At 36.8% G+C, this 72089-nt stretch overlaps 1 protein-coding gene across 1 annotated transcript; it reads right to left on the bottom strand.

Annotated features, from left to right (window-relative positions):
* Positions 1 to 30509: 30509 nt before the first annotated feature.
* LOC107867907 (probable inactive ATP-dependent zinc metalloprotease FTSHI 3, chloroplastic) lies at positions 30510 to 63471 on the bottom strand. The gene is made up of 4 exons (XM_016714390.2): positions 62127 to 63471; positions 57206 to 57529; positions 31963 to 32263; positions 30510 to 30924 (listed from the first exon to the last, which is right to left on the bottom strand). Exons 1-4 carry the CDS (start codon positions 63225 to 63227, stop codon positions 30725 to 30727), a joined length of 1926 nt encoding a protein of 641 aa, XP_016569876.2. The 5' UTR covers positions 63228 to 63471; the 3' UTR covers positions 30510 to 30724.
* Positions 63472 to 72089: the final 8618 nt, after the last annotated feature.

The following is a 72089-nucleotide window of genomic DNA, read 5'->3' as shown; positions in this document are numbered from 1 at the left end:
TAAATTCTAATTCAAGACTCAAGATCTTACCATCAATCTTTTCAGAATTTAACCATTAATGTATGTCAAGTGTTCATCCAAAGGTTTTCTTTCACCCTTGGAGCTCAAGAAACCTTTTGAAACTACAAGTTAATGGATTTGATGAATTTTCATGATTAGATTTGATTGTGTACATGATTATCATGTTAGTGGAGTTTCTAGTTCATGATTAGTTGCAAGAATCATGTGAAATCATTTACTTTATGTATAGTATCTTGTGAATTCATGATAAAACCTTCGAATTGTGAATTTGGTATTTGAAATTGTGATTCTCATATGTTGTTTAGTATTATATGCATATACTATGCCCTCCAAGTATTTGATGAATTGTTCATGTGAGTTGAATAGTGAAATCATATCATGTTAGCATGTATACAAGTTCATGTCATGCAAGTGTTCGTTAAAATTCCCCAATGAATGAATGGTGACCAAGTAATTAGTTATCATGTTTCAAGATTGTGCTTTGTCTTATAATTTATGCTATCGAGTCTTTGGGGTATCTAATACCTGATAATCTAGCTGTTTACCTAGAACTACAGTAGTTATGAATAGACTTGATCATATCATGATCAGTAGTACAATAATCAGTTTAAAACTCAGTCAGTAATCAGTTCAGAACTCAGTCAGTAATCAGTTCAGAACTTAGTCAGTAATCAGTTTAGAACTCAGTCTGTAATTAGTTTAGAACCCAGTGAACTCAGTTTAGTTTAGTTAAATAGTATGATTAGTAATAGTTCAGTCCAGTCCAGAACAGTTTAGAAATCAGACCAGTTTCTATTCAGTTGGGAGTAGGATTCAGCACCGAGTGAACCCAAGGATGGGGAATCACCTACCAGTACAGGGTGTGATCCCTAGAAGCAGTCCTTGTGTTCCCGAACTACGGAGCCAGCGTAGGTTGAGACATCAACCTGCCAGTTAAGGGTTGATGAGGTGTCCTACCTGCCATTTGAGGGTACCACCATTCTCATTCAGAGTACCTACCAGATGAGGGTGACTCAGCTTATCTTTCCCCATGGCATGGTACTGACACCCTTCCAGCTGGGGTTACGGGTTGGAACCCAATCTATTCATAAAAGGGTATATCGGTTAGATGATTACCTCCTACAGTCTCAGTTTCAGTCTTCAGAATAGGACTTAGTTTTGTTCTACAGAAATTAGGACTATCAGACACAGTCACTCAGTTAAGTACAGAACTCATAATGGTTCCACAAAATTAGGACTGTCAAATACAGTCACTCAGTTAATAGTGATACCATATCAGTAAACTCAGATATCAGTAAACCAATGCTTCAAAACTCAGTATTCAGTGTTACCATGACCTCAGTTACAGTTTAAGCATTCATGCATATACTCTCTTTCAATTATGTTCATGTTATTCAGTCAGTTATTTTTCATGCATATGAACCTATGCATATCAGCCTACCTCACTTAGCATACTAGTACATTCAAAGTATTGACGCATATTTTTCTTTTACGCTATGATTTCTTATATCATTGGTTCAGATGCACGGGCTCCTGACCGTACTTAACAGCCCAGACCTTTTAGCAGCAGATTTAGTGGTGAGTCCTCCTAGTTAAAGGACATGATCATTACTTCAGTATCTCAGTTTATCATTTTTCAGTAGTCGGTGTTAGTTGGGGGTTTGTCCCATCAACTCCTTATTCAGAAAGTTAGAGGATTTTTAGACTAAAGAATTTAAGACATTTGTATCAGTATTCAGTTCTCAGTATTGATATTCAGTATTGATATTAGATTTGAACCTTATGGTAGATTTCCACCTAATTTCTGCATAATTACAATATTATTATTCAATTAATGTAGCAGGTAGCAGTCATGGGTTAGCTTGTGGTTCTTCGAAATTATGAGCAATGTGTAGCGCCCAGGGTACAGACTCAGGGTGTTACACCCTAATTTCTCCTTTATCTTTTGAGTGGAGAGGATTATGAGTGATTATAAACTAATATTTTATCAGTTAATAGTCTTTATTGCTTGATTTAAGTCATGGGAGGTGAGGAAAAAGACCAAAATACCCCTCTAAAACCGAATGGGAATTGCTGAATTTCATAGGTGATGACTTCGGCTGATAAGTCGTCACTTAGGTGATAGACTGTCACCATAATTCATCACTTATAAGCTAGAATTGATGTTTTTCTGCCTAAGGCTGACGACTTGGGCTGATAAGTCATCACATAGGTGATGGCCCGTCAGCTCAAGTCGTCACTTTGTTAACAGACTAACATGCTGGAGTAAAATAAGCATAACTTGTTGCTCTGATATCGGATTAAGGTGAAACCAAGTATGTTGGAAAGAAGACTCAATTAACTTTCATTTGATATCTAGTAGGACCTCTAAATTGTTATATGCAAGAAGTTATGGTCAATGAAAATTTACCCCAAGTTGAGACATTCACTAAAACTTTATCAATATAAACGTTCTCAACCCGTCTCTGAGTTAGGAGATATTTGTGACCTCAATTCATATCCAAAGGTATTCCCACACTAGATAATTTATCATCATACATATATTAACAAGGAACACTTGGGTTTGGGTCTATACGTATAGGAACGACGGTTTGAATTCTTTCCTGAAAAATACGGGGTGTTACATTATCTCCCCCTTGGAATTCATCCTCGATGATGGGTAAGAAATTATTGAAACACTAAAAGTATGGAGTAATGAAGACATGACATATATACTAATGAAGTATATAGCTGAGCTAAAACTTTACAAAGTCTATCATGAAGCTGATTTATGAGCTGACTTGACTTTACCAACTATAAGGAACTGAGTCATGCTAGGAGTTCAAAACTCACGTGAACTTTCCATGATACAATTATTAATATAGAAATTCAAAGTGCTAACTAGTATTTTAAAATTCCAAGAGTTACTAGTGATGGAATAGAGTATGCAATTTCTCATTTAGGCACTACCCCTCAATAAGACACGTATAAGAATCAATGGAAAATGGCTTCATAGCATCGCCAGTACATAATGTAAGCACGAATCATGAGGTAATGAGACCAAGGTCGTACAAGCGTATTATAATATCTGAGATGGAATACTTGGAAAATTGAGGTTATGCACTGAACATTTATGAATTGAGTCACGACTAAATAGCTGAATCTGAAACTGATACACGAATTGAGATGAATTCGTAATTTTCATGAACGCAAATATTTTTCCTCGTGGAATGTCCTTACTCATGAAACTTTGGGTAGTAAGACTAAATGGAAAGTTGGAAATCTATAGGAGCTTATCTGCTTGATTCCTAAACTAGATTGCAGGCTATACGAACTAAATCATACTGAAAGCTTATGCTCAACTGGAGTATTTCTTCAATGCTATTTTTAATAAGCTCTAATAACATTAGAGAGCAAAGAATTCTTGGGCATGATCTAAATGAGCTATCTGAATAAGGAATCGTAACGTGGCTATAACTCTGTAACAAGGGACATAGACATATATAAATCATAACATAGAGTAGAATTACTAGGATTTAGGCAATGCAATTCTTACTTTCAAACTCAGAAACACTTGTCAGATACTCCCTCAACTATTCTCCTTAAATACCATACTTATTTGATTCAAATTATTCTTTATTCTTATATGGGCATTGATAAATCCATCTGCTAAAGTCTAAACTAAACTAAATCCTCTCACCATGATCAAGCTTAACTCAAAATCACAAGGTACAACACATACCATAATACTAGTCTAAACCATATGATTCAACCTTCTAAGTCTTCTTAGAGTTCACAGCCTAAGCATAACATGCCTTACCACTTCAATGACTAACTCAGAACTCTTACTATGGATTCACTAGCGCATATTGTATTCCTCCACTTACATCCCAACATGACATTCAAGCCTATATTCATAACCACATATGAACTTCAAGGCAAACACTCATAAAGTACACTTCTCATATTCTCTAACCTCTGTCAAATACAACCTTCTTGCACTATGCATTATGAAGACATACTCATAATTCTCAACTAACTATGACATATACCAAAGATTTACCTCAATATTCCGCATCCTCTATCCTTAGATAGAAAAGCATAAATTATCTTTCTTAATGAGGGCCATCAACTCCCTCTCATCTAAACCATTGCTTATCTATTATTATCACCACTATCTTAACATAATCATAGGTCACATAAGGGTTAACATATAAGGATCTGAAGCACGAAAGGATACTATATGTAACCTTGACATTTAGCTGAGACTGGAGGAATAAAATGTCAAAGACATGGATTCATTAAAGAGATCTAAACTGAGGACATAATGATATAAATCTGAATTTCACTGATCATTTAGAGTGTTGCATGAGTATCGAAATTGAACATACTGTAAAGCATCAGTACATGAGTCATGAGCTGCATGACCTGAATTTGGAGTTCATAGTTTAGGGAATATGACTCCGGCTTTTGAGTGAACTAGAGTTCCATATATTGGGAATTGGAATATGCATGATTTTTTTATTCAATATGATACATAAATATGAACTGTGGTCATGGGGATGACACATAATTCATGAGTAGATATCGTGATAACTGAAGTATAAAACTTTGTACTGAGATGAGAATGGATCTGGCATCATTTTCCCTTACCGCTTTTTTACACTACACTAGCATCACTACTAGAATATGGAAGCTTAACTTGGTTACTCATTCTACCATCTCTGCCTTAGCTTTAAACCATTACTTTAAGTCTGTGGGACCCTCTACTAAACTCTAATCTAAACTGCAATCGCATTACTCTAGAGTCTGGGGTATAATAATACACATAAATAAATAAATAAATAAAACAACCTAAACTTTCCCTAAAATACTATTTGTAATGCCCACTGCTGATGCCTTCTTCTGAGATTCAACTCTTTGATTACTATAGCCCCAAAAATCATCACGTAATAACTTGAACACTTACTACCCTAGAATTTTCACGAGTATCACCATACCCTGAGTTCCCACCATCTAGAGCTTCAACTCTTATTTCTATTAGCTCAACCCAACCCTTTAATGAACCATACTAACTTCATTCTTGGTCACTCTCTTAGTACATACCACCCTTAACTTTCTAACTTCAATAATCTTCATTAAAGACTTACACTCTTATTTCCAAACATGTCTACCTCACTAAACACATAATCATAGCCTACCAAGATCATACTTCTATACTTATATTTTTTCCAAATCGAAAGAATTGAATTCATACTTAAATGACTCAAAACCATCTATCCAAAACTTCCCAACTTAACTATTAAGAACGCTATGTACACTATAGTTATTCTTCTTCTACTTAACCACTCAAAGGTACTATTCACAACACTCAATAATTAATAAACTTCAAAAATAATGCAACCCCATATTACCTCGGGCATACCTTTAAATCATACTTAATTAGGAATACATGAACTTAAGATCGTGCATACACTGTTCAAGCCTACTAGATCACTCCCATATAACTAGCATCAGTAACTACACAATCATTACTTCCACCTTGATGATCATCCACTGTTCAAACTTAACGTCTAGTGGTAAACATGATTTACAACCCAACCTCACATACTATTCTCACTTGAAAGCTCTAAAACAAAGCATCAAGAAATATTAGTACACTAAAACCTTATAACAATGATAATCAATCATAATCATATGGTATATCTTATTAAAATTTGCTAGCACATCGTCCCTCTACACCTTACGACTATTTACCCATCTATACACCTAATTACTTCCATAGCCCTATAAGTCTAAATTCAAATACTCAACCACCTAATACTTTCATCAATAATCTGTACTTTTCTAACACAACAAATACCATCCATAACTCTTTTCATACTTCAACTAAACAATAATTCATCGTAATTAATAACTCCTTCTCTTCCTTCCACTAAACTAACACACAAGGACGTATCACTTTACTAATAACTAAATCGTATGCAAAAATTTTGCTATATACATTCAATAAATCGACCTTACCACATTTCTTGTCACTACACTTCTAAACCTATACTTCTAACTATAAGAAGGTTCTACTACTGTAACAACCCGAAATCACCTCTCAGGACGTCACACGGTGCTTAAGGCTAAAAGTATCCCCAAGATAACCCTTTGAGCCTGCTTATACTAATAATACTCATTTCAAGATGAAATAATTCAAACACTAGCAAAGTCATATCATATGAAGGAAAATACGGAGAAAATACTCAGTCTAAACGACCACAATACTAGAATTCTCACACAATCACAATCTAACAACTAGTCTGACAAAGACTCTACTAATCCATGAACTAGAGAGCCATTGGGATAGGTTCCCAACTGACTTAAAATGAATTGAACGTAATAATATAATCTTTTAAATGTTGAAATATCTGATGGTATGTTGAAAACCCTACTTCAACTTCATGTAAAATCTTATAGATTGCAGAAAATCATAGTTTAAATAAGCCTTTGAGCATAAGGATGAAAGGATTAGCCTTGTATAAAATCCTACATACCTTAGATTATGAAATTGGATGAACAAAACAAAAACTGAATACATCAACTATACTAACTGTCTATGAAGCCTCTACTATACTGACTATAGGTAGCTGGACGTGACTCCAACTACTACTAACTAATACATATGAGCAAGAAAATAAAGTACATGAATATCACCTAACTGAAGTCCCCGAAGTAGGAGGACTCATTATCTGTGGGCTGGGATTTGCAACTGTTTGATCGTGATATATGGACTACAACTGAACTAGTACTTATATTATTAAACAATGTTGTACAGATGTATATGTGGATCAGTACTTTTGGAATATACTGAGCATGTGGGGGTAAATGCATAAGTACAACAATAAATGCAACAATTTAAATAAACTTTTAAAATGGCATGCTAAATGTGAGTGACTCACCTTGGCTTGAATAATAAAACTGAATAATCATAAATATAAAGCGTAAAAGAAATTATTGTGAGCCACCACACTTAGTTCTAATAAACTATACTCTTCTCCTATTCTTTAAATCATGCAAGCTAAGTTAAAAGGACTCACTTTTATCGATCTTAAAACTTAAAGATGAAATCTGATAATTGTATCTTAAGTGGAACAATGTCTAAGTAAATTTGTGAGCCTTTACACTTAGTTTCTAATAGTTATTCTATTATTCTTTTTCTATTAGAGAGGTTCTTCTAATCGACATAAACCATGTGAGCTATCATAGAGTCTTACATCTTGTTCCCCTAAGGGGAAAACCTCACATTGGGGAGAGGTGTCATACTTTTGCCAAGGAGTATAACCTAAGCTATGTGATCAAAATTTGTATCTGCATTCCTATAAATGGGAATAATCTAAATCCGTACCTATGTTGGCTCGTAGTTCTAGGAAAATAGGATGCGCTAAACCAACTCTTCTTGCTCAGTGCTAAATACTACTCACTTACTTATATGCTTATTCTGTAGGAAATCCACTTTAAAATAGTATAAGTATTTGTAATGAAAACCAATTATGCTTCTCTTTACTTTAAATCATAAACAGTCTGAATAATGTAGATTTTATAATCTTATCTTGGGATCAAAAGATTCATCTTTGCTTTTAAAGCACTTTTCAAAACTTATCAATAGAACTTGAGATCATAATCTCCTTATAAACTCGTCACTTGTACTTGGGGCTCAAAATAGCAAGATTTAATGCATCAATTAACATATTTAAACTTCATGCTCAATAATCATCTTAAAAGTTGTCAACAATCTCAATTAAGATAGTGGAATGTAAATCATTATATGAATCTCATGATTTCAAACATGGATATATGTAAAACTCTTGAAATTGAAGCCTTAAACAACATGATAATTCCATAAACTAAAAATAATAAGAATTGGGTATGAACCCTAAATTCAATTTATGCAAAATTCAACTTAAATTAAGATTTGGGCACAAGGTGGAAGAAAACCCTTGTTCATAACCCTACATACCTTAATAGACTTTATTTGATATAGAGAACTTGACTTTGAAACCCTAGGATATGATCTTGAAAGCTTTCTTGATATTCTTGGATTATGGAACTAAATTCTTAGTTTCTTTCTTGAAGAGGATGAATTGAATTCTTGGATTCTTGGGGAGAAATCCTAATCTTGACACTTTTTTTGGAGAAATCTTGGATTGAAAGGCTTGAATTCTTGAAGGAAACCCTAATTTCTCCTTTATCTTGAGAGTGTAGAGGATTATGAGTGATTATAAATTGATATTTTATCAGTTAATAGTGTTTAATGCTTGATTTAAGTCATGGGAGGTGAGGGAAAAGACCAAAATACCCCCACAAAATCGAATGGAAATTGCTGAATTTCATAGGTGACGACTTGGGCTGATAAGTCCTCACTTAGGTTACAGCCCTTCACCTCAGGTCATCACTTAGAAGCTGGAATTGATACTTTTCTGCCTAAGTCGACTTGGGATGATAAGTCATCACATAGGTAACGGCCCGTCAGCTCAGGTCGTCAATTTGTTAACAAGCTGACATGCTGAAATAAAATGAGCATAACTTTTTGCTTTGCTATCGGATTAAGGTAAAACAAAGTGTATGGGAAAAAAGACTCAATGAAATTTCATTTTATATATTGTAGGACCTCTAAATCATTATATAGAAGAAGTTATGGTCGATGAAAGTTTATCCTAGTTGAGATATTCACTAAAACTTAATCGATAGAAACGTTCTCAAACCGTCTCTGAGTTAGGAGATATTTGTGAACTCAATTCATATCCAAAGGTATTCCCACATTATATAATTGATCATCTAATATATATTAACAAGGAAAAATTGGGTTCGGGTCTATACGCATAGGAGCGGCGGTTTGAATTCTAGCCCAAAAAATGCGAGGTGTTACAGGGTCATTCTTTTTTAAATAGACTAAAAATAAAAGTAGGTCATTCTTTTTTAAACGGGGGAGTAAATAACAACCTACAAATTGGACCTCAAATCTAATATCCTTCCACTAACTAACTTGAGGCTGGTACTCCTAATTGCAATGAGCCTACGATGTTTGTGCTTCCAATACCTTTCTCCTCACCTTTCAATATTATTATTATTAAATATGGTAAATCCTATCCACTTAATTCATTCTTCTATTGACCACATAAGTAACAAATTGTTATTTTGACTCACGAAAGCACTAATTAAATTAAGTATTTAAAATACTTGAAAGTTCTAATAATTCTAATGATTTATTCAAAATCCCATAGAAATAAATTAAATATGTAACTTGACTAAAAAATTTATTTTGGGCCTATGGAAAACATTAACATCCCAAATTGAGATTGTCTTGACCAAAGATTGACCATGATCAAGCTTAAATTGATTAAACTTAATAATCCAACCAATGACTTAAATTACTTTCGAACACCTCAAGAATTGGTACTACCATCACCATAAGTCATAAATTACAAACTATGGAGAGAGATAAAATGAAAAAGACAAGTAAAATTTACAAAACAACTAGGGGGTTGTTACAATATACTTCAAGGGATACATTTTGAAAATGAGATACGTTGAATACAAAGATAAATAATGCCTCAGTTTTTGTGTAACTAAGGTTAAAGCATAATATATTAGTTCAATCAGAGTGTAGCGAGCCTTGTACGAAGTGAAATTTTTTCTCAGACAATAGATCTCCTTTTCTTTCTTACCAGTTTCATCATATTTCCTAAAGACGCATCCAAAAGCATTTTTTGAGACTGAAAAATACCACAACAATGGGCTTTCACCAAACAAGTAGAGTAGATAAATAATATTTGATCCTGTCAAAAGCCTTCTGGCATACTTATTTCCACTCTTTTAGCGTATCTTTCTTCAACATCTTAAGAATTGGCTTGCATATGATTGTTAATTAAGCAAGGAACCTGCTAGTGTGATTTAAATGACCCACGAAACTCATGAATGTGGGAGCAACTCCTGAATTATTTTGATCTTGGAGGAGTCGAGTTCAATGTCCCTTATACTAACTATGAACCTTAATAATTTTTTGACTGGCTCGCAGAAAGCACATTTAGCAGGATTTAGTTTCAAATTGTAATTCCTTAATCAATTGAAGAATTTTCTCAAGTGTGTCAAATGATCTGAACTCTCGTAGGATTTGATGGTTACATCATCTACTAACACCTCAATTTCTTTGTATATCACTTTATGATCATGTCGTAGCCCTTATCTACATTGCATCAGCATTCTTAAGAACGGTGTTACCTTATAATGATAAACACCCTAGAGTATGATGAAAGCCGTCTTTTTTGCATCTTTCTCATCTATTAGGATTTGATGATACCCGATAAAACAATTTACGAAAAACTGCATGTCATACTTTGCCTAATTATCGATGAAGATGTGGATATTAGGTAGCAGGAGGTTATCCTTAGGATTGTCTCTGTTCAAATCTCTATAGTTAACACAAATTATGTTTTTGCCATCTTTCATTGGCACCAGAACAATATTAGCTAGCCAAGTTTAAAACAAAAAGAAAAAAAAAGAAAGAAGAAGAAAATTTGCAAGTTATAAAACAATCATAAGAATTCAGTACAAGCACCCAAAGCATAAATTAAAGAGGAACATTTTTTAAAATTGCAATAACTAAAGCAAAGGGGGGTGTTGAAATTTAATTTAGTTATTGCAGTAACTTGTAGCTAGTAAATTATTTAGAATTTGAATTTTGAATTTTAAGTTAGGTTGTTTGAGTTATTGAGACATTTTAGGTAGATTGAATTTCAAATAATGCTGTTTTTTTATTGTAAGTTGGCTATTTAAAGCCCTTTGATGCTCAATAAAATTATTGAAAGCTATTGAAAGCCATTTCAATACATTGAGAGCCTTTTTAATCCTTTTTAGTTTCCCTATCTTCTTTTAAAAAAAAAGTTTCTTAGAGTAGCTCATAGTATGAAATTATTTTTGGTATTGCAGTAGACAATGCATCTTGTTGGGGGTTTATTTACCTCTTCTAAATCTTATCGATACAAACATTAAAGTGATAAGAACAAATAAAAGTGCAATTCCTAGCCAAAAAAAATAGAACTAGTAAGTTTTTCCTATTTGATCTGTGCTTTGATGATGTGGGACATGATGCGATGCTAACTCTGGAAGAAACATAGAATGCTTTATTGTTGATGAAAAACTCAATCGAGAGGTTCTTAAAAGGACCCTCGAGGGTATTATTGCCATATAATTTATTGTTAGAAATATTGAAATAATTCAAGTTGTGAAGTTTCTCCAAAGACTTAGGAATGATTCCAGATTGTTATAAGAAAGGTCTAGGAATTTCAAACCTACCATGTTTCTCATTGAGTCAGGTATAGATCCTTACAACTTGTTATATCTCAAAGAAAGTTGCACCAAAATTTGCAATCCTCCGATTTCTTTAGGATTTGGGAATCGATTCATTGATATATCTATTTGCACCATAGACTTTAGATTTCCAATCTCTAGATGTAAATAACCAACCATGTAATTTGATGATAAATCAAGCTCTACTAGGTCTTTAAGATTCCCTAAGCTTTTTGGTATATTGAAACTCAATTTATTTGAACCCAGATGTATCTATTTAAGCAAAGTAACATTCCTTAAACAATTAGGAAGAGATCCTGAAATTTGATTTTTTGTCAATTCTATGACACCTAAGCGCTGCAATTTACATAAATTATCTATGATAGATCCTGTAAGTTTATTATTGCCCAAGAACAAGCCTTGCAGGTTTCTTAAGTTGCCAATTGATGTGCGAATCAATCCCACCAAGTTATTTCATAATGCTCGAAGCCTATTAAGTTTCTTAAGTTCCTAACTTCATTTGGAATTTGCCCTTTGATTTTACAAATACTAGCATAAAACTTTGCAAGAGATATGGAAAGGTTCCATACAAAGACTGGAAATATTCTGTTTAGTGGGTTGAAATATAGAACAAGAAATGTTTAATTTCAGCAATTGGTTAAGTAAGTCAGGAAGTTTAATGATGATTCACTGGTTAAATTATTTTCCTTAAAGTTTAGGAGTTGTAAAAGTCAAATATCCAAGAGAATTGAGAATCAAGACAGTGAGTTTATTATGTGAAAGCTCTAGTTTAGTAAGTTTTGAACAATTGGAGATAAAATGAGGAATAGTACCAACAAGATTGGTTAAGATAGAATGAGGAATAGACCCAACAAAATTGGTTAAATCATTCAAATAAAGACCTTCAATATTGGGTAAGATAGAATCTATGTTTAGTGGTAGAGTTTCTAATAGATTGTTGAATGAAAGAGAAATTACTCTTAGCATTGTTATGTTGAATATTTCCATATCAAGTGAACCACTAAGACTATATATTATCCCCAAGATCTACCTCCAACTCAACGAGTTTTCTTATCTCTTTGGGTATTTCACCTGTTAACACATGCAGAAATATGGAATACTAGTGAGTTTAACTAGTTAGTTCAATTTAATGTAAGTTGTATCTTTTGCTACCATTAGGAATATACACTAGTAAACCTATTTTGTAGAATATGTACCAGTAAAGCTCCACACCTAATTTCACCAAATTAACAAGATTTTTGAATACTTGTGGAATTATTCTTGCAGTTAATATGTGATGAAATAAAACTCTTAAGTAATTAGATACAATAGTACTATCATTATAAGATAAAACTTACTGGTGAAATGGTTAAATCTAAGATGCAATTCCTGCAAGTTACTCAATCTTCCAATTTCAATATGTATTGATCCATTAAATTCATTTACTGACAAATAAAATGTTTGAAGTTGTGAATAATTTGACAAGCTTGTATGCATATAACTATGAAGCTTGTTTTTCGATGGTAAAGCCCTTTGAGTTTTGGAAGACCATAGCATAAGCCATTGAGAAGATATCCTGATAAGCTATTCCCTATAAATGCAATGACTTCAATTCTAGAAATATTGGACATTATAAATGGTATTGCCCTCCGTAAGTTTATTATCTTCTATGGCCAACTAGTTCATGTTGTGTATATTGTTGATTCTGGAATATTTCCTTGAAGTAAATTAAATTGCCATTAGATTTCATCAGCCCACAAATTTAGGAGAGATTGGCCAAAGGACATGTGGTACAGCAATGCTTTGATTGTCCCTACTTTGTTCAAAAAACAAGAATAAATTAAAAAATCTTAATTTAAAATGACATTCTTCACAATTAACAAAAAGATTATTAAAAGTTTGCAAGACAAATTCTTCAGTTTTTTTTGTTAATTTTTCCATCCAACTCTATTAGGAGTGGATGCATTTGATTAAAATCAAAAAATTACAAACAAAGGAGGAAGGCCTACCTGCATCTACTAAGAATAGGACACACCCCATTTTATGGTAAAGTAGGATTTAAAATTAGATCATAAAAATTTAAGAGGTATAAGACCTCTTCTATACATAGCCCCCAGGGGACATCAAAAGTATAAAAGCTATATATGTCTCTTCCCATAGAGAAAGAGTTCTTTTTGGCAATCATTCTAAGGGATGGAACACCCATCCTGCTCATAATAACCTCTCCTCTGGATTTTCTCGACAAATTATGATGGCGAGTGATCCATATAATATTATCATACCGCAGGGCCTAATTTGCTAGGCAGTCAACTACTTTATTCCCTTCTCTATTGCAATGTTGTATGCACCAATTATTCAGTTGAAGCAACATATCCTTTACGCCGGTAATCTTATTTCACAGGTTCTATGGTATATCCATATTATCATTGATCCAATCCATCAAGAGCTTGGAATCAACCTCTACTGCTAAGTTCTTAATACCGTTGGTGACACACCATTGTAAATCAATTTTCAGAACATGTATTTCAACCATGTTATTGGCGAGAATACCTAAAGAAATTCCATAAGTTATCTTTATATGGCCATACTCATCTCTAACTATGTCATCTTCTCCACTCGGGCCTGGATTTCCTTTGGAGCAACCATCTGTATTAAGTTTGTAAAATCAGACTTTAGTCTAGTCCGTGTGATAGGAATGTAGATGGCCTTTTTTTGACATTCTTCGAATTATTGTAAAATTGCTCCTATGACATAAATGGATTTATATCGTTGAATTTTTTATAGGCAATCATCACTGTATGCATATTGATGTGTACAATAATGCTCCTAGTATTCATATGATGTCTTTGAATCTATATTTGCACGTAGCCTTCCATACCTATCAAATAATGATGCTAGGTAGAATCTGTAGCAACATCTTTTGAACTGGATTAGTTCCATCAGAAATCCACCAATTTATCAACAACAACCTCAAAACTTCTATATCTCTGGTTTACACCAAACATTCTTCAGTTATGAACTAAATTGAATTCTAAGAAGAAAAAAACTAAATTGAATCAATTATGTCCTTATACCATGTGTGAGTCCAAGTAAGTAATAACAAGAGCACTATTGAGTCAATTTATTATTGGAAAAAGTCCTAAAATAGCAAACCTAACCCATTAATTAGGAGGCGCATAGCAACCTTTTGCTAATTACCTGAAATAGCAACTTATATATGTATATCGTGGCCTTTTCTAAAGATGAAATGCATATACATCTAGTTGTATTAGTTGTACCTTTTCCAAGTCAGTTGAGATAAATAAGGAAGGAAATATAGAAACGGCACTTCAAATTAAACTATTCCACGCAAATGGCCATGGAATTTAAATTCCACTTTCTAGCCATTTTAATTTACTAGCTTGTTCTATACCATTTCTACACACCTTCTATACAGTTTCTATACATATCTTATACATATAAATATTTTATACCAAAATTATACACTTTCGATACACAATTTATACAATAATTGTACTTTTTTTTTTTTACACACTTTATACAATAATTATATAATTTTTGTACACTTTCTATATATTTTTTTTATATATTTTATACATACACATATTTGATAGAACTATACAATTTCTAAACATATATCTTTTGTAGATACATATTCTATATAACAATGATACCATTTTTATATAATTATATTTACTTATTATTTTTAAACAATAAAAAAATAGAATATTTTTCAGTTGAAAAATTTATGGCAAAAAAAAACTAAAATATTTTTAAAAGGATCGAATGGCCCAAGCTAAAAACTATATCAGCATTGTACAAGGACTGTATCTGAATTATATGGGCCAAAATGACCCAAATTAGTAAATGACTATAAAGTGAAAATACTTTATCCAACTGGCCACTTTTTGACAAAATCTCAAACTTAGGCTATTTGTTTTAAAAAGTGCCACAGAGTGTCATTTTCCTAATATTCTAACCACTATAATCACGCTTCCATTTTCAATTGAATATTCCATATTCAAAAGTAATACACTCTATTCAAATTCGAAAAAGTTGTTACCAATCTTTTTTATCATTTTCTTATTTTTTTTGAACTTTTATTTGTATTTCTATATAAACATGTGTATGCATTATTTGTATTTGTATGACAAACTTATCATTGTAATTCTATATATAAATAAGTAACATTTGTATTTGTATGATATAAGTTGTATCAATAAAATATAATTCTTATCGAGTAATAAAATTTTAGCGTTTGTATTTGTAAGGCTCAAGTTATATCAACATCGTTTGACACAAATGCATTATTTGTATTTATATGGTTCAAGTTATTTTGACATATATAATTTGTATCAATGAATACACAACAACAACAACAACATACCCAGTGTATTCCCATATAGTGGGGTTTGGAAAGGGTAGAGTGTAGGCGGACCATACCACTACCTCAGGTGAAGTAGAGAGGTTGTTTCTGATAGACCCCCGGCTTAGATACAAATTAAAAACAATATAAGTATCAAATAGATAGTTAATTTTATTGGTCAACTACAAATACAAATACAAATACAAATACAAATACAAATACAAATACAAATACAAACATAAATGATGCAAAATACAAATATACATACAAAACATATGAAAATAATTAAAATCAGTCAAATACAAATACAAATTCAATAATGCAATCAAGTATAGATACAAATTAAAAAAAATCATTTTTTTAATCAGTGAAAGCAACCATCGATGGAGATCAAAACAATTATGTTCATGGGGAAGACCAAGATCTTGCCAGAAACTACAAGGTCATCGGATAACCTCCTTTTTCCTTATTTTTTCGGGTCTCACTACCACCTAAACATCTCCATCTCCAGTATTCTCCCTTTCTCTTCACTATTACAACAAACAACTAAACGATCGGAGCATATAACAACGACCCTATTGCCCCTCCCTCGTTGCTCTTTTGTCGTGAGTTGTAGATCTAATCATATTCATAATTATTTAACGAAAATCAAAACCACATCGGAGAAAACAACCACAATAACTCTGATAAACACCCCTCCTTATCGGAAAACAATCGTAACCACCACGAAATCCACTCTTTTCAAATTAGTGTTGTTGTGTGGTGTACCTTTTGTTAGTCTCTAATCAATAGGTGTATATTTTTCCATTGAAGTAGATCTTCACCCCTACTAACAATTATAAAATTGAAATAAATTATGGAAGATGAAAAAATACCACCAAAGTTGTAAATATACAACTACAATGCTAATGTATCTATGGATAAAATCGATAAAATAAATAATATTACTTATCAGATCTTATGGAGAACATGATTTTGGAAGAGAACCTTGATGAAATTGTGTGGAAGATGGTAACCTTAAAAATTGGTAACGTGAGAAGTGAAATTCAAAATGATAAGTGGTAATTAAATAGGCGTGAAATAAGGAGCATGATCCTCTTCCAATTGTATTGAGTAAAATCGTTAGGGACCACATAAAATAATGCTATGTTTTGCTAACTGAATCAATTTATTCAAAAAGTGTTGTTATTGATTAAGGGATTAGTTTTGTTATGTTGTGTACTTTTTCTGTTATTGATTAGGGGAAAATACGATGAATTTTGCATACTTCGGGAATATTTTTTTTACCGTTTTCCATGGTTATATCAATTTACGTGCTTTGTGAACAATACCATTCAAACCATTTGTCGACCTCGACTATTCCATTGGGTACCTATTGTCTCCTACCAATATAAATATTGGATAACTTTGTACATCTAAGACAGGCTTAGGAATAAGAAATCCGCCAATGATATTTATCTGTTTATATTTGAATCCTGGTCTATCATAATTTACAGTCGTTGCATACCCTTGGGTGCTAATTATCAAGTTACCAGGTTGTGTAAGGCTGGTAACGAAATTGGAATTTTCTATTTTGGTCCGTTTATTCTATTTTTGGTGACGTTCTGGTACCGGTAACACAACGATATCGGTACCCAATGGTCCGAAATACGGTACTGATGCGAACCATCCAAGAATTCTAATAATTCTGGTTTGGCTGATCGGTTTCGGTACCGGTTGACCGATTTCGGTCCGGCGATGTGAAGATCGTTAATCTGGCTATTTTCTTTTTTATTATTATTATTTTTGTCATTTGGATTTTGGAATTGGGTTGGCAGTTGGCACATGGCAGCAATGGCTCTTTTGGCCGTTGCAATTGAGTTGTTGTTACCCCCCTCCCTCCCAATTACTCCACACCACCCCTTAATTTTTTCACTATAAATATCCTTTATTTCTATTCTTTTTTCACATAAATATTCTCAATTCTCATACCTTCTCTTAATATTCTGACACTCTCTCTAAATATTTATAATTATTGTATTAGTTGGAGTTGAAGATTTTTTGAAGATATTACAAGCTTGAATTATCATCTTTTAATTCTGACATTTGGTATACGTCTGCTTTTACGCAGACGTTCGGTATATTCGTTCCAACTTTAATCTCTTTTTATTTACTTTAATATCTATATTCTTATTTTTTAGTATCTAAATTTGTTTACTTACATTAATTTTTTAATTGATAATATTTGTATTACTTGTTTTAATAATTAAATTTTATTTAATTTTAATTATGGATTTCAAAAAAATAGTAGTCGTAAAAAACCAATCTTTGGTAAGGTTTTTCGTAGAAATAAAAAAAAAGTAAGGCTACTACTAGTTCATTACCGCCTAAACTTAGTGAAACTTCTTTATCACAGCCTAATGGTTTCGATGTTGGTATCGGTATGGAATTAGATCATGAAATCCTAAGTAGGCGCTATGATAATTTTGAGGAAAACTTACCGGAAGAAGATGATATAGAAGAACAAGAGTTAGGTGATACCCCTACCCCTACTATTCTGGTTACGGAATTACCAGAACACGATAAAGAACTTTCCCCTTTACTGAAATTTACTAAGGCCAAAGGTACCGAACATACTAAAAGGTCTTTAGTTTGAAAATTTATGGAGCATGATAGGATAAAAAGTACTTCTACTTGCAATAAATGCAGGAATGCTTTTAAACATTTGACCGGGAAAAAAAATGGAGGGATAGGATTGCTAACTTCGCATTTAATGAAATGTAATAAAGAATTTATTCATCTAAAAATGAGGCTAAGGTAAAAAAAAGAGATGGTACACCATTTGTGCAAGAATATGTAGGAGGTAATATGGTTCAAACGCGTTTAGACATGGTTAACCTGGCTGGCCCAAGTTCATCATCGACATATAGTGAAGATGTAGATAGAGAAGAACTAGCGAATATGATTGTTATTATGGGTTTGTCTTCTAGTTTTTCTTCGCATCCCGGTTTTATTCATTATATTCAACGAGTATATAACCCCTCTTTTAAAGGTTTTTCATGAAATACAATTAAAAATGATATTTTTAAATTTCAAGCTGAACATTATCATTTTCTTCGTTGCTTATTTGATAAGTTTGATGGTAAAATATCTATTACTTCTGATATGGGTCGAAGTGTTGTCGGTAATGATTATTTTACTCTCACAGCTCGTTGGATTGATCACGATTGAAACATGCAAAAAAGAATTATTGCTTATAAATATGTTGATGAGTCTAAAACCGGTATCTATATAGCTAATACAATAATGGAGAGCATGAAATATTTTAGCTTTATTGGTAAACCTATGGCATGCACATTAGATAGTGCTTCTAATAATTTGAAAGCTATTGAAGAGTTAAAAAGTAGATTATGTCCTATGGATGAAGATCATGTTCGAGTTAAATATACTACATATATTTTAAATTTGATAGTATATGATGGTGTGCATTTTTTTGGAAATGGTTGTTGTAAATTTCGAATTGCTTGTAGTTATATTTTTTAAAATAAAAGAAAGGATGTAATAGGTGATTTTAAATATAAAATGTAAACAATGTGACCTTCAATATAGAAAAGTTCCAAAAGAAGTTCCTACTAGATAAAATTATTTATTTCAAATGCTTGAAGTTGCTTTTATATATCGTAAATCTATACAATTAGTTTATAATGCTTATAATTTGGATGTTAATTTAATGCTAGATGAAGATGATTGGATTGAAGTAGAAGAACTTTGTAATTTTTTGAAAACTTTTTATCAAGCTACGAACACAGTATCTGCTCAATATACTCCAACTATTTCTTCTGTTTTAGTAACTATTACTGCTATTTCTAAAGTACTTGCTGAATATAAAAAAATATGCCCTTACAAAGAGGCAATTAAAGCTATGATTGATAAATTTAAAAAATATTATTTTTCTATTCCACAAATTTATTTGACAGCTACTTTATTCAACCCATTTTATAAATAACATGGTTCAGTGATGTTGGTTCAAAAATTATACAACAATATAGAAATTGGACCTCATGAAAAGCCATTAGTTGACACTTGTTGTGCAAGCCTAAATGTAACGACCCAATTTGCTGAACCGGAATGCTACACGGTGCTCATGAAATCGAGGGACCATAAGCTAACCCATGACTGATATTTGTACCTATATACTGCATAAGATAACTTAATAATGCAGAAACATGCACTGAAAGGCCATAAGGTTCAATACTGAACATAACTGAATAACGTAACATCTGTGTGAGGTAATAGAATACCCAAAATAAAACTGAGGTCTAAAACATGATAGTCTGTATCTAGTCTGCATCTAGTCTGAAAGCCTCTACTGTCTGAAGAATCTGAATAAGGAGTTGATGGGACATGTCCCCAACTAACTCCAACTAATAAGCTAATCAATGAGATACTAGAAAATCATTATATCCTCGAAGGATGAGGACTCACTTCTGCTCTGACTGCTAAAACTAAAATCTACTGCTGATCTGAAACTCGTATCTCTGAACCTATGGTGTAACATTAAAAGGAAGCACCATAGCGCGAATGCGTCAGTATATATGTATCGAGTATAAATGTGAGGTAGGCTATATGTAATGGTTCACATGCATGAATAATGCTAAATGGCTGTCTAACATGAACGTGAGAATACATGCATAAATATGTAACTGTAATTGACAATGTGATTTCATGATTTCTGAGTCTTTATACTGATAACGTGACATGCTAGTAACTGATATGACTGATAACATGAAGGACTATATCTGAATAATGCTGATAACATAGGTGACTATATCTGAGTATAATTAATAAAGTGGGTGGCTGTAGCTGACAGTCCTAAATCTGATGGAACTATCTGAGTTTTGTACTATATCTGAGTTAACTGTATCTGACAGTCCTGAAATCTGAAAAACTATCTGAGTTCTATTACTGAGACTGATTGACTGTATCTGACAGTCCTGGTTTTGTAACATGAAACTGTGGGAAGTAGTATCTAACCGACATGCCCTAAAGGTGCTATGATAGCTGAGCTGGGGTCCAATCTATGCCCTGATTGGAGGGGTGTCAATACCGCACCACTAGTAAGGACAACATGTGAGTAACCTTCATATAACAGGTAACTCTAGCGAAAATGGTGGGAACCCTCACATAACAGGTTAAGCCACCTCATCTACCCTTAAATAGCAGGCTACGATGTCTCAACCTATGTTGGCTACATAGTTTTGGAATGCAAGGATTGCTTCTAGGAATCACACCCTAGTATAACAGGTGAGTCCCTATCCTTAGGTTCACTCGGTGCTAATTTCTACTCCCATCTGAATGGACACTGAACATGATTTACTGAACTGAACTGAGCATGGACTAAGTTACTGAATTTCTGTAGCTGACGAAAATACTACTAATATCTGACAGCTGACTGAGTCATGAGATCATGGAGTTTTCCTGAGTCATAAAACTATCTGAAGTTTAAGAGTTAATAGCTTAACTGAGAGTATCGTGAAAACATGACATGGATCTAGGAACATAGCTAATATTTCGGGTACAAGTACCCCAGGACTCGATGAGAAGAAACTAGCATAGCATGGCTTACTTGAACACATGACCAACAACACCATTCATAATTCATATATTGAAGCACTTCATCAAATATGTGATATCCATAAGCTTGTACATACATGGGGATCTCATGACATCACACTTGTTGGGCATTGTTGCTTTATCTAGGCATTTAATCATACACATAATAGGCATAGAATGTGTAAACAACATTATACAACAATCAAATATCTTGATTCATCTCTAATTTCATCATTCAAGGGTTTAAATCTTAGGGTTGCATGAATCTATGGCTATAGTAATTAAACCCACATAGAAACTATCAACAATCATGGAGTAGAATCCAATTTCACATTTATCAACATGAAAGAGAACATACAAAGCATGAAAACATGAAGAAAATCCATAACTTGTAGTTAAAAAGGATTCTTGCACTTCATGGACGAAAGGAGTCCATGAATGAACACTATGCATACCTTAGATCGTGATTTCGTGAAGATTGATGGTGAAACCTTCTTGAAATTGGACCTTCTATGAAAACCCTAGCTTGATTTCTTGAGAGTATTTGAGAAAAACATCAATATTTTGGATGAATAAGGGCTAAATCCCTTGTTTGGAAACTTATATGGGGGGCAAATTGACCCTTTTACTGGACACGTAATTTAATTTTCATTAAAATTTCTCGAATTCGGCCCTTGGCGCGACGCAGCGTTATCGTGCCATGTCACTGGAAATTGACAATTGAGAAACTGCACGGTGGCGCGACATGGAGCTATCGCATTGCCACCTTGTCTACGACCTGGAAGTTTGGCGCAACGCTCCAGTATCGCGGAGCAACACTGGAATTTGACAATTGCCATTTGAGCTATCTCTGCGACGCGCTGAAGGCTCAGGTCAAACACTGTCTCACTAAAAAGGCTCTAACTTTTCGCTCGAGTGTCGGATTCGGGAGAACTATACATCGATGGAAAGCTTATTCAATTTCCCATGTGATAGGAAGTGAAAATTATGGAAATACCACGTGTATAAGAATGAATTCTTAATTAAAAGCAAGTTCTAACATCCTTGAGATGATTTTCGAGCTAACAAAAAAGCACGAGTATTACAATATCTCCCCCTTGAGAACATTCGTCCTCGAATGAGACTGACTGAGAGGGGAAACAATGAGCTTAACATGAATAACTGGAACATGATCTCATGATGGACGTGACTGACAAACTGAACATAACATACTGAACATGCATATCTGATGCATGCGTAACTGATTCATAAATGCATAACTGAAAGTTCTGAAGAACTAAATTTTCTCACAATGAGAATGCATGTCTGATGCATAACTATATAACTGATCTGATACATGAATGTATGACTGAATATGCGGTGGTACTTGATACCAAGCTTATCATGGGAACATGATCATGAGACTGAATACTAAGTTAGTGATGTACACTAATCATGAAACTGAGTAAGCTTAAGGAGAACTACTACCTTGAGCTTAATCTGAGTTGGCTGGGAAGAGGTGAGGGTACTTGGTACGCATATCTACTTCTGCTACCCAAGTACCTCTCTTGACGGACTGATTTCGCCAAAGAACTTTAACTCGAGGGACTTCTTTGTTCCTCAATCTATGAGTATGATAGTCTAGGATTTTGACTGGAATCTCTTCATAAGAGAGGTTGTTCTGAACATCGATGCTCTGAATTGGGACTACGACTGATGGGTCACCTATACACTTCTTGAGCAAAGAGACATGAAAGACTGGATGAACTGAGGCTAGATCTGAAGGCAATTCGAGCTCATAAGCTACCTTGCCAAATCAACTGAGAATCTTGAAGGGACCGACATATCGGGGACTGAGCTTTCCCTTCTTGCCGAATCTCTTCACTCCCTTCATAGGAGAGATCTTGAGGTAGACATAGTCATTAATCTCAAACTCGAGATCTTTTCTACAAACATCTCCATAAGACTTCTGTCAGCTCTGAGCAGCCCGAAGACTTTTTCTAATTAACTGAACTTTCTCTAAGGCGTTGAATACTAAGTCAGGACCTATGACTGAGGCCTCACTAACTTCGAACCAACCGATTGGAGATCTACATATCCTACCATAGAGAGCTTCGAATGGAGCCATCTGAATACTTGAATAATAGCTATTGTTGTATACAAAATCAATCAAAGGCAAGTGGTCATCCCAACTACCTTTGAAATCAATTGCACACGTCCTTAGCATATCTTCTAGAGTCTGAATGGTCCTTTCTGCTTGACAATCTCTCTGAGGATGAAAGGTTGTACTGAGATGAATTTGGGTACCAAGACCCTTTTGGAATGCTTTCCAAAAATGAGAGGTGAACTAGGTACCTCTGTCAGAGATAATAGACAATTAAACACCGTACATTCTAACCAGCTCCTTGATGTAGAGCTTGGCATAATCGTCAGCTGAATAAGAGGTATGAACTAGAAGGAAAAGAGCTGATTTCATCATTCTGTCTACAATGACCCAGATTGAATCATGTTGATGATGAGTTCGAGGCAAACCCGTCATGAAGTCCATGTTCACAACTTCCCACTTCCAAGTAGGAATACTGAACTCCTGCATAGGACCACTAGGCTTCTGATGCTCTATCTTAACTTGCTGACATGTAGAGCACTTAGCCACAAACTCTGCAACATCTCTTTTCATCCCACTCCACCAGTAGATTTCTCGCAAATTACGGTACATCTTAGTGGCCCCTGGATGAATAGATTAACGCGCACCATGCACTTCTGTAAGAATTCGCTTCCTTAAGCCATCTATGTCTAGAACATAGAGACAACCCTGACAACGAAGAACACCATCTCTCCCTTGGGATAAAACCTCTATTTTCTGATTCTGAACTGACTCTTTTTGCTTGACAAGGCTAGGATCCTTATCTTGTTTTTCTTTCACCTCAGAAACTAGAGATGATTCTGAACTACTCTGAACACATACATCGCCCTCTGAAGAGTCGACTAAGCGAACGCCTAGTCTGGCAAGCTGGTGGATTTCCTGGACTTTCTTCTTCTTACTATCATCAACATGAGAAATACTACCCATGGACAATCTACTGAGAGCATCGGCCATTACGTTGGCCTTGCTCGAATGATAGAGGACACTCATATCATAATCTTTCAAGAGCTCTAACCACCTTCTCTGACGAAGATTGAGATCTTTTTGAGAAAAGACATACTGAAGGATTTTATAATCTGTGAAGACATCCACATGAACTCTGTATAGATAATGCCTCCAAATCTTTAAGGCAAATACTATGGTTGCTAACTCAAGGTCATGAGTAGGATAATTCTTCTCATGAGGTTTAAGATGTTTGGAGGCGTAGGCTATGACCTTACTATGCTGCATAAGGACACAACCTAAACCCACTCTGGATGCATCACAATAAACTACAAAACCATCTGAACCATCTGGAAGAGCTAGTACTGGAGCTGAGGTCGGTCGAGTCTTCAATTCCTGAAAACTCTTCTCGCATGAATCTTACCACTGAAATTTGACCTTCTTCTGAGTCAATCTGGACATAGGAGATGCAATAGAAGAAAATCTCTCAACAAACCATCTATAATAGCCAGCCAAACCCAAGAAACTCCTGATATCTGATGGAGAAATAGGGCGAGGCCAGTTTCTTACTACTTCAATCTTTTGAGGATCTACCCTAATGCCATCACCGGAAATAATATGACCAAGGAATGCTGCTAATCTTAGCCAAAATTCGCACTTACTGAATTTGGCGAATAATTGATGATTTCTGAGAGTCTGGACTACTATTCTGAGATGGTCTGCATGATCGCGCTCAGTGCAGGAATAGACCAGAATATCATCTATGAAGACTATGACGAACATGTCTAAGTACTTCTTGAACACACGGTTTATCAAGTCCATAAAAGTGGATAGGGCGTTGGTAAGACCAAATGACATGACTAGAAATTCGAAGTGACCATACCGCATACGGAAAGCTGTCTTTGGGATGTCACATTCTCTAACTCTAAGCTGATGATAGTTGGATATGAGGTCTATCTTAGAGAAATAATTGGCACCCTGAAGTTGGTCAAACAAGTCATCGATTCTGGGAAGAGGATACTTGTTCTTGACCGTGACCTTATTGAGTTGACGGTAATCTATACACATTCTGAGTGAACCATCTTTTTTGCTCATGCTGGTGCGCCCCACGGGGAAATGCTGGGTCTGATGAATCCCTTATATGAGAGAACCTTCAACTGATCTTTCAGTTCTCTGAGTTCTGTTGGTGCCATTCTATATGGCGGAATAGAGATAGGGTGAGTGCCTGAAAGAAGATCAATACCGAAGTCTATTTTTCTTTTGGGAGAAATTCCTGGAAGATCTTCGGGAAAGACATCTGAATATTGATTCACTACTGGGACTGATTCGAGACTGGGAGCCTCGGAACTGGAATCTCTAACATGAACTAGATGATAAACATACCCCTTAGATATCATTTTCCTTGCCTGAAGGTAGGAAACAAGTTAACCCCTGAAAGCGGATACGCTACCCTTCCACTCTAGGACGGGTGCATTTGGGAACTGAAACTGAACTATTCTGTTTCTATGGTTGACTGTGGTATAGCAGGAATGAAGCCAATCCATGCCGAGAATAACATCAAAATCAGTCATCTCTAATTTGACTAAGTTTGCTGAAGTGACTTTCTGAAATATCATAATCGGGCAGTTCCTGTATACCTGCCGGGCTATGATGGTTTTACCCACTGGGGTAGAGAATAAAAAGGGCTTTGCTAGAATTTCAGGACTGATTTCGAAATCAACTATTATATAAGGAGTAACAAAAGACAAAGAAGCTCTTGGATCTAGTAAAGTGTAAACATGCACATGAAAGATCTGTAATGTACTAGTAACTACATCAGGAGAACTTTCTTGATCGTGTCAATTCTGAAGATCATGGAGACAATTTGGGTGTTGCCCGCTAGTAGCACTAGAAGTGGCACCCTACTGATTTGGGCGATCGGACTGAGTTGAAGAGCGATTTTGTTGACCCTGAGGACCTGGCTGAGGACAGTCTCTAACTCTGTGGCCTGGCTTGCCACAACCGAAACAAATGCCACTACCCGCTCTACAAACAGCCTGATGGTGCTTACCGAAAGTCTGGCAAAGAGGATAGGTGCGGGCACTGCTAACATTGCCCTGGGACATAGAGCCTGGGGCTCTATCTTTGTTATCCTCTCTGAACTTAGGAACTGGAGCACTGGCTGTAGAGGGAGCTGGAACTGATGACTTAGGATGAAACTGAGAACGTTTTCTACTTCTGATTTAGGCTGAACAAAGTTGAAACTACCTGTCTTCGTTCTCTTAATTCGCTTTTCCCTCTGCTTAATTTTCTGCTCTTCTATCTGCTGAGCATGGGTCATAAGTCCAGCTAAGGTCATGTCGTTGTTCAGCATGGCGGATCTGCCCTCATTAACCACGCTGTTGTTCACCCCTGAAGCGAACTTACTCATCTTGGATCTACTGTCTATAACCACATGAGGGGCATACCTGACTAATTGAGTAAACTTAAAAGAATACTCTTTCACTGTCATATTGCCCTGCCTGAAGTTGATGAACTCTAGCACCTTGGCTTCTCTAAGATCTTGGGGAAAGAATCTGCCTAAGAATACAGTGACAAACTCCTCCCACTCTATAGGACTTGCATCATCTGATCTTTCGAACTTCCACTGTTTGAATCAAGCATGAGCCACATCCTGCTAGTATGCAACTAGCTCAGCACTCTCAACAGTAGTCACCCCCATGGCGTCTGTCACTTTCTGAACTTGATCTAAGAATTCCTGAGGGTCTTCATCAACCTTACACCCGAGGAAGGTTGGAGGATTCATTCGGTTGAAGTCCCGAATCCTCGCTGCAGCTGAGTTGGCACTGGGTTGGCCGGAATAACTGTTGGTCGTTCATTATGAGAAGCGACTGATTGAGCAAGAGTGGTAAATGTGATCCTGAGCTCCGCGTGAGAAACATGATCGCCCAAATATTCTTCGGGCTGAGGGGCTGACTGATTTCCGTTTCTTCTTTTAGGAGGCATGTTCTGTAGAAGAAATAGAGAAACGGATTAGACAAAGAGACTGACTTGTGATTATGCTCACAGGCATGACCTGAATACTGAAAAGGGGAAACTATTCTTAAAACATGTCATAGCCTCTTGCACATAAATGTGGCGCACAACATACCCATGTACAAGACTCTACTAGATGCGGCTTTTAGACTTTCTAGGACTCTATTGAACCTTAGGCTCTGATACCAAGTTTGTAACGACCCGATTTGCTGAACCGAAACTCTACACGGTGCTCATGACCCCAAGGGACCACAAACTAACCCATGATAGATATTTGTATCTGTATACTGCATAAGATAACTTAATAATGCAGAAACATGCACCGAAAGGCCATAAGGTTCAATACTGAACATAACTGAATAACGTAACATCTGTGTGGGATAATAGAATACCCAAAATAAAACTGAGGTCTAAAACATGATAGTCTGTATCTAGTCTACATCTAGTCTGAAAGCCTCTACTGTCTGAAGAATCTGAATAAGAAGTTGATGGGACATGTCCCCAACTAACTCCAACTAATAAGCTAATCAATGAGATACTAGAAAATCATTATATCCTCAAAGAATGAGGACTCACTTCTACTCTGACTGCTGAAACTGAAATCTACTGCTGATCTGGAACTCGTGTCTCTGAACCTATGGTGTAACATAAAAAGGAAGCACTATAGTGCAAATGCGTCAGTACATATGTACCGAGTACACATGTGAGGTAGGTTATATGTAATGGTTCACATGCATGAATAATGCTAACTGACTGTCTAACATGAACGTGAGAATACATGTATAAATACGTAACTGTGACTGTAACTGACAACGTGATTTCGTGATTTCTCAATCTTTACACTGATAACGTGACATGCTAGTAACTGATATGACTGATAACATGAAGGACTATATCTGAATAATGCTGATAACATAGGTGACTGTATCTGAGTATAACTGATAATGTGGGTGACTGTAGCTAGCAGTCCTGAATCTGATGAAACTATCTGAGTTCCGCACTGTATCTGAGTTGACTGTATCTGACAGTCCTGAAATCTGAAGAACTATCTGAGTTCTATTACTGAGACTGATTGACTGTATCTGACAGTCCTAATTCTGTAACATGAAACTGTGGGAAGTAGTATTTAACCGACAAGCCAGTGGCGCAGTATTGACACCCTTCCACTACTTGACCCTTTTACTGGACACGTAATTTAAATTTTCAGTAAAATTTCTCAAATTGGGCCCTTGGCGCGACGTGATGTTATCGCGCCGTGTCACTGGAAATTGACAATTGGGGAACTGCACAGTGGCGCGACGCAGAGCTATCGCGTTGCCACCTTGTCTACGACCTGGAAGTTTGGCGCGACGCGCTAGTATCGCGGAGCAACACTGGAATTTGACAATTGCCATTTGAGCTATCTCCGCGACGCGCTGAAGGCTCAGGTCAAACACTGTCTCACTAAAAAGGCTCTAACTCTTCGCCCGGGTGTCGGATATGGGCGAATTATATATCGATGGATAGCTTATTCAATTTCCCACGTGATAGGAAGTGAAAATTATGAAAATACCACGTGTATAAGAATGAATTCTTATTTCAAAGCAAGTTCTAACATCCTTGAGATGATTTTCGAGCTAAGAAAAAAGCACGGGTATTACACTAAAGCAAGGAGTTTATATAACTTGTATCAAGTTATGGAACAAAATATTGAGTCGGCCGAACCTCCTACTTCTAGACGTAGATATGATGATTTAGATGACAAGATGGGTGAAGAACTTGGTCTTCAATGTTGTAGGAGTAATGATTTTGATTTGTATCTTTTGCAGGATCGAAAAAATATTAAAGATTAAACTGGAAAACAATAACTTTTATCATGGTGGAACACCGGTATTAGACAATTTCCAAAACTTTCAAGGATGGTTCGAGATATGCTATCAACTCAAGTTTTTTCAATTGCTTCGGAGCAAGTTTTTAGCGCAGGAAAATTTGTAATTGGAGATCATCAATATTCGTTAGCAAGGGATAATTTAGAGATTTTGATATTATTTAGAGATTGGATCAATGCCGAACGAAAAAATTTTGGGCTCCCAAAATTACCGTCCCATGTTGAAAACGAAATAGATGAAAGTTTTGAGGAAAATAGTAATGATGGAATGGAAGCAATGGAGAAACAAGGAAAAAGACCAATTCCAAAAAATTTATCCGCCAAAGAAATAGAAAAGTTACGCCAAATATATAATTGACAATTTAGATAGTAATAAGATTCTACAATAGAGATCTAATTCAAACAGAACCCTACGCAAGGTCTTCGAAAGGTTAAGAACCCTTCCTAGAAGGTGACTGCGTAGATTAAATTTTCTTTTAATATCTTTGTAATAAATGTACAACGTAAGAAATTTAAATAAATATAACGGCTATTCGACTAATTTTATTTTAAAATTTGCCTTTTGTTTGTTGCAATTATCTTAGCTAAAATTACAAAGTTTATATTTATAACTTTGAAGTTATGGGAAAAAAAGTTTACTTTTAACTTTATAAAGTTAGGAAAAATTTTAACTTTACAACTTAAAATTATATAAATATAATTCAACTTCTTAAACTTATTAAAAATATTATATTAACTTAAGGATATATTTTTAAGTTTAAGATATATTAAAACATGTTATATTTATTAACTTAAACTTAAAATATATGTTTTAAGTTAAAATTTTAAAATTTTTAATATATATTAAACTTAAACTTATTAAAAAAAAGTTCAAAAAAAAATGTTATATTAATATATTATAGTAATAAAATATAGGTTATATAAATTATATAAGTTAATATATATACATATATAATTTAAATTAAAAAGAAAAAAAAATTGTACGTACATAACGTTAGTACGTTAAGGCCAGCTCCGGCTTCTCTTCCGTTATAGCTCCGGTGTCTTTCCGGTCCGACCCGATTTCACACCAGTAACCAACGCACCAGTGCGTACCAGGCAAAAATTTTGGTATTCCAGTTCCGGTAATACCGGTTCCGGCGACAAATTCGGTAAGGCAGTTCCGGTACCTGTTCCGGTTCCGGTCAAACCGGTTCCGGTCCGTTGCCAGCCTTACCAGGTTGAGAGTTCAAACGCTCAGGCCCACACATCCCAAACACAAAGAAAGGACATGAAATAAAAAATAAAAATCTTTATCCAAATAATTCTCTATTAACCGCAGACAAAAACTTTCATGATTTAAGTTTTCGCACTCTCGATACTATATCTCAATCCCGAACAAGTTGAGATCGGCAATATGAATAATCACTGAGCATCTCTTCCATAGCATTACTCTTGATCATGTGTAAAAAAACATTCTACAAACAAGAAGATGAGAGCATACATCTCAGCCGAGTGCTTGATATCCCAAAGGTCCTTGTATTGCATCACTTCTTGTACTGTTCTTCCTCATGAAAGAAGGAACCCAAGGGAACAGTTTCTCCAGTTCCTTGCCTATTGCACTTTGTGTGTACTGCTTGTCATTAATCCCAAATTTTGCTCTTTCAATGGCTTCCATTATATCTTCCCTTGAGACACAATCAGCTCCTGCAAAACGTGCATATAAATGTAATATTGTTATGACAGTGGCTTGGCTTCAGCCATTCAGTCTAGTTTTGTAAGAACGAAGAGGCAATTTTGTCATTTCCATCATGGTACGAAAAGAAACAGTTCACCAACTAAAAAGAGAATAAGAAAGATACGTAAGGAGAGGAGAGAAGGCTCCACATATAAACTAGGTAATGGAAACAATAGCAAATTGTATAGGAAGAAGTGCTTGGTTGTAATAGAGAAACACTACCGCCCTGCTAATTAGTAGCCCTGGTGCAGGTGGGCAAGTGATATAAAATTTGAAACAAAGAAAGAACCTGCAAGTTTTCACCAGATAATTATCCCAACATTCAGCATCATTTTCCATGATATCAAGACAAAATATAAGTCTCTCATTAACTATGTTTGATTCATTAGAAAAGCAAACACCTGCCACTCTATAATTACGATGATTTTTGCTTAAAGACAAGTGACGTCACATATTCTCCAATCGTGATTCGACTCGAGCAAGAAACAAGCCCATCATTGAATTGATTAACCTGAGATGAGAAATCTATTTTGTCTGAGTTCTGCGAATTGGGTTCAGAGTGGAATTTCAAGACAATAAAGAAGCAGTGCTTCTTTCCTTCCTCCGACTCAGTAGCTCATTCCGGATAAGCGAGTGAATGGCTTGAAATCCAAGGGAAAAAATAAGGAAGGAAAGCGAAGCATCCAACCGTGGTACTAGCAAATGATGACTCAGGAAAGTAATAAATTGCTATCCAGGGTAGCAAGGTGATGAACTAAATACTCATCAAACAACAGTCCTGCCAACTTTGATTCCCTTTCTTGCCCTCCTTTTTAGTTCCTTCTATTCTTTATTTTTAAGAAGGGCGGGCGCTTGTACAGTTGATGGTAACACAAATAATTAGCAAGCTAAAAATTTTACACATTTGCAATAACACAAATAAATAGCTAGCTACCAACATCAAGCATGAATAAGCCTTCTGAATGCAACAAAACAGCAGTAATCAGTGCAAAATGTCTTAATCTAACCTCTGCGAGCAGCAAGCAAAGCAGCTTCATTTACAATGTTAGCAAGGTCAGCACCTACGAAGCCGTGGGTAAGAGATGCAACCAGGTTACAGACAAGCTCCAGGTCCTCCTCAAGGGGCACGTCTCGTAAGTGTACAGCCAGGATCTTTCTCCTCCCATCTTCATCTGGTTCCCCAACTAAGATTTTCCTGGAGAAGCGTCCAGGCCGACATAGTGCTGGATCTAGAGCTTCTGGTCTATTAGTTGCAGCAACTACAATGATACTCAAGTCCGATTCAAAGCCGTCCATCTCCGTAAGCAGCTAGAAAAGCGGAAGTGTTTTAGGGAAAAACATACTTTAACCAACAAATATAAGTATCAATTCTAGAGCACAATGTTTCAACTCACTCCTATGTCCTAATTTCCCTTGTTATCCGAAAAATTTGACCGATATTGAATTTGACGAATACAACAACAACAACAAACCCAGTGTATTCCCACCTGGTGGGGTCGGGGGGGTAGGATGTACGCAGTCCATACCTCTACCTCTGAAGAAGTAGAAAGGCTGTTTCCGATAGATCCCCGGCTCAAGACACGCGGTACCACACAAACACATAGTAAAGCACAGCACAAGGTTACAAGATTACATAACATAAATACGGCACCCATAAGTAATCTAAAACAAAGGAAAACACACAGATCCATAATAAAACATGGGACACGGACTCGTAACATGAATAAACCCCCACCAAGTAGTTCCCTACACTAGCGACTCAGGCTGGCCCTAGTCCTCTGCCCTGATTCGCGTCCTCCAGACCTTCCTATCTAGGGTCATGTCCTCGGTGAGCTGTAACTGCTCCATGTCTCGCCTAATCACCTCACCCCAGTACTTCTTCGGCCTACCCCTACCCCGCTTAAACCCATCCAACGCTAACCTCTCACACCTACGGACCGGGGCATCCATGCCCCTCCTCTTCACGTGTCCGAACCATCTCAATCGGGCTTCCCGCATCTTGCACTCCACTGGTGTCACACCAACCTTCTCCCGGATGTTCTCATTCCGAACTCTATCCCCTCTAGTCAGCCCACACATCCAACGCAACATCCGCATTTCTGCCACCCTCATCTTTTGGATGTGGGAGTTCTTCACTGGCCAACACTCCGCTCCATACAACATGGCCGGACGGACTACCGCCCTGTAGAATTTGCCTTTAAGCTTAGGCGGCACCTTTTTATCACACAGCACCCCCGACGCGAGCTTCCACTTCATCCATCCCGCCCCAATACGGTGCGAGACATCCTCATCAATCTCACCGTTACTCTGGATCACGGACCCGAGATACTTGAAACTCTCCCTCTTACCTACCTCCTGTGATTCCAGCTTCACTACTACCTCGTTCTCCCTCCTCATGTCATTAAACTTGCATTCCACATACTCTGTCTTGCTTCTGCTCACCCTGAACCCTTTATACTCAAGGGTTTGCCTCCACACCTCTAATTTGTCGCTCACACCCTCTCGGGTCTCAGCTATCAGAACTACATCGTCTGCAAAAAGCATACACCACGGCACCTCCCCTTGAATACGCCGCGTCAACACATCCATTACCACTGCAAACAAAAAGGGACTAAGAGTAGATCCCTGATGCAACCCTGTCCGGACCGTGAAATGTTCTGAGTCTCCTCCCACCGTCCTCACCTTAGTTTTCGCTCCATCATACATATCCTTGATTGCTCTGATATATGCCAGCGGTACTCCCCTCACCTCCAAGCATCTCCAAAGCACCTCCCTAGGGACTTTGTCGTAGGCCTTCTCCAGGTCGATAAACACCATGTGCAGGTCCTTCTTCCTCTCCCTATACTGTTCCACCAACCTCCGTACCAGGTGAATTGCCTCCGTCGTCGAGCGGCCAGGCATAAATCCAAACTGGTTTTCTGAAATAGACACTATCCGTCTCAGCCTCACCTCGACCACTCTCTCCCAGATTTTCATAGAGTGACTCAATAACTTAATACCCCTATAGTTGTTGCAACTCTGGATGTCCCCCTTATTCTTATAGAGAGGTACCATGGTGCTCCACCTCCAAGCCTCGGGCATCTTTGCCGTCTTGAAGATTTCATTAAACAATCCCGTCAACCACCTCAGACCAGCCTCTCCAACGAACTTCCAAAACTCGGCCGGTATCTCATCCGGCCCCGTCGCCCTACCCCTTCGCATTCTGCGAACAGCCTGTCTAACCTCTTCTACCTTAAAACGTCTACAATAGCTAAAATCCCGACACTCCTCTGAGTGCTCCAGTTCCCCTAACACAATAGCTCTATCCCCTTCGTCATTCAAGAGCCTATGAAAGTACGACTGCCATCTATTCTTAATGTGGCCGTCTTCCACCAACACTCTGCCGTCCTCCCCCTTAATGCACCTCACCTGATCGAGGTCACGACCCTTCCTCTCCCTAGCCTTAGCGAGTCTAAACAACTTTTTCTCCCCTCCCTTCCCCTGTAACCCTGCATACAGGCTCTCAAAGGCGGTCGTCTTAGCTGCCGTGACTGCTGACTTAGCCTCCTTCCTCGCTAGCTTGTACTCTTTCCTGTTTACCCGCTTCTCCTCTTCGTCCTTACTCTCCACCAACTTGGCATACGCCCCTTTCTTGGTCCCCACTTTCTTCTCCACCTCTTCATTCCACCACCAATCCCCCTGATGGTGCCCGGCCCGGCCCGGCCCCTAGAAACCCCCAACACCTCACTTGCATTCTCCCTGATGCACCTAGCCGCCCTATCCCACATACTATCCACGTCTCCCCTACACTCCCACACCCCCATTCCTGCCAACTTCTCCCCTATCTCCCACGCCTTCACTGGCGTCAAGCCGCCCCACTTAATTCTAGGTCTACACTCCCTACTTCTCCTCTTTCTATTCTTCTTTATACCCAAATCCATAACCAAGAGCCTATGTTGGGTCGAAAGGTTCTCACTCGGGATGACCTTACAATCCTTACACCACGCCCTATCCCTTTTCCTAAGCAACACAAAGTCAATCTGGGTCATGGCTACCGCGCTCCGAAAGGTGATCAGGTGCTCGTCCTTCTTCGGGAAGCCCGAGTTCACCACCACCAGCCCAAAGGACCTCGCAAACTCCAGTAGGGTAGCCCCCTCCTCATTTCTCTCCCCAAAACCAAAACCACCATGCACATCACCAAAGCCTCCCGGTAGCGCCCCGATGTGCCCGTTGAAATCTCCTGCTACAACAATCTTCTCCGAGCTTGGCACGCCTCTCACCACCTCCTCCAAGGCCTCCCAAAACCGCATCTTCTCCTAACTTGGCACTAACTTTCATTTTGGCACCTAAAGTCGACGTTATTCATTTTAGACACCTAAACCAGCCTCCAACTGTGCCATTTTGGCACTTTCGCTGACATGACAAAGTGAGTGTGATATACTCACTTAGAGCGTGTGAGAAGCTTATTTGGACGATTTTTATTAATTTTCTTCATCTTCTTCCTCATTTACAGCAACCATTTTTGATTTCCTAAAACTAAAACTTCTTCCATGAATGAAGGTGTAAAGCAATTTAATGCTTCATTTCGACCCTAAGGAGTCGTTTGGTTGGGAAACAAGTTATACTAGGACTAGTTGTCCTAGGATTAGTTATCCTGATATTATTTTTAATGGTTGTTTGGTTTGTGGTACTAAAAATAATATGCATCGCATTCTTTCTAAGAATAGATAGTTTGTTTACAAAAATATCCTTCACCTTATTTAGCTTAATTATTTCCCTTCATATTAAACCATACAAAAGAATTTGAAAAGTTACTATTTTTCTTTAGCTTTAGTAGTTTCTTTTTCTTAAAAAAACATGTTAAGAATTTTATGTTGATATTTCTTAAACGTGTATGAAGCTTTAATATTTCATGTTAAATTATTAATTTTGTCCTAAATTCTATAAAATATTGATAATCCCATTTTTTGTTAAAAAAATTCATCATCAAAAAATGTGAAAAAGAAATACTCTCATTTTTCATTATGCAGTATCATTAATATTTGGAGAGTTAAATTGTATTGTTTCTAAAATAAAATTTTCAAATATTTTTGGATATTTATAAGAAATAATTTTTTATTTAATAATTAAGCATGTAGTAAGTTAGAAAGGGAATGTCAAAATACTTTAAGTACTTATCCATGATAAATTTGTTAGGAAAAATAAAAAATTGAAGTAAGATTACTAAAGATTTTTACAAAATAGAAAGACAATAAAACCCTTGGATTAATTTTGAATTTGATTGTATAAATATTTTTTATGGTGTCACTATCATTTTTCTATGACTCATCACTTTTGTAGAAAATTTGTATAAATTGACAAAATTTGATGTGAGGACTACCAAAATATCTCTCTTAGGGGTCGTTTGGTAGAGTGTATTAAAAAGTTAATGCATGCATTAGTTTAATGTGTATTAGTAGTACCTTGTTTGATACACTCTATTGTGTATTACTAATACCTAAAAATCCATAGCATTAGTAATGCAATGAATCTAATGCATGCATTAACATACTTAAAGACTATTATCCCTCAAAAAAAAATTTTGCATTCTCTCCAACATATATATTAAGGGTATTATGTAAAAAAAAAAAAAAATTTAGAAATTACGTAATTTATGTTATTTTTAATACATCGAATCAAATATAACACAAGAAAAATACAAGCATAACTAATGCAAGCATAGCTAACACAAGCATTACTAATACACCATATATTTCATTATTCTTATATATATATATATATATATATATATATAATGATAATCAAAAGGTTAAGAGGGTAATTTTGTCATTTTATGGCTTTATCCTAAGGTAAATTATGTTGGGATTATTTATACCACCCAAAGGATGGGATAACTTATCTCGTTACTATTTGTTAATCCCGGAATAAGTTATCCCGAACTTGGCAACAAAATAGGACACCAAAAATTTTATCCCGGGATCATGTATTTTAATACCTTACACCAAATGACCCCTAACAGTGTGATTAATTGACACGTCTTTAGTACTTAAGCACAATAATCACTCACTTCAAAAAAAGTTGAATTGGCGGGACTAATTTTTTTTACACTAAATAACTATTAGAAAAAGGAAGACCTTAACCAAGCAAGAAATGATTCTTCTTCCAAGAGCATTAACCAAGCAAGAAATGATTCTTCTTCCAAGAGCATTAACTAGAACACAATACATTTATCTTTCAGTGACATCCTAATTAAGTTGAAAATTCAAAGATTGAATTGCAATTTATTTTCTTGCTCAATTAGGATTGTGGGAAACTTTGGCTATCGAAGAGCTTTGACTATTGTATGTGTGAATTGTTCATCACAGAGGAGGGATGATCACAAAACTATGATCTGCAAATGTGTGAATTGTTCAATCGAAAATTTTCAAAAATAAATTGGTCAATCAAAAATCTCTATGGAAAACTACTGTAGCGGAGAGAAAAGTAAAAATGCATTTTAGATTGACTTCTTTGAAAAGGTAATTAATTTGCAACATGATTCTTGGGGGATGGAGTATGGTTGCTTCTGAAAAAAAAAAAAAAAAAAGGAGGTGGGTTGGAAGAAAATCTGGAATGGGGGGGGGGAGGGGGGGCATGGCAAATCTCAATGAAGCATAGCATGTGGAGAATGAAGGCTACAAAAAAATTGGTGGAATAATAGTGGTAGAGCCACGCACAAGATTTTGACACTGTTAAGATAGTGGTAGAGCCATCCCACTCCCAATTAGGGGGGGCGAGTATTCGGATAAGATCTATTTATGTAGTTGTTGAAGCCGAGTTTACATTTTCCACCCTTTAATTTGTTTGAGCCTCTGATTTCCAAACAATCCATAGTTCATAGTTTTTAATTCTCAATTTCAAAATCTTCTAAATGTTTGTGTCTTTGTTTACTTTCCTTGGATTTTAGAACAAATAGTATGTCGAGTCTTTTCCTTAGTTTTTGAGCACAAATATATTGAGTCCTTATTTTTCAAAAAAACAACAAAAAATATGTTGATCTCAGAGCTTTTACCATCTTTATCATCTGTGTCAAGTCCATGTAAATCCTTAGCAAAATTAAACATGCCTCCTACTCTCAGTAGAACCCTTTCATGTAAATATGACCGCCTCTATGAAGTAGATGTGGTACCTCCAGAAAATAAAATATCTTCCACATCTATTTTTACTGAACCCATACTCTGCCTTTGTAAAGAAAGCGTGCAATATGTGGCTGCAAATCTATTCTTTGGTACAACAAAAACCAAAAGGAATTAAAGAATACATTGTTGCGTCAAAACTTGACTAGTATCTTATTCTTGCAACTTCGGAGGAACAGTTCATCACTCTGCAGATAATGGAGGATTTTTCGCGACATCGGAAAAGTCAAGGCTTTACCAATATCCATTTTGGTGTTGTTACAGTTGCGTTGACGTATCACATCCGTATCTGACGGAGGCGTTGAAGATCCAGGTCCAAATTCCTTGAAGCCCCGCAAGCTAGAGATGCCATCCAGACAACTCTCCACTACCAGATAGCTTGGCGAGTCTAGAACCATGCTATGGACCTTTCTTTTCCAGGAGGCGAAAAAGCTTTGTTCCCAAACATAGATGCCACCAGTGGGACCATCCTGTGCACCCAGAACCCGAGACAAATATCCAGGGAAGAACTTGTCAAAGTACTTCTAGACTCATGAGTCACAAATTAAGAGAAGTTGAGAGACCATCCTCAACCTCTCCAGTTTACTGAACCCACTTTTACCAAAAAAAGCGACAACACAGTCAATATAAGTTTTGACCACTCCTACCTCAAAAAGCCCCCAAAACAACCTCTACCCACATGTACCAACCCACTGATGACCTTCCAAATGTGGAAAACTCAAAAATTATATCCTATTCCTCAAAAGCTTCATGAGTGATCATGATTGGATTAAATATTTCAATCATAAGGATCATAGCAACATATGGCACAAAATTCCTTTCATGGGACACTGCATATAGAATATTGATTGTTATTGGAACATGTGCCAGGAGGATGACATACAACCTATCCCTCCAAAAAAATAAAGCCATTCACACCAGAAAAGAGCCTGAGCCTTACATGTTTATGATATCTCCTACTAGTTCCAGTCACATACCTGATTTTCTACCAAGGGAAAAGTCATCGTTTCCAACTCAAACTCTCAATTGGAAATCTGAAAACGCCATGTGTCAGAACAAGATGATGACCAATATCAGCCAATCCTTCAAGGGTGTTACCCAAACCCAGACTAAGTTGCTAAACAAGGACAAAACAATGAATAAGAAAGCGGAGCAAACGTCCAACCATCATGATGGACTTATTTAAGCCTTAGAGTTAAGGTTGAGAACCCTACAGTATGATATATGTCCACTAGGAACCTCATTTTCTCGACCAACAACAAAAAGAGATGGCTTCTCTGAAAAAAACAAATCCAACGCCTTAAATATGATAGTTTTGAACTACAGAGAACTCATAGCTCATTACCAAAGCCAACTTTGTTCCCATGTCACCACAGACATACTTACCACCAAAGATGACCATACCTTTACCAGCTTACCACCAAAGATGGTCATACCTTTACCAGCCTTCCCTTCTAATTCACCAAAGCTAATGGCTTACTCACCAACATCTAAAGACAAGCAGGAGTTTGACATTGCCAAACTCGCATTGGAAAGAAAGTTGCTCTTACAACTCAAAAATAAGTTGAGGTAGCTCAAAAATGGGAAAAGCGAAAAAAGAAAGCTCGCACAGATACCCAAACTCTGGATCCATAAAACATGATGATCTCAAGTTACGCAACCCCAACCAATGACTCGGTCTCCTCAGATTTAAGCCTCATCATCACAGACGATGACTTGAAGATCCCGAATCATGGACTCAACAATAAGGATTGGGCCTCTTTGCAATCGAGTATTCTCAAAGATGATAGATTATTGCCAGATCATGATTTCCCCAACCCATATGTTGGCTTGATTATTATTGATCAAGTAGTTCCGAGTAATGTTGATCCTGTAATAGAACAACTAAGTCTCAGCACTCTGGGATGATGCTATTATGAACACTCCGATGAACATAAGGAAATTTCATCCGATGGTAACACTACGGATGGATGTCCTAAGAATGGCAACACAAAAGGTACATGCAGTACAGGAGAGTTAAACGGTGTAAGCCGCCAGATGATCAGTTCAAGGTTGTCTGAATTACCAGGTCCTCCATGAGGGGAAATTCAGGCAAACACAAACGTTTTATTTGTCACGAAACTGGACACTTTGTGAAAACATGTCCTCACTCTGGGAAAGCCAAGAAGGCTGCTTAACTCTAGATGAAACAAAGGCCATCCAATACTCGGACGAGGCTAAAGTTCCCATAAATCCTAATCCCAACAAGGATAATAATCAAGACTTTTTCTTCCCGTCAGAGAAGGATTACCCGAAGAGATACCATCTCCTTTCATTGATGGTCATTCAGAGCCTCTTATCATTAATGGCCATGACCATCCCCATCATTGATGGTTATCTTTACCAAACAGTCAACCTAACTGAGAAAGCAATCAACATGATCAACAACCCCCTCATGTCCAGCTAATGATTTATCCATCCAAACGGGATAAGCCCCTCCAGGTTATCGCCTTCACAAACATTAGTTCAGCTATCTCGATGCTTAATCATGACATTCTCCCTAGCGACCGATGGGTTTCTCCCTTGAGGAATTTCATCACTGCATCAAAGTGAGTCCTCACAACAAGGGTCATCACAAAGCAACCAGTCATGATCAAATTTCCCCAGGAGTGTTATACATGATGAAACTACTTGGCTCTAATGTCCCAAGGAAAGATCTTATCATTGGGTTCGATATCTACAAACAACTCAACTACTCATCCTGGCTGAAGAAATAACCATCATGGGATGGGAAGATTCAAGCCCTATTCCACCATCCAAAAGTTGTTCCAAATTGAGGAAGGGACCCCGTCAAAGAAATCGAACACCAGCTAATAGAGGAATGTTATTCAGAATCCCACAAAGAGTTCTTGAAAAATAACAAAAAAGCATTATGGCTTACACAAGAATTCTTCATCAAACATCCATTCAAGAAAAATGAGAATATAAATTCCACAAAGGCAAGTCATTCGGGCATAAACCCTAAACATCTTCCCCTTGCAAAGAAGGAAAGCGCAAAACTTTCAAAATTCGGGCTCATTGAGCCATCTGATTCCCGTGGGCTTGTAAGGCATTTTATGTCAACAAACAATCTGAACAGACAAGAGAAGAACTCAACCTTGTCATAAATTACCAACATCTAAACCATTTCCTTCTAGAAGAAAAATTTCCTGTTCCAATAAGCCGGCCCTTTACTCATACCTAGCCAAAGCCACCCACTTTTCTAAATTTGGCTTAAATCGGAATTTTGGCGACTAGGTATACACCCGAAAGATAGAGCCAAAACAGTTTTTTGCATACCTGACCACTACTACCAATGGAAGGTTATGTCGTTTGGACTTAAACCAGTCCCCTCCCTTTTCCAAAAGGCCATGATCATGATACTCCAACCCATCCTCCATACATCACTAGTTTATATGGACGATATACTGCTTTTCAGCAACACCTTGGAGGAACACCTCAACCAGCTTCGTCGATTCCATGGCTTGGTGAAAAAGTATGGAATAATGCTCTCAACAAAGAAGATGACTCTTGCAAGAGATGAAATTGAATTTATAGCAATGCATTTTGCGCCTAGAGCATACAGTCTAGGACCACATTTGCCAAGAGCTGCTCAAATTTCCAGATACTAATTTCTCAATTAAATAGCTCTGGTAGTTCCTTGGGGTAATTAATTATGTTAGAAATTTCATTCCCGATGTCTCTACAAACAATTCCCCACTTACAAAGATGCTAAAAAAGAATGCTCCAGCCTGGGAAAGGAACAATTCAAAAGATAAAAGGAATATCTAAGGAAGTCAAGATACTTCACATTAATGGACAAATATATTGTAGACTAATGCTAGCAACGGCTACTGGAGTGCAGTCCTTCTGTAAGAAAAAGATAGCCAACGAAAAATATGCAGATATGCAAGTGGAAAGTTTAAAGATGTCGAACAACATCATTACTCCACGTTCAAAGAAATTCTTGCTGTAAAACAGAATCAGAAGTTTAACTTCTTCCTCATTCACACTGAATTTCATATCGAAAATGGCTATACGAGCCTTCCCAAAAATGGTCCAGATAAATCCAAATATCATCCCAAACCCACAAATTCTCCGACGGGAACAGTGGTTTTCTCCCTACAAGTTTCAAGTAAAACACCTCAAGGGAAAAAAATCATGTCAGACTTCCTATGAAGACCAAAAGAATTCACTAAAAAACTCTCGTCAAGAAAGGAAAAGAAGGAAATGACACCTACCTTCAATCTTCTCCGAGCACTTACCAAACACAGCGTCGACTGGTGGATGGAGGAAGGATACACGAGCTCGCCATCAACACCATCAAGCACCGCATGAAAAGATGACGTTATATGACACATGCAAGAAAGTACCACTTACCACAACCTCCATGGAATTAATTACCTGCCAAGGTTTACCATGAAACCTTCTCAGAAGGCTTCACCTACAAGCTGCTTATCCAGCTGCTTGGTAGACACCTACAAGGAGCTTACCCACCTGCTTGCAAGGAGCTTAAAAGCTGCTTATCCACCTTCTTGCAAGTTGGCAATAAGTTTCTCCGTCACCTACTTGCACATTCTGTCACATACCAACATGTTTAGTTTTTGTTTTGTTAGGCTTCGTCACATGTTTGTGGGGCTCGCTTTGAATAAAGTAGGACGTATATATCTCATTGTTATGTGTGCCTAGCATAACAGGGTGTGACAAGAAGGGTTTTACCATTATTAGAATAGTGGGTCATGTAAGATAATGTTGATCTTTAACTTTTCGTTTATCTGTATTGGGCTTCCTTCTTCTACAAAAGGAAGCATAAGTCTTTAGTTGGGAATCATCACATTCTCCACCAAAAGACACTTTTGTAAAGTTTCTTGTTATCAATAAAATGTTGTTGGCTAAATTCTCTCTCTTTCTCCTTTCTATTATAGGGATGGGTACTTCGAGCCTCTAGGTCAAAGTAGTGGGGGTAAGGAAATACTTAGGCAAGTGCGTATGTTGTGATTTCAATATGGATTTCTAAGTTCTTTCCATGATTATGAAACAAAATTGGCTTGGTCCACACAATAGTTTTTTGATTGCTTCTTACTCTATCAAAACACATAAATCCAAAGTTGGGTACACTTTGTTCCGCGGATTGTTGAGGGCATTAAAGGCCAGTGGAGAGCCGCGAAAAACCTGTGTATGTCGGTAATAGTTGTGCTACCAAAATACTAAGGATTTGTTGCGTTTTAAGATTGACAAAGTCAAGCCATCCCGTTGAGGGTTGAGAAGTCTTTGTTTCATGGAAAACCGTCCTTTAGAGTATGTGTAGCCCAAGTCATAAGAAAGCTATTGTGGTGTTGATAAAAGTTTTAATTTCGTATAACATGCCGCCTATATGGATGTGAATCCGCCTTTCATATTGGAAAGTTTTTTTGAGATAAGGGTAACTTTCTATTCACATCACACTCATCATCCAAAAAATGATGGGAATGGAAAACCTTACAACCCACATAACATGTGGGGTTCCTACTCGAAATGCAAAAACAACCAGCAAAAGCTTTACAAATCACCTATGAAATCAACAAAAGTTACTGCATCCTCCCCCAACTCCTTTTGCATCAAAAGTAGAGCAAACTAAGACACCGACTCTTGATTTTAAGGGTGTTGTTGCTCTTGCCTTCAAAACACCTAACATTACTTTCCTTCCATAGTGTCCACCATATGCAGCTGGAATAGTCAACCACCAAACTTCTTTTGACCCTCTTCTACCAATCCCTTTCTAACTGCTGATTAACTCCATAGAAGTCCTGGGCATGACCCAACTGGCCCTTACGATACACAAGAAGAGCCTCCACAGCTCAGTAGCTATTTTACAGTGTAAGAATAAGTGCGAATTAGTTTCTGCATTTTAATCACACATGAAGCATCTTGAGCAAATCTATATTCCTTTTCCCTGCAACACTTCATGAGTTGAGCATGATTTCCTGATTGTCAACCATACAAAACAGGATACCTTTAGAGAACTTTTAACTTTACAGATTAGCTCCCAAGGCCAAAGGCCTGAATTAGGAAGGCTATTGTTACTCCTCCAATAACAAGATTTAACGACCTTTTTTGTGAAGCAACCAAATAGGTTTATCAACGCCATTAGAGATCCTAGAGAACAAATTCAGAATTTGGAGAAGTCGTGCAATTTCTGATACCTCCATGATTCATCTATTCTAAAAATCAAGTTCCATCCTTGTTGACTTCATACTTGAGACACAAATGCATTTCTTAGTGAACTTAGGATATAAAGATTGGGGAACATAGTTCTCAGGCTGTTTTCCCTGATCCAAAGTTCATTCCAGAAATCAACAATTACACCATCTCCTACTTTAAAGGAAAGTTAGAGTAGAATTGTGGCCATAACCTTCTTATAGCTTTCCAAACACAGCAACCAAATGTACCCATAGCCTCCTCAGTTGACCATTGGTTGATCAAACCATATTTCTCAACAATAAATCTTCTCCATAGAACCATGTCTTCTGTGCAGAACCTCCATAGCCACTTCTGCAGAAGGCAATCATTTTGTATGCTAAGATTTTTTATCCCTAAACCCCCTTGATTTCTGTGAGGGTAAGGATGACCATTTGACCAAGCTGTAGCCTCTTTTCTCCTTACTTCCATGCCACGGGAAGGATCTTCATAACCTGTTGATTTTTTTTTATCAATGCTCTTGGGTATTGGGAATAAAATTATCATATAAGGTGGGGGTAGGGGGGTAGGAGGTGGGGGGCGTCCATCACAGATTTGATAAGGTGGTACTGACTCTTCCATCTAGCTAGGTTTTTGCCACACTTCTCCAACACTTCACTCCACACCTCAGTTTCTTTGTTCTTTGCTCCCAAAGGTAAACCCTGATACTTTGTAGGCAATGAAGGTACCAGGCAAGGTTGTCTGCAAATAAAAGCAAGTTATCCACCTGGTTGACTGGGTAAATAAAACTCTAATGCCAATTACATGAAACCAGAGATGCCTTCAAAAATGGTGTGTATGGCTCTTAGGTGCCTGATCTGAGCCAAACCTGCATCACAAAATACTAGTGAATCATCTACATATAACAAATGTCATCGTGCTGGCCCTAGTAGGGTGAGCACTAAAGCCTCTGATCCACCCATTCCTCTTGGCCACTCTCATCATATGATTAAGTCCGTCCATAGCTGGAAAAAGAGGAAAGGGGACATGGGATCACCCTGCCTCAAACCCCTTTGGGACGAAAAAAAACCTTCAGTATTGTTGTTTATTATGAGGGAAAATTTACCAGTACAAATGCAGAAACTTATCCAGTACAAATGCAGAAACTTATCCAGTTGATCCATTTGTCACCGAAGCCCATATCTTTCAAGACTTTGAGAAGGAAAGACCAGTTAGAAGTCTATTGTTATTGCCAAGCTAATATTGCTTTGGGTGTCTTGTCGTGCCCCGCTCGTACCCAAGTGGATATCGATGACATCTTTGTCGAATGATAGGCAATACATCTCAAAGTGTTGCCTATGCAACTTCTCCTGTCTTTGGCATGTACCTCCGCAGAAGACCTCCTGTAGGACTCTGATATTGAAAGCAAAGTCTTGGAAGGTTCTTATTGACAATCCTAAGTGCGTTCCACCAATCTCCGAGAATTTCGGAGAATCTTGAGGTGAACTTAGAAAGTATCATGTATTTTTCTTTCTTCGTCGCCATCCAAGTGTAGAAATCTTGGATCCTTTGGGGCCAGAAACTTTGATATAGTCGAGAGTGAAGGTATGGAATCCAATTCCAATGGTTTTCTTCGCAGTTGTCATTGGTTCTGGTCTCCTTTTTGGGGTTGGATCATCTATCATTCCATCTTGATCGTGACTACTTCAGAGACTTCTGGCTCTTTCGATCGATTCATGAACATGGGTGGATATTCTTCTTCTGGAGATTCAATTGAGGATTCAAGAGTTTCCTCAACATATTCTTGAGAATTGCTTAAGGAGCCTTTGATACATCCATCAGTCAGGAAGTTATCACTAGTTTCAGAATATTCATCCGCAGGGTTATATTTGGATGAGTATTCTTGCTCCTCAATTGGATGAAAGCCGTAGAAGTCATCAATGGCTTTCAAATATTTCTCCGTAGGATCACCATTATTAGGTTGTTGAGGAATGGAGTATAGGATATTGCCAGCTTGTGCAGCATAAAGGTCTAGGACAACTTGTGATCTGAGATGATTTGAGTCGTCATCTGAGAAGCCATCCGAGAATAGTCATTTCTCATCGGAAGACCTTGTTTGATAGACTCCTCCCAGTCTTCGACTGGTGGTTCAATCATGTTCACTCATGATTGAATTGTTTTATCCAATCATGTTCAGTTAAGAAGCTCGAAAGAAACCATTTTATAGTTTCTAGGTTCGTCTCATCCGGAAGGTCGTCGGAACGTTGGTACATATGGATAGAGAAGGTCTTCTTATGGGGCTTCTTGAGATGAGAAAGGTCAAAACATATACAGACTGTGTTGTCGCTCTTTTTGGTAAAAGTGAGTTCAGTGGATGGAGAGGTTGAGGATGGTCTCTCAACTTCTCGTAATTTGTGATCCATGAGTCTGGAAGCACTTTGACAAGTTCGTCCCTGGATATTTGTCTCGAGATCTAGGTGCACTGGGTGGTTCCATTGGTGGCATCTATGTTTAGGAACAAAGCATTTTTGCCACCTGAAAGAGAAAGGTCCATAGCATGGTTCTGGACTCGCCAAGCTATCTGGTAGTGGAGGCATCTCTAGCTTGCAGAGCTCCAAGAATTTGGACCTGGTTCTTCAACGCCTCTGTTAGATACAGATCAGAGAGGGACATATTGAAGTTTAGAAATATATTGACAAAAACCGCCTAGGCATTCAGTGTAATTTTCGACGTTCCCAAGTTCATATGTAGGTACTCGTTGTATCTAGTATCAAAAAGGGAAAGACGCGCCACTACCGGATAGCCTTTTCTTCTGTGGTACGTCAACGCTACTCTAACAGCAACAAAATGGATATAGGTAAAGCCTTGGCTTTTCAACTATTGCAGAAAATCCATCGGCATCTGCTGACTAATGAACTGTTCCTCCTGAGTTGCAAGAATAAGGGGCTGATCAAGTTTTGACGCAGAAATGCATTTTTCAACTCCCTTTGGTTTTTGCTACACCAAAGAGTGGATTTGCAGCCACAGATTGCACGCTTTCCCTAAAAAGGTAGAGTATGGGTTCAGTAGAGGTAGATATGTGGAAGATATTTTATTTTCGGGGGGTAACACGTTGTTATGAATAGAGGTTAAAGAGGAAATAAATAAAGAAGAGGGAGTGGACAGTACTAACTGCAACATAAATAAAGGGTCAGGATTTATTTTCGATTAATGAGAAGCAATAGCTGAGATCAATTTGGAGGTTGTTATCAACAGACTGTCAGAGGAGAGGGGTATTCACAAATTCTGGAATTGTCATACTTCTCCCATTCTTTTCTCTCTCTTCCTCTTCTTCTTCTTCTCCAAGTTTTCCTTCTAAATCTTTCCTTCCACTCTTCTTTCCGCAGATTCAAGCAAGCAATGGAGATCCATTTTCCCATTTATGTCTATTTTAGCTCTAATTACCTGTAATTGTAATTTCCTTTTGATAAATCAGAAAGCCGTTCCAAAAAAACTTTGTCGTCTTATTTCAATTTAGCCCTTAATTTGAGATTGAAGTTGTTAGTTCATAGCAAATTGGCATCAGAGCCACAGTTTTGCAACCTTGTTAAGTGTTAACTATGGCCGAAGGAACAAGGATGAAAACCACGGATGAAAATCTGCAGCAACATGATCAGTTGCTGGATGAAATAGTGGAACAACGAGGTATGCTCAATACTCAAACTGGGATTCAAGGTACCCTTGAGTTGATTTTGGATCGTTTGACTCGGTTGGAGAGAAGACCACCTAGAGGGCATGAAGGTGCTCTTCCGGGGGGTGATGGGTTGCTACCAGTACTTGGGCTTGATGGCCGATCTGCGAGACCTCAGGTGGTTGTTCCTCCTCCTAAGTGGGAATTGCCAACATTTGAAGGTCAGGACCCTAAGGTGTGGATTCGTAAGTGCAAAAGGTATTTTCAACTTTATAAAGTGTCTGATAACATGAAGGTGGATGGGGCTACCTTGTATTTGAGTGGTGTAGCTGAAACATGGTATAACTCACTGGTAGTGAGTAGGGGTGCAGTCAATTGGGCTGAGTTTAAAGAAGAATTGTGTGTGAGGTTTGGGGATGTTGGGTTAGATGATATAGTAGAAGAATTCAATAAACTGGAACAGACGGGAAGCGTAGATGAATTTCTGGAGAAGTTTGAGGACTTAAAGGCTCAAATGATAATAAGGAACCCTACTCTTAATAAGGCTCATCTTTTGTCTAGTTTCATGGGTGCCCTTAAGGAGGAGATAAGGTATGTTGTTAAAATGTTTAAACCTAGTACACTAGGCTATGCTATCCAACAAGCTAGAATGCAAGAGAAGGCTATTGAAGTTGCACAGAAGAAGGCTAAGACTGCGGTGAGGCATGTAGTGAACTCTAGCCCATCGGTTAATCCTGCGGTACCAAGGGTTACAGGGGTGGCATCCCAAGCCTAGTCCACTCAGGCTAAGTCCTGAGGTTTATGAGTATAGGAAAGCCAATCGCCTTTGTTTCAGATGTGGTGAGAAATACCTGCCAGGTCATAAATGCAAAATGAAGCAACTGCAATGTATTGCTGGGCACCAGTGAAGTGTTGCCTTAAGATCAACAGAAGCTGAACTCTAAGGATGAGGGAGGCTCTAATGGCGCAGATGACTTGACAGAACCAGTTGAGATAGAGATTTGGATGAAGTGGAGATCCAAGATGCTGTCTGTTTGAATGCACTATCAGGCAGTAGTAATGGAGTTAATAAAATCTTGGACAGTGGGGTTATTAAGAATAGATCATTAACGGTGCTAATTGATTCTGGAAGCACTCATAGTTTTGTTAATGAAGTAACTGTAATGGAGACTGGCTATCAGGCTATTCACTCTAATCCTATCAGAGTTACTGTAGCTGATGGAAATTACATGTACTGCAGCTCAACTTACCCCAAGTTCACTTGGAAAATGGGAGGTAAAACCTTCAAGGAAGACTTGAAGATTCTTAAGCTTGGAGGTTGTGACATTGTATTAGGAAATGACTGGATGAAGAAGTTCAATCCCACTAAATTTGATCATGAAAAAAGGTGTATTACAGTAGGCAAAAAGGGCAACACAACAGTGCTACATGCTATCCCTGAGAATAGTCAACTCAGCATCATCAGTGGGAGCACACTAGGCAAATTGATGAGGAAGGGCCAAGCTGTGTTGGCTCACCTCTTCCTCATGGAGTCAAGTGGTGAGTGTGAGCAAGAACAGGTAGATAACACCATACTTGAGTTATTGGCTGGATACGAGGATGTGTTTAGTGAACCTAAATCCCTACCCCCACCAAGAGAATTTGATCACAAAATTCCCCTCAAACCTGGAACTTCACCTGTGAGTCTGAGACCTTACAAATACAATTATTACCAAAAAGAAGAGCTAGAGAAACAACTCACTGAAATGTTGAGCAATGGGATTATCCAGCATAGTCAGTCACCCTTCTCATCCCCTGCTTTGCTAGTCAAGAAAAAAGATGGGACATGGAGATTCTGTGTTGATTACAGGGGTCTTAATGAAGTCACAGTTAAAGACAAATATCCCATTCCGATCATTGATGACTTGCTGGATGAGCTTCAAGGTTCAGTAATTTTCTCTAAGGTGGACTTGAGAGATGGTTACCATCAAATTAGGATGAAGGTGGAAGATGTTCATAAGACTGCATTTAGGACTCATATGTGTCATTATGAGTTCAAGGTCATGCCCTTTGGGCTGACCAATGCACCAGCGACCTTTCAAGCTTTGATGAATCATGTATTTCAAAACCTACTCAGAAAGTTTGTTTTGGTCTTCTTTGATGACATATTAATTTATAGCAAGTCTTTAGAGGAACATTTGTTGCATTTAGGAGAGGTGTTCAGAATTTTGAGACAACATTCTTTGTTTGCCAAAAGGTCAAAATGTTCCTTTGGGCAACCAAGAATAGAATATCTTGGTCACATTATATCTGCCGGTGGAGTAGCAACTGATCCCAGCAAAATTCAAGCCATGTTGAATTGGCCAAGACCGACCACCATCAGAGCATTGAGGGGCTTTCTTGGCCTGACGGGTTCCTATAGAAAATATGTAAAGAATTATGGAAGTATCTGCAGGTTCTTACTGAGTTACTAAGGAAGGATTCCTTCCATTGGAATGAAGATGCTACCTTAGCTTTTGAGACACTGAAGAAGGCTATGTCCATGTAATACCCCGCAAAGTCCTCTTTCAATCTGAGCCTTAGAGCGTATTCAGTAAAGCGGAATCCGAGTCTAAAAGTTTCAGAAATATCTTCCTAAGTATGAAATACTTTGGATCGTGTGGAATTTCCCTAATTTCAACTCTTTGTCATGTAGAGCATTGAATAAGCTTTCCATCGATACCAAATTCGCCCAAATCCGACACTCGGGTGAAGAGTTAGAGCCATTTTAGTGTGACAGTGTGCCACCTGGCACTTTAGCGCGTCGCGGAGCCAACCAAAATGGCAATCGTCAAAATCCAATGAGCCTCCGCAATTATGGCGTGTCGCGCCAAGGCTTAATTTCAGAATTTGTCAATTTTCACGGAGCCTCTACGATTCCACCACGTCGCGGTATAGTTCCAGTTCGCAATCAAGATGGCAACGTGATTTCCACCACGTCGCGTCGTCATGCAGTTTCCCAATTGTCCAATTTCCAGTGAACTAGCGCGATTATGGCGCATCGCGCCAGCATGTAAAATCGGAGATTTTTCAATTTAATTCCAAGGGCTTTTTGGTCTTTTCCCCAGCCTCTATAAATACCCGGTTGAGGGCCTTCAGCCTCATTTTCTCTTCTTCCACCCAAAAACTAAGGTTTCCAAAATCAAATCCTCTCTTCTCCTTCAATCAAAAATCAAGAAAGATCTAGAGAAATCAAGAAACCTCTCCAAGGCTTTCAAGAAAAGAGTTTCCTCAGGTATGTAGATGTTGATTCTTGGGTCCCTTTCATCCAAGAAGCTCAAGCACCCTTTTCTAAAACTCAAAGATTTTATGTTTATGAGTTGTTAATAATTCATGTGAGTTGAAATTGATGTTCCAGCTGTTGTTGAGTTTTGATTCATGTTTGTTTACAAGATTCATGAGCTTTGGCCTTAGTATGTGGAATCCATGTGATATTTGTGATGAATCTTCCTTATGTTGCTTTCTATGTGATGTGTTCATGTCAAATGAGGGTAGAAATGGTTGAATAAGCAAAGCATGCTCCCCATAAGTTTGATAAAAAGCTTAGGCGAAGAACAAGGGTCACTATAGTATGTTGATTAGGAAACCCCAAAGTATGAGCAAGTCTATGCATGCCTAGTGTTTGATAAAATGCCCAAGTGAATGAATTATTCCATGATAGTAGGAAATCCCCAAATAAGTGTGAACCCGTGTATGTCTAGTGTTTGTTGAAGGACCTTAGTGAAAAAGTGGAGATGTGATAGTAGTAAATTCCCCAATTTCGTGTTCTTTGATACATGTTAAGCCTTTAGTACATGCCAAGTGTTAGACGAGTAAATAGTGACATGTCAGTATGAAGTTTCCCCCAAATCATGTGATATCCAAATTCATGGCAAGACCTTCTTGAAGGGAGTAGGATCTAGTGGCATGTTTTCCCTACGCTAGTATATGTTGATGATTCCTAAATGCTTGAAGTGACTCTGTAGTAATTGTGATGATGAATAGATGTCTATGTTTCGTGAATGCTTGACGTGATGCTTTAATGATAGTGATAATGAATGAATGATTGTGATGAAGAATGAAAGATTGTGGTGATGGTTAGTTAAGAATGATTATGCTTTATTTTATGTTATCGAGTCCTGGGGGTATTTATACCCGACAATTTAGCTGTTGTCTAAAGCCCGTGTCAGTTTCACGATAATTCCAGTCAAGCCATGACTCTCAGAACTCAGTGAATTATAGAACGTTGTATCCTCAGACAGTTACAGAACTTAAGAAATCTCAGTAATCTCAGTAATCTCTGTAATCTTCGTATCCCTAGTAATCTAGCCTCAGCTCTATACTCAGCTCAGATCTAACAGTATGCAAGTGTTCAATTCTAATCTCGGTAGTGACCGAATAATCTATTCAAGCTCTGTATCATCAGTCAGATACCGTGATTCAATACCATTTCCGTCAGATACGAAACTAAGTGATCTCAGCGTAGCTCAATCAAATCTTCTGATAAACATGATCAGTATCATACTCAGTTCAGTTGTGTTCAGTTAAGAATTCCATCAGTCTCTCAGTTGGGAGTAGAAACTAGCACCGAGCGAGTGAAGGGATGGTGGCTCCTCTCGTCAGCGAGAGAGGTCGGAGTCATTAGTAGCAATCCCTGACCTCCAGAACTGCGTAGCCAGCGCAGGATACAGGAGTCACCGTCAGGAAAAGGTTGTCACCTCCACACAGAGAGTATTTGACTATTATATTGCCTTAGGTCGACTTCCCGGTAAGGGTCATCCGCTAGAGAGGATTGACCAGAGAGAGGTCTTTACCCGTGGCACGGTATTGACACCCTTCCAGCTGGAGTTACAGGTTGGACCCCACCTGTGTCAGTTAAGTAACTACTTCCCACAGTTTCAGTTTCAATTTCAGTTTCAGATTCAGTCTCAGTATCAGTATCAGTATCAATCTTCAGAATTCAGGACTGTCAGATATAGTCATCTATCTCTATGAGGAACTCAAATAGTTCCATTGATTCATGGACCATTCGTCAGATAGGCTTGGTCTCATATACAGTTATTTGATATCATATTCAACGATACGCCGCCAGACAGGCTTGATCACAGTCTTAGATTCTATTAAGTATTCTTGTTGTCAGATTCAAATATGATCATTTCCTTACCATTGATAATAGCTTCCTTAATCATCCGTTAGAGAGGTTGATCTTTAATCTTCTCGGTCGAGAGCAGTAAGCTCAGAATTCAGTCATCGATGTAAGTACATCCAGTTTCTCAGTCATCAATATCAAATGAGTTGTCAATAGTGAGTTCAGTCTATAGTAAGGCAGTATCCGAGTTTCAGTCTCTAGAGTTGTGATGATTGTGACTATGGTCTATGCATTCATGTATGTGTCTGTGTTCTCGTGCGGCATTTTCATGATTATTCAGTTTAAATATTATACATGCATGAACCCTTGCATTTAGCCTTACCCCATCTACATACTCAGTATATCCCTGTACTGACGCATTTGCGCTATGGTGTTTTATTTGGCACCACAGGTTCAGAGGCACGAGACCCAGAGTTTCCTCAACAGTTCAGTCCCAATCAGCAGCACTAATTGTAGCAGTGAGTCCTCTTCTTTCGAGGACGAATCTCACTTTACTATTATTGCATCAGACTTTGTTTATATTTTCAGTAGACGGAGTTAGTTGGGGACCTGTCCCATCAACTCCACAATTCAGACAATTTAGACAATTTAGAGGCTTTTCAGGCGGATGTATTAGTATTCAGTTTTCAGTTTTGAGTATTCATAGATGTGTTAAACCTTATGGCTAGTTTCCGCATTTATTTCAGATATTATACAGTGCACAGGTACAGATATCAGTAATAGGGTTAGCTTGTGGTCCTTCGGATCATAAGCACCATGTGACGTCTCGGGATGGGATCTCGGTTACATTCCAACACCCCTGTACTAACATTACCTGACTACTCAAGAGAATTTATTATAGAAACATATGTCAGCCAAAGGGGGATTGGTGCAGTGTTGATGCAGGGTGATAGACCAATTGCCTATTTCAATAAAGTGCTAGCTCTAAAACACAGGGGTAGATCCATTTATGAGAAAGAGTATATGGCTCTTCTAAGTGTTGTGGATAAATGGAGGCACTACCTCCAGTACAAGCATTTCACTGTCAGGACAGACCATCATAGCTTGAAGTTTCTATTGGAGCAGAAGATCACCATAGCCATACAACAAAAAGGTCTCACAAAGATGTTGGGCCTAGACTATTCAGTGCAGTACAAAAAGGGAGCTGAGAACAGAGTAGATGATGCCTTATCTAGGCAATTTGAAGTGGATGAAGGGCAAGAACTTAGCCTTATAGAGGAAAGACAGTTTAAAGCTATCAGTATAATAGAGCCAAAGTGGATGATTAAAATAAGTAGCAGCTATGAAGGAGATGTACTAGCCGAGGAAATGATTGTTGAAGCTACAACAGACCAACTAAGACCTCATCTCTATCATTATTCTTCTGGAGTTTTAAGAAAAAAGGGGAAGCTTTATAATGGTACGACTGGTGAACTGAGGCAACAATTGATTTCTACTTTCCATGACTCACCAATAGGTGGTCATTCAGGGCAAGCAGGCACTTTCAGGAGACTATCTCGTCTTTTGTTGGCCAGGAATGAGTCAAATGGTAAATGACCATGTAGCTGCTTGTGAAGTCTGCCAGAGGAACAAAGGTGAGCATGTGCACTACCCTTGGCTCTTACAACCCTTACCCATCCCTGATCAAGCATGGAGGCATATTACAATGGACTTTATTGATGGTTTGTCTAAGTCTCAAGGCAAGGACACTATTCTGGTTATTGTGGACAGAAGAACTAAATTTTCTCACTTCATGACTCTGTCTCATCCTTATACAGCGGTGACTGTGGCGCATAAGTTCTTCACATGTTCATAGCTTACATGGTTTACCTTAGTCTATTAGTCTATTATCACTAACAGAGATAGGATGTTTCATAGTAATTTCTGGCAAGCTCTATTTAGAGTACTGGGTACTCAATTACATTACAGTACTGTATACCATCCTCAAAGTGACGGACAAACAGAAAGAGTTAATCAATGTATTGAGAACTATATCCGATGCATGACATCTCACAGAACCCTACAATGGAAGCAATGGCTACCTCTAGCAGAATGGTAGTACAACACAAATTTTCACACAAGTCTTCAATGCACTCCCTTTGAGTTTCTTTATGGATATAGTCCTCCCCACTTATCCATTAGGCCCCACCATTAAGACAACAGTCCCTGCTGCTGAAGATGTTCTTATGAAAAGACAACAGATGCAACAATTGCTCCAAGACCATCTTATCAAGGCTCAAGAGAGAATGGAGTTATATGTTGATCAACATAGGTCTGAAAGAGAGTTCCAAGTAGGAGATTTAGTGTTCCTCAAGCTGCAGCCTTACAGGCAATCTTCCTTGGCATTGAGAAAGAGCTTGAAGTTGAGCTCCAAGTACTATGGTCCTTTTAAAGTCTTGGAGAGCATTGACACAGTTGCATACAAGCTCGAGCTTCCCCCTACGTCTCTGGTACACCCTGTATTCCATGTATCCTTACTTAAGAAGAAGGTGGGCTCTAAGGTTCTGGTTCAGACTTGTTTACCAGCTACTGGAAATGATGGACAATTTTTTGTCACTCCCGTAGCAGTTTTACAAAGGCAAATGGTGCGTAAGGGTAATGTTGCAGCTGTCAAGATCCTCGTCCAGTGGTCTAATCTCCCCCCTGAGGATGCTAAATGGGAAGATTATGACTATATCAAGGCCAAGTTTCCTCATTTTAATCCTTGAGGACAAGGATGTTTTCAAGGCCCGGGAAATGTTATGAATAGAGGTTAAAGAGGAAATAAACAAAGAAGAGGGAGTGAACAGTACTAACTGCAACTTAAAATAAAGGGCCAGGATTTATTTTTTATTAATGATAAGCAATGGCTGAGATCAATTTGGAGGTTGTTATCAACAGACTGTCAGAGGAGAGAGGGGCATTCACAAATTCTGGTAATTAGCATACTTCTCACATTCTTTTCTCTCTCTTCCTCTTCTTCTCTTCTTCTTCTTCTCCAAGTTTTCCTTCAAACTCTTTCCTTCCACTCTTCTTTCTGCAGATTCAAGCTAGCAATGGAGATCCATTTTCCCATTTATGTCTATTTTAGCTCTAATTAGCTGTAATTGTAATTTCCTTTTGATAAATCAGAAAATCGTTCCAAAAAAACTTTGTCGTCTTATTTCAATTTAGCCCTTAATTTGCGATTGAAGCTGTTAGTTCATAACACACATCTACTTCATAGAGGTAGTCATATTTACAAGACAGGGTTTTACTGAGACTAGGAGACATTTAATTTTGCTAAGGATTTACATAGACTAGACACAGCCGAAGAAGATGGTAAAGACTCTGAGATCGACATATTTTTTGTTGTTTTTTGTACAATAAGGACTCGATATATTTGAGCTTAAAATCTAAGGGAAAGACTTGACACACTATTTGTTCCAAAAATCTAAGGAAAGTAAGCAAATACACAAATATGTACAAGACACTGAAATTGAGAATTAAAAACTATGAACTATGGACTGCTTGGAAACTAGACGATCAAACAAATTAAAGTAAAGGCTGGAAAATGTTAAGTCGGCTTCAACTCCGACCTAGAGGATCGAAGTAAGGTGAAATGGAAGTGTCCTTAGAATAGAAGACCATTCGTTTGCCAATTTAGGAATAACAAGAGTTGCAACATTTATTAAATCCAGAATTAGGAATTGCAGTGTAACTCTACAAAAATTTCCAGTTTTAAGAATTTTATGTATGAACCTACATAACCTATTTTCATAAAGCAGCACATATTCATCTGATAACTGGAAAGACCTAATATGAACATTAGTAGAAAAAATCTGGCAGCTTTCAAAATGAGCATTTTTCACAAGAGTATATGCATAATAAGCTGAGGTTAAAGGATCAATTTTGTCAAAATAATTCATGTAGTAGAGGTTCAAAGGTAACAATAGCATCCTCAAACCACAGAATGCAGAAGCAGAAAGGATCAATTGTTGATGTGTTGTACTGCTTTCTTATGTTAACACTTGATACTAATCATCCACAAATTAACCATACACAAATGGAAGAAGGATATCAGCAAACTTATGACTCAATCAAGATGCCATCAGATAAAACAAGGTGACTCCGTCAAAAAGGTGACAAAGGTTCCAGTCTCTGTTTACCTGATTCAAAGTTTGGTCTCTTTCATCATTGAAACTCCTTCCACGCTTTCCTCCGACAGCATCAAGTTCATCAATGAAAATGATTGAAGGAGCATTCCTTCTTGCTACGCTGAAAAGGTCTCTAACGCGAGCTGCACCTCTTCCAACAAACATTTCAACAAATTCACTAGCTGAAACAGAAAAAAAGGGTACTCCTGCTTCTCCTGCCACAGCACGAGCTAACAGTGTCTTTCCAGTCCCTGGTGGACCTACAAGCAGTACACCTCTTGGTAACTTTGCCCCTAGTTTACTGAAGTTTATAGCTCCTTGCAGGCACAACACTATCTAGAAACAAGAAAATGAAATGTCAGTCCAATAAGGAATAAAAATGGCACTAGGTGACATAAGACAGATCCTTTCCTAGCTTGTACTTATGAACTACTACACAAAACCCTCCTTACCCCTCCTTACCTTCCATCTAAGGAGGAAAAGGTGGACATCTTATCTTAGGAAATAAATTCAACAATCTTAAAACTAATAGGCTAGCTTTCTTTCTTTTCTTTTTTTTGATAAGGAAACCTAAAAGGTTGTTGTATCAAGATCATCTTAAAAAAACACTCATTTAATCACTAGCAAAGCACAAATCAAAATCAAAGAAAAAGTTGGAAAAGAGAGAGAGGAGAGAGATGGTCTGCCTCGGTGGTACAATTAGTATTTTGTAGAAAATTTAGGTGATATAGTATGGCTGATTTTGAACGAATATTATATGGAGGTATGCTCTTCTCTTCATATATAGCAGCAGAAATGTGAAAACTATTCAAGTTTAATGTTATTTCCTAATCGGGGATCTTCAATTTCTAGCTGTTGTTTTAAAATCCATGGTGCTTACAGTTTTCTCCTTGACTGTTACGAGTTCTTGTCCAAAATGGGTTTAAGCTTCGCTAAAGTTTAAGTCTAAGAGGGAGAAGCGGGAGAAAGTTTGAAGCAAACACTCAAGAAAGCAACACTTAAGGAGAGGAGGATTTTCTTGAATTGGTGCTTTGTGCAAGGAGTGTAGAGATAATATATATCACTTCTAGTGCACTGGACCATTGTGTTCTCACCACTTAACATATCACTGGTGTTATCAAGGAAAGTGAAGAAAACAATCATTATTTGGTGATTACAGACAATAAGTGGACAGGAGAACATTGTCGTTGTGTGGTATTTTGGGGGACAATATGGTCTGAAAGAACTAGGATTTTGTTTAAAATATAGGAAACCTTAAAAGTAGATCTTTTTGCTTTCTTCTTCAGTCAGCAAAATGAGCTGACAAAGCCCATTCTCTGAAATGGCTGAAACTGAAACCCCTGTATAACCATGTTAAGATGGACCAACATTTGCATCCAATTCATAGTCAATCAACTCCTCATTAAAGAATGTACTCAATATTTCACACGTGAGTTCAATTTAGACTACTCTAACTGGAAATGGGTCACTTGATCTTAAACAATTAGAGTAGAACAAAGGGGGAAGCAAATTCTTTTTGAGGGAAACCATTTTATCAGAAACTAAATGTTGCAATTCTCAAGGCTAATAGTCACAAACATCTAAGATCCCTTTCTACTCGTCTAAGTTCTCTTTGTGAGTTCAATGCTTGCTGGATAAAATAAAGTACTGTGTTTTTCTCTTCAGAATCAAAGATCATGGCGGTCGAGGATTAGTGTAGAAGGTTAGTAGGTAGCCAAGCCAGTATCGCTTTTCTATAGGCGAGCATGGTTCTAGTTCAGAGTACCATATTTGCTCCCTCTTTTCCTAACCAGTTTTTTCTTTTTTTTTTTTTCTTTTCTTTTTTTTTTTATTATTATTATTATTATTTCTCAAGAATTTTATGAGATGTGTGCATTGCATAGTCAAATTGTGTGCTTTGTGCCGTGGTTCATAAGCACATATTTGCCATTATATGTTAAGGTGTTGGAAAGATCTTATCAAGATGCGAGTGGTAATATCCTTCAAACTATTTACCCTCCCCAATCACCTTTTGTATTGCCTAATAATACTGGAATTACTTTTTTCTGCATTCCAAAAATTCATTGATAATGAAATTGGTAAAGTAACTGTTGCAGAAATAAATAATCTGATTGCTCAAAACAATTATTTGAGTCTTTATGTGAAAGTTTTGGGAGAACATATTTCTTCTCTTGATAAAAAACCTGATGAATTGATTGAGATGGTGAAAAAGCTTAGTGTTAGTCCAAAGTCATCTGATATTGCTTCCACTTCGGAAAGTAAAAAAAAAGACTTGACAACTAGGCCTTGTATTCAGAGACCTCTAGGTATTGAGGGATTTGAAAAATTGTCTCCCATAGAAGAATTGGAAAAATTACTTGATAAAAAGTTTTCCGATTTAAATATCAAACCAATTGATTTGTCTAATGCCTTTGCTGATAGCGTAGAGTCCACCCCAGATACGGGAAATGAAATCTACTCTGAACTAAATAAGCTCAGAGGTATGATTAGGAAGCAACCGGGGAAAAAATATGCCGATATACCCCGCATGACTTCTAACTACTATCCGCGTCCAACTCCTCAAGATGTTCTGATAGAGGAAAGAGAATGGAATCAGACTAATACGTCGTATAGCGGAGATGCAATTTATGAATGGAACTTGGATGGCTTACCTGAAAGACAATTATCTGTCCTTGTTCATCGAATGCTAATGTATTCTACTATTGCAAAAGCTACTGCATTTGCCGAAAATCGTCAAAGACGTCCAGATGCAACTATTTGTAAAAAGATTGTTGTTGGTTTTACTAGCCAACTTCGTGGCTGGTGGGACAACTTCTTAGATAATGATAAAAGAAATGTTATTTTCGAAGCTAGGAATTCCCTAGAAGGAATTGATACCTGCGGATAGAGAAGATGTTTATACTTTTATGCTTACTATCATTGAACCTTTTGGAGGTAGATTTACCAACCAATATGAAAATACTCGAACACTCTTAAACGGTTTTAGATGTAGGACCTTAAGAGAATTCAGATGGTATAAAGACACCTTTCTAAGCAGGATCATGGACTTACCCGAAAGTAAGTATACACATTGAAAGGCGAAGTTCATAGACGGTCTTCCTCCTCTTTTTTGCTAAAAAGGTTAGAAAAGAGCTTAGGGCCCCAGGTTCCTATGGTGAAATTTCCTATGAGAATTTTACCTATGGTCTGCTGATACAACAACAACAACATACCCAGTATATTCCCACATAGTGGGGTTTGGGGAGGGTAAAATGTACGCAGTCCATACCACTACCCCGACGGGGGTAGAAAGGCTGTTTCCAATAGACCCCCGGCTCAGGACCAAGGACCATCCTTCATACCAAACACGCCCTAAATATAAAACAAATCCAAGCTGAATAGAGAAGTTTCTGATAGAGTCCTTGAATTATTAAAAGAAGTTTCTGATGATAAGCTTCGTGAAAAAATCATTAATACTGCTACTAAAAAATTTGTTGATAGCACCTCTAATACTTCAAAAATTGTTGATAGCACTCATGTTACTCGGAGTACTGATAACGATTATTACATGCCTTATTCTTTAGCTTTAATAGACGACTTGCTTTAAGTCATTTGCCCGGTAAAGATACATCTTCCAACGATTTAAAAATTGAGGTTGATAACCTGAAAAAAGAGATTATATCTCTAAAGCAAAACCAAATGATTTGTGATCACAGGATTACGAAAATTGAGAAAGATATTTCTCACAATAATGTTTCTTCCAGTTCCAAAGGGAAGGAAAAAATGTCAGATATAGAAGAAAAATTTTATTTTCTTTATTTCTCTCTTGGGTAACATAGTTCAAGGTTTGAATAAAAGGGCTGATAGCCGCCGTTGTTTACTATTCCAGCCTTGCATCCGGCCAGTCTTAAGGTATTTACTTCTTTAATATTTAATTTTGACATACTTTAATACTTCCTTCCCCTCTCCGGCCGTGACTATGTCCGGCTAAAATCTTTTCATATCTATGCCAGAGATCTAACTTCTCTTACTTAGTAACTATGAAAGATCCAGACTCTATCAAAATATGAAGGAATTTTTCTATAGTTTCTTGATTTGGTTCCGAAATGGTTGGTAAAGTCGAAATTAGTACTTCTTATGGTGGCTTTGTCTTAGTGACTACGTCTAGCAAGCTGTGACTCTTAAGCCCATGATAATGAAGAAAAGGGCGTCTCTCTTCATGGTTAGAAAGGTTAGACACATGGGCTCATCATAAGTAAGTATTAATTTTCTGACAAGCCCCTTGTTCGGGTAAAAGAATTAATTTCTCCATACAGTCATTAAGCTATTTGAAATTCTCTTATATTTCGGTCGGTTTTCCGACTAGGCTTTCCGATATTCGTTAATAGATCTGGTTGGCATGGCGGATTACCGCCCGCCTATCCATTCCCATTCCCATTCCCATTCCCATTCCCATTCCCATTCCCATTCCCATTACCATTACCATTACCATTACTATTATCAAATTCTTCAATTTTAGTACTGCTATTGTTTCTATTACTTTGGCTATCTTTACTATTTTTGCTGTCAGTATTTCTCTTTTCTTTGATATGTTCACCATAGCTTCTTTAATCTTGTTTTTAAAAAAGAAAATCTTCTAATAAAAAATGTTTTCCTTGAGTTGAGTGTCTATCGTAAACAACCTCTCTACCCCACAAAAGTAGGTGTAAGGTCTTCACACACCCCACCCTCCCCAAACCCCACTAGTGGGATCACACTAGGTATATTGTTGTTCAATCAAGGTACTGATTGAGCATCTGCTATACATGAACACAGTTGAATGCATCCAAAGTCATTGAATGAATCAACAAAGGACTACTACCAGTTGAGAGATGATAAACTCACTATCACCTTAATTTCAAAACTTAAATACCAATAAAAAGTTACTATGCAGCTCATAACATTGGCTGCTTACCTCCATAAGTTCCAATTTTGCAGCATCCACACCCTCCACATCATTAAAGCCAACCACCTGGTTACTTGGCCTTCTTTTTCTAGCAGGGCTATTGGCAGCAGAAAGTTGACGATAGAGAAGCCACATTATCGGAGTCAAAGGAATCCATAAAGATAACATAGTAATTAATAAGCTCCTAAGTGACATAAGTGCTGATTGTGGGGCTGAGCCATATGCTGTTCCTTTTTCCCTCATTAGACTAAGAAGGTATCCTTCATCATGATCAATCTTCCTTGTACTAAACTGCCATAAAGGGGTAGAACCATGGGCTTTTGATATTTTACTGAACACATTCTTGCCACCTTTGTTGCTATCTATATCTTTACTTTCTTCAACGATGCTCGTGCTTTCAGCAGGAACTACAGAACTATCTTCACTTGTCTGAGCATTTTTAAGACTCAACAAGTTTGTATTGTAGTAAATACGCCGTGTGCCTTCCTCAAATTGAACCTTTGTTACAGATCCTCCCTGAAGACTGGTAATCAAGTCTGAATATGGAACAACCTTTGGAGAAGGAGTTGCTGTCAATCTTAGAAACAAACAACACAAGCCCAATACCACTGAAATTGAAGTTGACAGTGTCACTTTTCTAGTATTCTTCCTCAGAAACTTCCCAAAATCATTTAACATTGATTTAACAGACGCCCTTTTTAACCTTCTAGACAATAATCTTAACCTTGATTTCAATCTCAACGAAAACTTCCTATGAATATTATTACTGTCTGTTTTGTTCAAATGAGTTTCTATATCTCCCTTCTCATTTATCATTGACTTAACCCCAGTACTACAAAGCAATACTCTACTTTGAGATTTACAAAAACAAGAATTGAGTAATGAGCATTGATTCTTTAATATCCTTAAAGATTCAAAATTTCCAATATGGGTCTTCCATTTCTTGTATATAAGCTGAGATATACAGAATCTTGAAGTAAAACAAGAATTGGGAAATGAACAAACTTGATTCTTGAAACACCTTAAAGACTGAGAATTAGCAATATGGGGGTTCCATTTCTTGTGACTAACTAATAGTCTGTCATTTGAAACAAGTGGGAAAGATGCCATTTTTTCTACACTATACACATGAGCTGCTCCATGAAACTTGGAAAGAACCTGGACTCAACACTTAGGATTTACTTTTTGATTAATAATATGAAAAAATATACCTGCAGACTTTATAGGCTTTAACAGTGTAAAACAACTTTAAGAGGGAAGATACGAGAAGATTTTGGATTTTCAGAAAACTAGTTTTGTACTGCAAAATACTAGAGAGGATGAGAGGGTAAGATGAGTCAAAATCTGGGATTTTTTTGATATTTTCAGAATTTTATGCAAGGAATGATAGCTGGGCTAAATTGTATTTTGGGCTTTGTTTACATCAACCTTATTTTCGGCCCAAGAGCTCATACACCAAATTTATTTATATACCACTTTGGAACCACTTTAGATACACGATTCGGAAATGTTAGTAGCTTCGTTGATTGAATATTGAAATTTTACTTTGTTGGTGAGGTACTATTCCTACCTTGTAATCCTCCCCCAACCCCTCGTCTTTTTTCCCCTTCCCCTACCTCTAATATTCTTAATAAAAAAAGATTAAAAAAAAAAAGTTCTAAATGGGCGATATTAAAATTACCACAATTTGATTTATCTGACATAAATTGTGTAGTATCTAATTATGTCTCTTTAGACATAACTTTATGGCTTTAACTGAACTTATGTTCATATCGAAAAAAGTTTTGTAAGAACCAAGTTATGTGTTATAACTCATGAGTTATGAACTTCTTACGGCATATAACGTTAAACTTATGTAGGTATTAAAGTCCCGTTTGTCCATAAGAATTTTTTTCCGAAGCTTTCTTCACTTTATTTCAAAAGTGATGTTTGGCTACAAGAATTTCAAATACAATTTGGAGTTGTATTTGAAAAAGTGAAAATAAGTAAAATTTATTTTCACTTTTTTAACTCCTCTCACAAAAATTTAAAACATAACTTCAATTTATATTCATGATCAAATACAACTCCAAGTTTAAAAAATTATGATTTTCATGGTCAAATGCCTACCAAGTTATGTAGCTTGTAAGACACAATTTGTGGATTATAAAATGAACTTTTGCCTCTAACGACATAAGTTTTATGGAAATTAAGCGACATAATTTTTTGTGCCTTATAAGACATATAATATGTGTTATATTATTATGTAAAAATATAAACTCTGGCATTATAATTTTTTCTTAATTTTTTTAATGTTAAGGGACATTCAACCACTTTTTTATTACTTAAAGATTGAAGTACAAATATTAAAGATCACCACAAAATAGGGACATTAGTGGGAATAACACAATTTGACATTATGTTTGGTTTGACCTGCCAAGACTGACTTCCGATACATATTAAAATTGACGTCTTAATAAGGCCATAATTTGAACACTTTTTATTCAAGTTATGGTCTTGACATAGCCTATGTCAAACCTTAGAGATATATTGAAATGTCAAGAACAAGCTTTAAACATTATTTGGTATTAAATATTGGTATAGTCTATCACACCTGGTTTAAGATTGTAGGGTTATTTTCCTACTCGCTAGGTAACATGTCCGCGCTTCGCGCGATCTTATAACACATTTAAAATTATTGACCTCTCTTTTAATGAAAATAAAAACACTTATAAACAACATACATTTGAATTCATTTTTTTTCTCCATTTGAATTCATTTAACAATGTGAGTGTTAACAAAGATTTAGAAAGAAAAAAAATAGAGATTTAGAAATAGTATTAAATTAGATAGAACTCAAATTAAATTACATCCAGGGAGGTTACGTTTTACAATTGGTAATATTAATTTTTTGGCAGTACTTTGAACTTGTGATGTCAAGATCATCACCCTCCTCAAAGACTTTTAGATAAATATCTACAATCATATTTATATCGATGATCACAATAACCATTATCACATGTTTAATAAAATGAAGCACCCAAATTCCTTTAATCATATTCCTGAAAGTTCAAACTTTCCTCTAGATGGAAATTTATGCAGTTGATAGTAAAACTCTGACCAATTGTTGGTGTTGGAGTATCATTTTGAAAATAAATCTTCTAATATTATCTCTTAAAGACATTATCTCTTGACCTGGTATAATTACCAATATAAGTATCATCGCATTGTACTATGAAGATTTAACCACACAGAAAATAGAAAGAAAATTTGTGCTACTCTCTAATTTACTTTGGTTTTTAACATCGAAGAGGATGTGTAACTATATAATGTTACTTTGACCAACTCTACCATTTTTCTCATGTTGAAGGAAACAAGGACCTCTCTTCTACCTCTGTCACAACACGTCCATACACATCACCTGCTATCGAACATTTAACAAACTCCATGGAGTTGCATGTTAAGGTGCCTGTTTTATCAGAGAGTATAGTGTCAACCTGTCCAAGTTCCTCATTGAGATAAGATGTTCTTGCACGAGCTGGCTTATCAGTTTCCTCGTAGTACATCTCCATATCTTGATTGATGAATATGCTCTATAAAACCTTCACAATTTCAATAGACACATATAACAAAATAGTGTCAAGTACCCATACAACATAAGGTTGTCAGGAAATGGAAAAATGCAGCCAGTGAAACTCGTTTAGGATCATAAAATACACTTGTCTTATCTGGTCGAAGATACCACCTTCTTAGTTTACCACCAGAAATGTCATTCTTAGTCTCAATCCTGAAAAAGATCAATCCAATAAAAGCTATTGTAATCACGGTACCAAAAAGAACATATATTATTCTATCTATCCTTTTCTCAATGCCACTCTTCTTAGAAGGAGGATCTGTAGAATTTTGCATGACTTTTGTTTCATGACCAGTAAAAATAATCACACCATAAACATAATCAGTATTCCGTAGCTTCAAACCTTGCAGAAGTATCTGTTGCACTGAAAGAGGGTTCTGCTGTTTATCATAATACAGAGTTCCAATGAATGTATAAAGATCTTCATTTGGATCTTCACACTTGACAACAGCCTTACAATTTTGAAAAGAACTATCATCGTTCAGGGAGGATATGATATTCAATGCATGCTTCACCTTAAGGTTAGTCACTCCATCAAGATTGGAGGTTTCAACATAACATATCCCATCCTCATAGCTTGATGAAAGTAATAGCAGACCAGCGGGGAAATATTCATCTTTGAACACCTTAATGAGATCACCAACTCGTAAAGTCTCTTGGGAAGTATTATTGTCAGTGTATACGTTTACTTTCCGGTTATTGGCCTCAATATCCTGAAAAAGATTGCATCAAAAGAACTAAAATTTTATAGAAAGTATCACTACACATCTCTTTGTTTCTATTTTTTATGAGTATTATTGCCTAGACACATCATAAATATATGACAAAAATCTACTTAACAAATTCTATCATCCTCATGGTGAAATCAACACTACCTCAAAGTCATTATCCTTAGTTGCAAACTATATTGGCCAAGTTACAACGCCTTCCTAGCTCTGAGGTAAGGTCTGCATACAATCTACCCTCTCCAGACCCCACATTGTGGACTACATTTGTATGTTATTGAATTTTCACCCTAGCTAGAATTTATCGATGATTGGTGAATGGAGAATAACTAAAAAAAGTTGAGATTGTTGTGAAAAATCTGAAGCAGACATTATTAGGGCTCCAAAAAGTACATTATTAATGCATGTAAAGTGATTTCATCTTATTGACTATCTGACTACCTTCATCATCACATACCCACGAAATATGCTATGTGCAAGCACGTAGGTGTGGAGAATCATAGCCATCTAGATGCAATGCTTATAACGGTAAGACATTCTACATACGACAATCTATATAACTACAAGATAGAATCATAGTCATGTCGAGTAAGAAAAAGCAGTTCTTACAAGTTGAATCACGTGCAGTATCGATATAAAGATGCCTCCCTAATATGTTGACTTGAACTCTAATGTATAAGATTAGTATTGTGGTCGCCCAAAGAGACAACACCATTCTAGTAAAATCTGGATGGGCATAAGATACAATATCATCAGCTAACAATTGTACATAAATATTTATAGTAAACTATACAGGCGCACATGTCCATACTTAAAATTTTGAGTCTATTCCATAGCTCCGTTTCTCTGCAGCAGTCATAGAATTTGGCTCGCCTTTCTCTTTCACTAGCCTCTCCATCAAGTGCGTAAGGTCTAATTCTTCATCTATTCTGCTACTTAAATATCGTATTACATGGGGCAATGTAGTTGAATTAGCCATTGTTTGGATTTTCTCGAAATGTTCCTTAACCTACAGACTAGACAAATAACTCTGAGCATAATATAACTCTAACACTGCACTTTTCTTTTCAGGAAAATAAACAATAAAAGAGAAAATCTTAACTGGGATCCAATGAGTTCCTCGTTTCTCTTCTCATCCGCGAGTTCCCTCTCAAGATCAGAGAGTTGCCGCCTGTGTCCTTCATACAGCTTATACAAAAGGTAACCATTTCCAATAACTCCAAATATAACATACAACTTCCTCTTATGCCTTCACCAAAATTCCCTGACCCCAACCAAAAACAACAAAAACTATCAAAACAAAAAAAAAGTGAACGAAACAACAATATTACAGTTACCTCTTCTAGTCAATTACCTAGCCCTATAAACTCTCAAATCTCATATCTTACCATACAAAATAGGGAGAGGGTTCTTATTTTCAGCAACAACACCAAGTCACTAACAACAACATCCCGATGTAGTCCCATAAAGTGTAGTATGTCGAGGGTAGAGTATACACAGACCTTACCTCTTCGAGCTCTGATGTAGAGAGGTTGTTTTCGATAGACCCTCAACATAAATAGATAGTCCAAAGCAGTCCCAATAAAGGAAGTAATAGCAGTATAGAAACAACAAACTAACAACAATAGCAGGCAGCTAGTAACAGAACAAATCGAATAATAAAACCCACAGATTCAACATAACTGTTCTTTATCTACTTTCAATAAATTAAATTACATCAAAACAATAGCAATCGACTAATCTCAGCATTGTTCTCTTAAATAAAAAGGACAAATATAACTCACATAATTGTTGTACAATAGTACAACTTTCTCAACTTCATCGACAGTGCTCATCATCACAAATTCGAATCCACGACTCCGATCAGTCTACCTATTGTAAATAACCTACAAAAAAATCAAATTCAGTTCCACAAATAATAAAGCTCTAATTTTTCAATCTTTTGTAAAAAAGGGATCAAAACTTGAGACATTATTACCTCAGCAATATCAACAACACTAGACTATTGGAAAAGTTGAGTCAACCCTTCACCTATCTACATCATAAGGTAAATTCCCAACGAATAATTTCACATTTTCAGGAGGTTCTTGATACTCCTCCACTTCTGCTTTTGCTTCCGCCTTCGGCTTCATCACTCTTGCGTGAAAGATTGTAATGTTTTAATTAATGGGACTGTCTACCTAATAAATGTGTGTATTATCTTAATTTTTTCATCAAAAGAATGAGTAAAAAAAATCCAAAAAAATGAGAAAAAAGATAAATACAAATACTGGCTTCTTACACATGCCACATCAGCATGGTCTTAATTCTCTTATATATATATATATATATATATATATATTTAGATTCTTGCTTTAAACTTTTCGACTCCCCGTTTATAAGGTGCAATAGTTTCTCCAATTCCTCGTCCAATGTTTACGCTGAACTCACTATTGATAATTTATAGGGATAAATATATTTATGCAATATTTGATAGCTTATTCCTTTAACCAAAAAAAGAACGCATATAATTCAGCATATAAATCTATAAAAAATTTCAAATCTAAGCTAAAATGGCTTTACGCACTATTAAATCTTGCATCTTATATATCACATTAAGTTTAACTCACTTCTCTAAGATTTTTTTGTAGATCCATTAGTACTTTGGTAGTTACAATTTAGATTCTATCAAATAAATGACTGTAATATAATCCAACTAGTCCAAGAACTTTCGGCCAAACAAGTTCCAAGAACAAAAGCAAAAATCTAATACTGAGTTTGATTTTCATTCTAAGTCGCAAGATTAAGAACATAATCTAAAAGATCATCTAAGAAAAAAGGAAAAATAATCGATATAATGACATGAATTTGTGAATTTTCTATTTTTATGCATTTTTATTATTTTTTCTTTCTCTGTAGTTGTTACACATTGATTTTGGGATTTGGGATGATTGACACAATTTTTGATGCGCTTGAAAATAATTTGTGCGAGTTAGTGATTTTTATAGGCTTGAGAAGCCATATAGTTGACTTCGGTCAATATTTATTTTTCTGAGTGTCGGGTGGCAAAATGAACTGTGCCAACAGATCCGGAATGTCAAATTTGGATTAGCAGCGAGGTTGATTCAGTTTTGGGACTTTATATATCATTTAAACCCTTGTTTCAAAAATAGTAGAAATAAGGTCCCGAAGGTCAATTTTGTGAAAATAATATTTTTTTTCAAAAATTCAACATCACCATTAAGTCTGGAACATTGAAATTAGCCTATTAGCATAAATGGTTTACTTCTATCAGGTCCCAAACGAATTCTGACGATCTATTCGGAGAATTTAAAACCATGTAAAATTAGTTGGTGCATAGATCCTTCTTTGAGAACAAGGCTCCCTAGCTATGAATAAAGAGAGGTAAATCACCCTTCATCATGATCGTGAGGTGGTGGCAGCGATTGCGAAGGGTAATAGAGTCCTTTTCACGAGTGCGACGAGTTTGTCGCTAATGCAACGAGGTTTTCGCAAATGCAAAAGCTTGATTCATCAGCCTTCACGAATACAAAGCTTTGGCCTCATACGAAATCCAATTTAATGGCCTGGTGTAACTCCTCAAGACTACCCACTGTATGTCATACGGTGCTTAGGACCACAAGTGATCCCAAGCTAACCCATGAACTGGCATATTATTAAACAACTGATTTAAATATGTATAAAATAACTGAGATTACTGTGCAGAAACATAATCATGATGAAATATGGAAAAAAGACAATACTGATACAATTTTACATTCTGATAAAATTGAAGAGAGGAATTAAAATTTACATAACTAACTCTGACTGACATCTATGAAGTCTCTACTATAATGACTATAGATAGCTGAGACGTGAATCCAACTACCACTAATCAATACATATGTGTAAGAAAGTAAAGTACATGAATAACTTCTAACTGAAGTCCTCAAAGTAGGAGGACTCATCACCTGATGGTTGAAATCTGCAATGGTCTGATCGTGATATATGGACTACAACTGATCTGGTATCTACATTATTAAACAATGTATCACATAGACATATATGTGGATCATTAATTTTGGAATGTACTGAGCATATGGGGTGAATGCATAAGTAAAACAATAATGCACTATCCATACAAACTGTCAAAACTGCATTCTAAGTGTAAGTGACTCACCTTGGCTTTAGTAATCAAAACTGTAAAATCATAAATCATGAGAATTAAAGTATAAAAGTAATTCTGTGAGCCACCACGCTTAGTTTTAAAAAGCTGTAGTCTCATTCTATTTTCAAATCATACTAGCTAAGTGTAAAAAGGACTCACCTTTTTCATATGAAAACTAAAAGCTGAAATCTGATAATTGAAGTCTTATGTAAGATAATATATGAGTAAATTTGTGAGCCTTTACACTTTGTTTCTAAGAACTATTATGTTGTTCTTTTTCTGTCAGGGAGGTTCTTCTAACCGACATAAACCATGTAAGCCATCATGGAGTCCAACGTCTTACCCATATTGGGGAGAGCTATTCTACTCTTGCCATCGAAATAGAACCTTATCTTAAGTGACCACTAACTTAGCCCACTATAGGCGCTTAAACCTATGGTGGCTCGTATTTTTAGGGCATGAGACCTTAAAATCAAACCCAACTCGGTGTTAAATACCACTCCCATACTTATTGCTCAGAACTTTAATAAATCCACCTTAAAACAGCACAAGGATTTATCATGAAAATCAATTATGCTTCTCTTTCTTAAAATCTCTAACTATATGAACAATGTGGATTCCTTAGCTTAGGATCAAAAGATTAATTTCTTTCTTAAATTTAAACAACTTATAAATAAGGCTTAAAATTATAATCTTCTTGAAATATTAATACTTAGACTTAGGGCTTAAAACCCATGCTTTAAACTCATGAAAATTCATAGAAAAACATCATGATCAATATACTTCTTGAAATACTTCAACAATATCAAGCTACCAAAATCAAGAATCACAATATCATGCTTAAAACTTAATTGGAAATCTGTAAATTCATATCATATGCATAAAGATGTGAAAATAGACATGCAATTCAACATTTAAATCACTTGTAACATCATAATCTTCAAATAATGATAATTGGGTATGAACCCTAAATTAAAACTCATGTAAATTTGACTTTAAAAACTAGTTTTGGGCACAAGGATGAAAGGAGTATCCTTGTTCATAACCCCACATACCTTAATGACAAAGAAATTGTGAAAAGATTGAATCTTCAAGCTTGATTGTGCAAATCCTAGTTGCTCTTATCCTCTTGTGTTTTAGATAATGAACTAATGATGTTGATATGGTAAAAACATGTTTAGGTACTATTAATCTCGTGTAGTTATGTTTAGGGACGTTTATCGTGTCAAATGACTTAGTTGCACTCAAAATAACTCAAAAATTGAGTGTCTACACCGCTTGGCCATAAGGTTTGCATCACATAACCTATGGAAAACCTTAAGGTTTGCATCGCACAACCTATGGCAAACCCTTTCCAGTAGCCTTAGACGATTGTTAGGCGACGCATACCCCTTTGCAAAGCCGTAACTTTTTGCTTATGTATCAAATTAAGGTAAAATTGGTATCGTTGGAAAGTTAATTTGATTATATGCAATTTGGTGGGTCTT

This window comes from Capsicum annuum, chromosome 4, assembly GCF_002878395.1.
Source record: "Capsicum annuum cultivar UCD-10X-F1 chromosome 4, UCD10Xv1.1, whole genome shotgun sequence".
Taxonomy (NCBI): domain Eukaryota; kingdom Viridiplantae; phylum Streptophyta; class Magnoliopsida; order Solanales; family Solanaceae; genus Capsicum; species Capsicum annuum.
This window is presented reverse-complemented; position numbering and strand designations above follow the sequence as displayed.

What these genes read in the sequence shown, in the direction of transcription:
- LOC107867907 (XM_016714390.2), bottom strand. Translation starts at nt 63,227, where the DNA reads ATGGCATCTTTCCCACTTGTTTCAAATGACAGACTATTAGTTAGTCAC. An exon ending in CAAAATTGGAACTTATGGAG is followed by an intron (nt 57,530 to 62,126) that starts GTAAGCAGCCAA and finishes TCTTGTTTCTAG; the next exon opens with ATAGTGTTGTGCCTGCAAGG. An exon ending in GAGACCAAACTTTGAATCAG is followed by an intron (nt 32,264 to 57,205) that starts GTAAACAGAGAC and finishes CCGCTTTTCTAG; the next exon opens with CTGCTTACGGAGATGGACGG.